The sequence below is a fragment of the Chenopodium quinoa genome, unplaced genomic scaffold (genome assembly GCF_001683475.1).
Source record: "Chenopodium quinoa cultivar QQ74 unplaced genomic scaffold, ASM168347v1, whole genome shotgun sequence".
Taxonomy (NCBI): domain Eukaryota; kingdom Viridiplantae; phylum Streptophyta; class Magnoliopsida; order Caryophyllales; family Amaranthaceae; genus Chenopodium; species Chenopodium quinoa.
The window spans coordinates 1,860,647-1,932,735 of record NW_018743937.1 but is presented as its reverse complement, the minus strand read 5'-3'; the positions used below and the strand labels follow the sequence as shown (position 1 = coordinate 1,932,735).

The 72,089-nt window shown below is 34.2% G+C and overlaps 4 protein-coding genes across 7 annotated transcripts; 3 read left to right on the top strand and 1 right to left on the bottom strand.

The window, feature by feature from the left end:
* Positions 1-16,044: 16,044 nt before the first annotated feature.
* On the top strand, positions 16,045-20,824 carry LOC110688711 (H/ACA ribonucleoprotein complex non-core subunit NAF1-like). 3 transcript variants are annotated; one of them, XM_021865472.1, is made up of 5 exons: positions 16,047-16,342; positions 16,859-16,946; positions 17,032-17,925; positions 19,173-19,253; positions 19,426-20,824. In XM_021865472.1, the coding sequence occupies exons 3-5, from the start codon at positions 17,047-17,049 to the stop codon at positions 20,698-20,700; spliced, it is 2,235 nt and encodes a 744-aa protein (XP_021721164.1). In that variant the 5' UTR covers positions 16,047-16,342; positions 16,859-16,946; positions 17,032-17,046; the 3' UTR covers positions 20,701-20,824. The 3 variants fall into 3 exon arrangements, with proteins under 3 accessions (XP_021721162.1, XP_021721164.1, XP_021721163.1); XM_021865470.1 differs by having other exon boundaries at positions 16,045-16,342; positions 16,852-17,925; XM_021865471.1 differs by having other exon boundaries at positions 16,128-16,342; positions 16,852-17,925; positions 19,176-19,253.
* Positions 20,825-26,387: 5,563 nt separating this feature from the next.
* On the top strand, positions 26,388-33,322 carry LOC110688710 (uncharacterized acetyltransferase At3g50280-like). Of its 2 annotated transcripts, XM_021865469.1 has the most exons (3): positions 26,388-27,262; positions 29,557-30,268; positions 33,046-33,322. In XM_021865469.1, exons 1-2 carry the CDS (start codon positions 26,574-26,576, stop codon positions 30,236-30,238), a joined length of 1,371 nt encoding a protein of 456 aa, XP_021721161.1. In that variant the 5' UTR covers positions 26,388-26,573; the 3' UTR covers positions 30,239-30,268; positions 33,046-33,322. The 2 variants fall into 2 exon arrangements, with proteins under 2 accessions (XP_021721161.1, XP_021721160.1); XM_021865468.1 differs by lacking the exon at positions 33,046-33,322 and having other exon boundaries at positions 29,557-30,757.
* A 3,037-nt stretch (positions 33,323-36,359) lies between these two features.
* LOC110688709 (auxin-induced protein 10A5-like) lies at positions 36,360-38,464 on the bottom strand. Its single transcript, XM_021865466.1, has one exon. It carries the CDS (start codon positions 37,410-37,412, stop codon positions 36,948-36,950), a length of 465 nt encoding a protein of 154 aa, XP_021721158.1. The 5' UTR covers positions 37,413-38,464; the 3' UTR covers positions 36,360-36,947.
* Positions 38,465-42,522: 4,058 nt separating this feature from the next.
* Positions 42,523-45,809, top strand: LOC110688773. Its single transcript, XM_021865538.1, has 5 exons — positions 42,523-42,888; positions 43,021-43,758; positions 43,909-44,152; positions 44,425-44,942; positions 45,123-45,809. Exons 1-5 carry the CDS (start codon positions 42,523-42,525, stop codon positions 45,807-45,809), a joined length of 2,553 nt encoding a protein of 850 aa, XP_021721230.1.
* Positions 45,810-72,089: the final 26,280 nt, after the last annotated feature.

Here is a 72,089-nt window from a genome sequence, read left to right as displayed (position 1 = left end):
TAAAGACTAAGTTAGTTGATTTTATTTACAAGCATTTATCACGTAGGAATTACATTGCAAAAGTCGTTATTCTTTGTTTGATCAATATTCGTGAAAAGAACAAAAATTAAACAAGATTCGCCTTGTCTTAAGTGATAAAACAACAATTAATTATTCAATTCTAGTCTTGATTAACGAAAGAGTACTATGTGAATTAATTAATTAAAAGTTTGTTTAAAGTGATAAAATAACACTAATTAATCAATTAAAGTTATTTAAACAATAAAAGAAAAGTGATTTGTCTAAGTGCTCAGGAAACTAACGGTTCTTCTTTTATGTTAAATCTCCGTTTAATGTGTTTATGGACTTTCTTTCTTCTTTGTACCTCCAAGGACTTAAATGGATTCAATTAGGGTTAGAAAGTATTTAGGAAGAGAGAAGAAAAAGTAGTATGATAGTAAGAGAAGTTGAGAGATTAAGGTTTTGAGAATAATAGGGTTTTAATTCTGAATTTTCCGGTCCCCGTAATGCCGAACGAAGACCCCTATTTATAGGCGTAGGGATCTAGGTTTAGGTTTTTAGAGCCACGCTGTCAGGTGGCACGCGCAACTCTCTGAATCGCGCTGGGTGCCGCGCGCATCTCAATGTGTCGCGCGCGCAATGAGCGCGCAATTGATTGAGTTGCGCTGGTTTGCGGTTTGCCTTATACAAAAATGCGTTTTTAAAAATTCCATAACTTTTGATTGAGATGTCAAATTAAGGCGTGTAAGATATAATTGGAAATCTCTGAATGTGTACTCTCAAATGCCGTTAGAATCAGGTTAAAATATGTCATGGATCAAAAGTTATGGCTGTTGGAGTGCAAGGGTGTCGGTTTTAGGGCCCAGTGTAGTGTTTTGATCATAACTTCTTCATTTTGGCTCGGAATTGGGCTTATAATATACCGTTAAAAATTTCTTTGAAAGGGATATCTATATCTATAGGACTTAAATGGGAATTTGATAGTTGGTTCATCTATTTGTCTCGGTTTTTCAACAATGTAGGTTCCATTGGATCCATTCATTGCATTTGACGCATTTGGGTCCATTATTAATCAAGTTTAAACATGTATGAACACGTTTTAGGCCTAATTAGTAATCGGACAAGGCTCTAAGATAACTTGGTCTCAAATATGGGTTTTAACTTACTTCATAATTCTTTTCGTAGTTCATAAACACTTCAACTTTGATCTAACATGAAGAACGGATTTTTGTAACATCATCGCATTTCCTTTCAGGACAAGAGGCCAAAATTAGGTGTCTACAGTTAGACCCCACTTTTATCGAGTCTAGAATAGACGATGATCAAAGTATTCAAGGAAATAAATCCGAGACTCATTTTGCGAAGTTCTCAAAGAACAGAGAATCTTTCAGAAATGTTAAGGATGTCGAAACAATCCTTGGTTTGCCAAGTGTTTGAAACAAATAGCTATTAAGGCTAGAAAAAAATTTTCCTAGTCTTAACGCGCTAAAGAATCTAGATTGATCCTTTTCAATTGTAGAACGCTTTTACAAGTAAAGGTGTTTTTAGGTGATGTCAAGTCATGAGAAGAGATCGGTTTTAAATGGATAAAAGGTGATGATTTCCTCTCAATCGTGTCATCGTTGGTCTAAAGTCCCTCGATATGTCATTGAAACTTTAGCCTGAATTTAACAAAGTAAAAAAGATGAAAAAAGGTTTTCGATATTTGAGTCGAAATGGTCCGGTATTTGATTCAGATGTCCACAAGATAGAAATACATGTCTCAGGACTGGAGGCATATATCCATATCCAGTGAGAGGGAAGAAAGTCAACAACTCTTTCAGCAGTTTTGTCCCCCAGATGAGTACACGTGTCTCAGGACTGGGGGGCACGTGACTACATAGGCGCGACATCATCTCGTCGCTTCTTTATACAGGGGATGATTCGACACCCTAATTGTCCGGTAACCTAGTAAGAGCACTAACTACTGTATTTGCTCCCATTCAAGAAGTGCTTGTTCCAGATGGTTCGACGCGCCTGTCGACTCGTGAGCTAACGCCTACAGTAATTCTCTACCTTTTAGTTCCGAGAGGTAGATCTCGCAAAGCTTGGGCTGAAGTGAAATTTTACGCAACACCTACGTCGTATAATTTTGCGCCGTACGATACACCATTTGCATTTTTACGCTGCATGAAAACTCCTTCCTTTTTGCTTCGGACATGAAAAAAGAAGAAAACCTGGACATTTGTAACGTCAGTACAGTATAATGACAAACATGTCTATGGGTGCTTTTACATAAAGCACCACCACGGAACGTCTTAAGGCACTCTTACAAAAAACTTTCAAAATGTATGCTTGGTGAAGACACAAAGCACGGTGTGCATGCAATATGATGCAAAAAACTAACAAAGAAGGAAATAAACTACAAAATTCAAAGCAATTTAAAAGATTTTGATAATTTGCGCGCCATTACATCTAATGACGAGCAAAAACCGTTGAAAACTGATCAAACGGATCAAAATCTGGATATTGGTGATTTTAGTGACCAGTATTCGCGCGCAACTCAGTGGGTCGTGCTGGCCAGGCGCTCGCATCGTTCTGAGTTGCGCTGGTGTGTCACGCGCAACTAATTCAGTTGTGTGCGACATTTAAGTCAGCAAAAAGAGAATCACTGAGCGCAATTTTTCATTTCGCTTTCTCTCTCCTTCCTTCACGATTTTCGCTTCTTTCTCTCTTTAAAGAGCTTGTATTTTCTTTTTTTCAAATCTAAAGGAAGTAGATCTCGTCCCTTATTCATATTTGCCATAATTCGTTCATTCTTGGTTGAATTTGGGCGATTTTCAAACTGTTAATTCCCAAATTTTGAATTTGGGGGTTTTTTATTCGACTTGTTTTCATGAATCTGTTTGTTTTTCGTTGTGACATATTTAAGAAATATATTGCAACAAATTTCATGTAAAGTGACAAATTATTGATCATGTATGAACATGCCAAGCATATATATATATATATATATATATATATATATATATATATATATATATATTTGTTCTAATTTTGACTTTGTGCTTGAACTTTATTGCTCGCATAGACTATACTTGTATGTAAATTGAAGTGTTTAGAACAACAATTATGCATTAGAATTATCAATGAAATTTTAAACTTTTATAATAGCATGAATTTGTTCTTGCGACTCATGTTTATTATTATATTTTATTTTTTTCATGCGTAAGTTGCAAAATTGGTATTATCAATGATAAAAATAACCGATGGTTATTATTATTCACATATAAAAATGTGATTTCAAGATTTGCACAAAACTAGTTAGTTTAGGAATTTCTTGAAGAGATCATCGAACTGGTGTAGTTTGGTTATACTTCGGGCTTTTGAGCCCCCATTTTATGTTATCGAATATTGTAGCCCCCAATGTTGGGTGACTTCAATGACTTGTTTGTTTTTCATAATTAAACCCTTTCATGTTGCTTGAAATGGGTCTAGAAATCCCGTGTTTCGTCTTATTATGATAACAACGAACTAGGATCTTGGAAATGATTAAACTAGTGTGTTTAAATCGTTTTTTGACCACTCTTATTTTTAACAAAGAAATTTGCTAAGTCTAGTAATATTGGTCATTCATTAGAACAAGTAAGAGGAAAAATGAAATGTTGTTCAAAAAAAATTTCGTCTATTCTTGCTACTTTTGACTTCTTTCTTTTGAGTTCGAATTTTGTCACTGTTTTGAAGCTCAAAAAAAAGTAGATGTTATCCTCCTTGCGAAATTCCAATGTGTGCAACAATGGAGAATAATTTGAAATGAAGACTCCTTAACTTAGAATTTAGGAGTCTTTATTTACATTCTAACTCATGAAATAGTTTGTCTTATATTAATAATGTGTCTTGATACAATTTTCATGATGAATGATTGAGTACTAAACTTTCGTATGAGCAAGTATGATTTTGTTTCTTTTGCTCTATACTAGTCATACTCTCTAATCTCTAGAGTAAATTGAAGTATTGAAACAACAATTATGCACTAAGATTAGTTTTTGAATTTGAACTTGAAAATGGCTCGAGTATGTAACCTGTTTAATGGCCAAGTTTAGTTGCAAACTTAGTTTTCAAAGGAACAACATGATTATTATATCATTTTGATTCATTTGAAAATTTTAAGGCTCGAGATCTACGTAAACCATGTGTAGTTTAGGCGATTCTCGAAAGTAGCTCGAATGGCATGAATATCTTTTTTTTTATATTAGAGCCCCCATGTGTCGGGTTATGCGCATTCTTGCTATTTCGCAAGTCTTGGAGCCCCCAATTGGGGATAAATTCTAATAACTTGCTATTGTTTAGGTCATTCATATGATATTGAGATGGACCTGTGTATATATCCTATTTTTGTTTTTGAAATATTTAGGACAGTGATATGGCTTTCACATTTTAGTTAAAGTTATTTTCAAGAAAGCAAGTTAGTTTTTTTTGCTTGTTTATAGACCAAAAACAATTATGTTTAAGGTTTAGTAATCTTACCTAATGTCTAAACGTTTGTAAAGATCATTGCGGTGATTTTATTCTTCAAAGTTGATTTAGAACATCAAATATTTTCTTTGCTCTTGTCAATCTTTGATTTTGGTCTTGTAGGTGGTTCGTTTACCATCCCTTAGCCAATAAGCGAGAACAAGTTCGAGTCAAGAAGAAGTCGAATCTTAATTTATTCCTTTTGGAAATATTTATGTATATACGTGTATTATCCAAACGGTTATTGAGAATCTGAAAATTTATTTATTTTGAGAAAACAAAAATTCAGAAAGGAAATTTGAATACTATTTTTATTAGAAACATGTTGTTTCGAATAAGAATCAAATTTTGAAAAGGGTCCAATAGTTTGTTTTGAAAAGCAACTTTTTCTAGTAGGTAAAAATCATAATCATATTATTTTCAAAACTGGACCCAAAATAGAAAGAAAAGTCTAGCTCGTAATTGAGTGTGACTTTTTTATCCAAGATTGATGAAGGTAAGTTGTAATTTGCAACTTATTTCAACAAAGATATGAAAATGTGAGCAAACTTTTGTATACCCTATTTTGTCATCTCTCCCTTTTTAGTGTTTGTCATTATTGTCATACTTTGATAATTGAAAGTGAAGTTCTTCCAATTAAAAAGTGTCGTAGTTTGAAAATGAATATTTACCAAACTTAGGTTTGATGGAGTGTTAAGAATAATTTATAAAATCATTCGAATCACTTTCCAAAATATGGTCTTATTTCAAAATTAAAGTTGAGGTGAGACCTATATATTTTTGTAGCCCCCAAGTGTAACCTTAGGTGACTTTTGCAATTCATGTATACACATGCTAGGGGATATTCTTCATGTTTATTTAAAGCCCCAAGGTTTGTATTTTTAATTTATGGAATATTGCATATGTTTATCATGAATTGTTTGATCAAGTATCATAATTAATTATCTTGATCAAATAATAGGAAGTGGTATTCTTCTCTTTGTCATTTAAAGTTATTAAGATGTTTCGTAATAAGCTTTGCATGACATTGATTTCGCAGCATAAATAGCGTGTTCAAATCTGTAAATAGAGAGAAGTGGGGATGTCCTGGATTTTTAGCCCCCCAGTTTGATGTAAAGAGCAAAAAAAATTATACTATTTTTTCGAGTATTTTAGTTGCCAAATGGGAAGGATCATCCCGACTTACCCCCTAAAAAGAAATGAACAAAAAAGACGGATTTGTATAAAAAGGAAGAGGAATCCAACTTTCCTATAGAAGAATAAAGAAAGAGAATTAGACATGTTTTCGAAAAGCAAGGATTATTGACTAAATATTTGAATCATCGTGATGACTTGGCAGTGAGGTATACGTGAGATAGCGATAACAATCATTTTTTCATGTAGTGATCATGTTCAATCAATGTTCCTCTCTTAGAGAAGATGGAGATATCCCACGCAGGCGGACGTATAAGTGAGAAGACCAATTCTCAAGAGTTGTAAAAGACATCTAGAGTTGACGTCGAGGCTGTCGATATATCAAATCAATTTATTGTATTAACTCTTTTTCTTTCTAGGCAATGTATATAGAACTTGAATTACCTTGGTAATAAATAGCCCTATTATTAAAAGAAAATAAGATGTTTTTTTTAGAGTGATAGTCATCTCATTTTTCTTGGCAAAAAGATATGGAAAACATCGAATTTAATTTGATTCGATTGTTTTGCTAAAATGGTGTCATCAAGCCATTGGCTATCAAATAATCTAAATCATTTGATTTTTTTTATATGATTTTGTAATCATAACTCAACACTTCATGCATTTTATATATAGGCATGAGTACTTAATAGTAGGTCCATATGTGCAAAGGTCTAAGATTGGCCATATTTTCATAGAATGATGATTTTGGTATATGGCTATGGTCTGCCTCAAGGAGGGTCTTTCCAAGGTCGTAACGTAGCTAGGCTTGGGGTAATGAACAATGGACAGGCTCAAGTATACTCCCAAAATCCTTTACTTTTGGTGCTTCTTAAATTAAAACATTTTTTCTTTGGGTGGCAACGTCCTACATTAGGTGCCTTTTCCTTGTCCTCTTTTTTTTTTCTCTCTTTTTTTCCGACAAGTTTTATTTTTGGGTTTAGAACGATTTTTTGATTTTTTTTTTGGGTTTAGACTAACTTTGTGTCCCCCTCTTATGCTTAGTTCCCCCAATTTCCAATTTGTATCTTTGCACCATTCCCATCCCAAGGTATGGAATAATGTAGGTTGAATAAACTAAGGCTCAATTAACGAGGCTCAAAAGGGCTGCCAAAAACATGCATTTTCTCTAAGGTTAAAAATATGGGATTATATTTGTGGAGTTTCAAGTTGCCTCCTGTGTTGGTGAAATCATCATATCTTTTCTTTGTGGATCTAAGATGGGCCTCTTTTCATTCAATACATCTTGTAGGCCAAAGCTCATCAAGATTCTTTAAAGTGTTGAGTATGTATGCCTTTTGATATTGCCTGTTTGTATGTATACGTTTTATTTAATGTGAGCCAATAACAATAAAGAGATTGAAAAGAGAACAAGATAGACGTACTTGAATATATATTTTTTATTCATTAATTAATGAGAGTACAAAATAAGTAGATTCGACAGCATGAATCTCTTAGTCTATCATAAAAAACAAAGGAAAGAAACAAAACAAGACCTAGGGTGCTTGTAGACACCCATTTGTGTCTCCCCAAAACCAAACCCAGTGATGAGTACCTTTCACGTCGAATCATAATCGAATGAAGCGAAAGTGTGGAAAGTTTAGTGTTGCGGAAAGTTTTAATTTCTTCTCTTCTCTCTGTTTTTGAAAACTTATTTTAAGAAAACAGTCAATCCAGTTTGGTTGGTCCATGATATGGGTCCAATAGTAGTGTAGCTGGATGGGTCTTGCAAAGATCTTTCCAACGATATATTATAAGCTCAATTCCGATGAATATTGAGGAAGTTATGGCCAATTTACTAAACTGGGCCCGGTTTGAGCCTTATATGCGGCCCAATGATCTTGAGGAGGGCCTAATATGATTTATCATTCCTAATGCAATTAGGAATGGTTTTAGTCTTCTAGATTCTTCTAGAAGGTTCTTTTCATTCCTAATTCAATTAGCATTGATAAATTGACTTTTGTTGACTTTTCAGAGTTTTAATTAAAATCAAAAAGCATTTTTGAGGAAAATATACGATTTTATCCTCCTGTACGGCAAACTTATCTGATTTTCAAAAACGCGTTGAAAACAGGCCTGGCGCCTGACTCCAGGCATTGGCGCCTGGAACCAGGCCTGGCGCCTGGTGCCAGCCATTGGCGCCTAGCGCCAGTTAGCTAGGGTTGGCGCCAGCTCTGTTTTTTGTGCGTCAGACTCTGTTTTGTTATTTTATCTTTTTGGCTGATTTTCTCTATAAATAACGTATTAAAAACTCCGTTTTCATTCACCAATTCTCACGAATTCTCACCTACAGTTTTCATTCGCAATCATTAATTATCTAATTCTCTCTTAATTCATTCAATTCTTTCTTTCTCTTTTCTAAAACTTTGCTTTTCATATACAAAATTTCGCATTCGCAAGATCTAGAAACACCTAGCCATATTCGAAGTTGCCTTCGCCCTAACGTGAAAGGTTTAATTTCTGAGGGTTTGGTCCCAAATCTCTCTTTCAATTATTTGATTGTTTTGTTTATTATTTTCCTTGAAGTTACTAACGTGTGTATTTTATTATTAGAAAGAGGTACGAGGCATCAAAGTAAGTGCTTTAATGGTTTTAATTGATATTATGATGTAGAAATCATGTTTATATTGTTATTATGATATTCCTAGTATCATGTCTAAGGTAATTTTAATATTAAATATGATTGTTCTGATGCTTCTTATGTTCTTCCTAATATTTATGATTGTTAGTATCATGTTAGGGTTAAAGATTTGATTTTTATTGTTTAGTGACATGCTAGGGTTTGTTATTAATCTTGTTAGTATCATGCCTAGGATCTTGCTATTGTTATTATGCTTTAATATAAACATGAACATGATTATGATTATAATCGTTATAATTTATGATGATTATGAATATTATTATTATTATTATTACTATTATTATTATTATTATTTTGATGATGATGATTATTTTATTATTATTATTATGATTATTGTAATTATTATTCATGATATTGATTATTATTATGTTGCTCGATATTTATTGTTATTGCTTGATCACATCTTTTATGCATGTTTAAAGGGAGTTGGTACTTGTAATTATGCTTAATAAGATAATTAATAATCTTGTTTAGGGTTAATTTTGATTATAATTTCCAGCGATCGCCAATAATAGTTTATTTGTGCATTATATTCAACCAACATAGATAAACAGGTTTAAGATAATCCTATTGATTGCATGTTAATTAAAAAGCGCACATGAATACGATCAGAATTAAGTAGAGGCCTATTATTAGGGCAGGTTCAATCTCTTTTAGGTTGGATTTGTACCTTCATCCCCGAACCCTTATTTGGTTCTAGACCTTATGGAGTTGACGATCTCTTGGATCGTTAAGGGGTGTAACCTTCACCCTGTGAACGGTTTACAAGTTCCTAAAACTTGTCGGCAACTCATTTGCTCTATCTTCTTCCCTTTTGGACGCCACCGTACTTTAGTGTATGATCACAGTGAGGTTCAAGCTAGGGGTTTAACGCTTGAAATTATTCCCTACAGTGCTACATCTTGAATTGTTGACAAATTCTTGAGATCGCGTCTTCGAGCTTTGTCTGTTTCCGACGTAGGTGAAATCCTCTCTAAAAATCAAGTCCATCTATATGATTCATGGTTTCATTTATCAAGTCCCTTTCAATTAATGTTCCCACATTATAGACTTTTTGAAATGTGTCTAAACCAAGGTATTGTAAATTACACTTGTATGGTGGAGACATATTGTCTATGAACTTTGGGACAAGTTCATGATCCGGAGGTCTTTGTGGAATAAGAGAAACCTTTGTTCGCCACCTGGAAAAGAAGTCAATGAAGCCTTCTTCTTCCCCTTGCTTAAGCAATTCGATATCGCGCAAGGTAGTTGTGAGCTCAATGTTATCTCCATATTATCTCCATATTGGGTTAAAAACGCTTTTACAACGTCACTCCAAGTGGAAGTTTGTTTTGCATCTAGGTTATAAAACCATGATCTAGCAGTTGGGTCCAATGAAAGAGGAAAAGTACATGCATATAGGCTTGGCTCAACCCCCTTCAATGCCATAATTCCAATAAAGCTCATTAAGTGAGTTCTAGGATTGTCTGTAACCTTAAAGGTTGGCAAATCCGTAATCAAAAACTTTTCTGGGAGAGTCTTGCCACTAGGTTGTGGTGCAAGCTCATAATTGAAGTACTTATTCCCTAAGTTAGCTCGAAGGACAAGTTTCTCCATGGCCTCTACTCTTTCGGCTCTTGCTTTTTCTTACAGAATATTTTCTTTTTCTTTTTTCTGCTTTTATTTTAGCCTTTTCTGCTTTTTAATGAGCCTTCATTTGGGCTTCTTCTTCTCGTAGGGCCTTTAGGTTTTGGAGTTCCTCTCTAAGTTTCTCCAATGCTGCTTTGTCACCCATGATTAGACTAGTATGCGAATGTGGAAGATGATCTAGTAATGTGTAGCACGAGAAATTGAGCTCGTTCACTTAAAACTTTTCTGCCAAGCATTCAAATAATGAATCAGAGTCAAAATCATTGTTTTATTTATTTTTATTTTTTTTAATCCTTGTAATACGAATTCACTTTAAGCAAGTTTGTTGATGAAAAAAATTCACGAACAATCATTAATGGAATGTCATGATTTGTGTTGACTTCAACAAGGTAATCATCTAAGGATTTTACTTCAAATGAATTGTTTTCGAAAAAGGTAGAAGAGAAAGGCAAAAAAGTTGGATTGAAAATGCTCATCAAATTTTAGGAATATTAATCAACCCGAACACACTCCTTAAAATGATCAAATATACTATAGTATTTGTTGATCATTTAGATTACAACAGAGATCAATATTCTTTTTTTAAAAAAAAAAATTATGATTCTCATATTGCTTATCTTTAAAGGATAATATATTACTATTTGTTTAAAAAAGAATGATGGCCTCCGAATGTAAAATCCAAGAAATAATTAAATTATTTTCTTGGTTTTATCATTCATTAGCTTCTCTTTTTTTTTTTTAAGAATAATATATATATTTTTTTTTGTATCATACTCTCTTTTTTTATTTTTTTTTAAGAACGACATTTATTTTTTTTCGTTCTATTTCTTTTTTTTTTTTTTTTGTGTGAGGCAATCATCCCAAGTAAAGTTCTCGGGATTTTCTTTTTAAACCATAGAAGAGGTAAATAAATTATATCTTAAATCAAGGTTGACCAATTACAACTAAAAAAATGATGAACAAGAAAATAGGCACGTTTAATAATTAACATATTGATGATGTCCTATTAAGATATGCGAATTTCTAATGACGAACCTCATAAGAAGTAATGTCATTAGCTTGATTATAAAGTACGTACACGAATCATCATAATCCAAAATAGAATCGTGCGCAATTTTCCGTCTTGGCTAAGGTGGAAAGTGCATCTTCAAGAGTAGCATCTACGACATGTAATTTTTATTTTATTTTTTTTTTTTGCGAAAACGCAAAAGAACAATTTTTTTTTTTTTGCGAAAACGCAAAAGGAATGATAAAAATTATTTTTTGATTTTTTTTTTGCGTAAACGCAAAAAGAACAATAAAAAAACATGTTTTTCCAAAAAAAAGACGATATAGTAAAAGTTAGACAATGTTGTTAGCCAAAGAGATATTTTTAACACCTACTTAACGATTAACCTTGAAGCGGTAGTATCGTTTTCTTTGTATGATATTGCTCGTAACGAGTCAACGTTGAACAGTGGGCGCGCGCAAGACACAGTGTTGCACGGAGGTGGCGCGCGCAACTTCTGAACTTGCGCTAGGAGGGCGCGCGCAACTTTGACAGTTGCGCGCGCCACCTGGTAGGTTCGACATTATTTTTTTTGCGAAAACGCAAAAAGAACGATAAAAAAACTTTTTTTTTTTTTTGTCGAACCATAATTTTTGCGAATTTATTTTTATTATATCTCTAGGTAACAAATCGGAATTAGTTAGATTAGACACGAAGCACATATTCATGTGGTCACATAAGCACATAAAAGGAACCGTCAAAAAAGCATACAATGCCATTCTAATGTCAAGGCTTGGGTGTCCAAGGGTACCATATCTTAAGAAACGATGCACAAATCAATCACTCAACGTATTGACTCATGACATCGCCCTCTCAATATTTTGTTAACGATATGGGTGGGATGAGTATTATTGATTTCGGGATAGAAGCCTAGTGTTGGCAACCCCTAGTCAATGAGCCAATCCCCAATGGTTAAAGTGTGCTATGCTTATGCATGATGCAATGTTGCTTGTTTGATTTTTTACTTTTAGTTTGTAAAAAAGGAAGATATTATGCGTTCGAGTCTCGCTCTCTAACTAGAGATTATCCAAGTTAGTTCTCGTTACAATCCATAGGCAACCTAGTGTTGGAAACCTTGAACCATAACTACGAACTAATCTTGTAACCTCTAAGTCCCCAGCGGAGTCGCCACTCTAGAGAGCGTGATCCCATCGTAAGGGGGTCCTTCCTAAAATGCCCATGGCCGCTTAAAAGCCTAGGACTTTACACTTATTAGGGTGTATTAGGATTTGAATTCCTGACTGTTTGGGAGACCTTGAATCAGAATTGATATTCTCATCACGTTTTTTTGTAAGAAACAAGTAGGAGTCGCCAATGAGTTTTAGGAAAACTCATAAACCTCGTTCATGCCTTTCTTCCATGTGGGGTTCATGGAAAAATTAGCACGAATCATAAGTTTACCCATGCCCAAATTGGTCTACATAAACCTAAAATGAGTTCGGGAGCGAGGGTACTAAAATAACGTTCCTTTTAGGGAGAAATCGCTATTGTAGCCCTAGTACGACCTCTACTAGCTCTTCCTTTTTCACAATTTTATTACCAAACAATATATGCAACGTGATACCTAAAGACTAAGTTAGTTGATTTTATTTACAAGCATTAATCACGTAGGAATTACATTGCAAAAGTCGTTATTCTTTGTTTAACCAATATTCGTGAAAAGAACAAAAAATAAACAAGATTCGCCTTGTCTTAAGTGATAAAACAACAATTAATTATTCCAATTCTAGTCTTGATTAACGAAAGAGTAATATGTGAATTAATTAATTAAAAGTTTGTTTAAAGTGATCAAATAACACTAATCAATCAATTAAAGTTATTTAAACAATAAAAGAAAAGTGATTTGTCTAAGTGCTCAGGAAACTAACTGTTCTTCTTCTTTTATGTTAAATCTCCGTTTAATGTGTTTATGGACTTTCTTTCTTCTTTGTACCTCCAAGGACTTCAATGGATTCAATTAGGGTTGGAAAGTATTTGGGAAGAGAAGAAAAAGTAGTATGATAGTAAGAGAAGTTGAGAGATTAGGTTTTTGAGAATAATAGGGTTTTAATTCTGAATTTTTCGGTCCCCGTAATGCTGAACGAAGACCCCTATTTATAGGCGTAGGGATCTAGGTTTAGGGTTTTAGAGTCGCTCCGTCAAGTGGCGCGCGCGCGCAACTCTCTGAGTCGCGCTGGGTGCCGCGCGCATCTCAATGAGTCGTGCGCGCAAGGCGCGCGCAACTGATTGAGTTGCGCTGGTTTGCGGTTTGCCTTATACGAAAACGCGTTTTTAAAACTTCCATAACTTTTGATTGAGGCGTTGGATTAAGGCGTGTGAGATATCATTGGATCCATAACTTTTGATATCCATACATGTTTAATCAAAAGTTATGGAAGTTATAGGCGTGTGAGATATCCAATCATTGCATTTGACGCATTTGGGTCTGTTATTAATCAAGTTTAAACATGTATGAACACGTTTTAGGACTAATTAGTAATCGGACAAGGCTCTAAGATAACTTGGTCTCAAATATGAGTTTTAACTTACTTCATAATTCTTTTCGTAGTCCATAAACACTTCAACTTTGACCTAACATGAAGAACGGATTTTTGTAACATCATCGTACTTCCTTTCGGGACAAGTGGCCAAAAGTAGGTGTCTACAACAAGGTATATCTATAAATGTCATTAAGACCATTAAACCATAGACATCATCATCCATCAACCACTTGCCTCCCCATAACACAAAAACAAACAACAAACAATAATCATCACCCAAACAATAATCATCAACCATCGACAATAATCATCATAACCATCAACAATAACCATCATCATAATCATCATAATAATAATCTGCCATAATCCTCCAAATAATAATCATCATAATCATCAACAAAATAATCATCATAAGCATGAGTAAACTAATCTGCCATAACCTGCCATAAAGTTTCATTTCTATCATCATAACTTCCTCAAATCAAAATTCCAAATCACATGCAAATAACAATTCATGTTTTTGTATCAATATAACTTTCACATCATATAATCCAAAACAACAAAACATTAAAAATAATCAACACAGTCAGGTGGACAATTTTGAGGTGGGAAAATAACCAAGACGACAAATCAATCAAATAGGGACAAATAATTTCCAAAATCCAACCAAACAAACCCAAACCACAACATAAAAATAATCATCAAACCAAAAGTTAGAAGGGGTTTAGAAACTGTTACGCTGAGGACTCATTCATGACATTTTGGGTGAATTTCCCTTCAACATCTTCTTGTACAAATCTCTTACGTTTTTCCCTAGAGGCAACCTTCCTTTCCTCCTCTTCAATCAGATCTGTTATCTTATTGGGAGGACCTCGGTATCGTCTAAGCAATGTTAATGAGACGCGCTTTTTGGTGGAAGAACAACCCCCACGCGCTTTCAGATCTCTCAAAACCGGTGTTCCATGACCAAATTCTAGAGCAATTTTTTATTTATTTGCCTCCTCTTCTTCCTCAAGAGATCTTAGAACTTTCCCTAAAGCTATTATGGAATTAGAACTTAGAACATCACCAATTTCGCCAAAATTGAAGCGACGACGAATAGTTGAAGCTGATGATCCGCTCTCAATCGACTCAATTAAGTCAATGATCTAGCGAATTTCCTCCAAATCGTCACTTGGTAAACAAGCTTCATCAAGTGGGGTGAGATCCGCCATTTTTTGTCAATAAGGAGGTGGAGATAGAAGATTCGAGTGATATTTTCATCATATAATGGCAGGAGAGAGAAAGTGGAGGTGGAGAGAGAAAGTGGAGATGAGCAGGATGAATGAAGAAGATGAACTAGATCTAGGGTTGTAATCCCAGAAAACAATTGGGGCTTGTGTTTTTCTATTTTATATTTTTTTAATTTGGGGGGATTTTAATGAGTTAGGTGTGGGAATGAATTAATTTTGGTGGGAGTAATTATAATGAGCTAGTTAGATTATGTCTGTTAATATCTATAGTTTCATTGTCTAAGTAAGTTTTAAAGACATTTAGTAAGGGTAAAATTGTAATTTCAATAAAAAATTACTAGAGTAAGAAAGAAAGACAAAGTTGCATCTAATGTGAAATTTTCGTTTTTGGCAAAAGTTGCATCTAACATGTTCCGGAGGTAGTATAAAAATTGTCAAATCAATAAGATTATGACACCTGTCCCACCTAATGTGTTAATAAGGTTACTAACAGGTCATAACTTGTTTAAAGCGGACACTCTCAAAACGTTGTAATATTCAGAAATAATAAAAAACTTAACTTATTTTTGACGGACCGTTGAAAGGTTGTATTGTTTTTGTTAATTTTTCTTAATAATAATGTAAGCCAGATTTCTAAATTTGAAAATAGAGCACTTAAATAAAATGACTGTTTCCCTACCTTATAAAAAGTAGGAGAATACTCTTATGAATAGTGCATGGACATTTATATCCCTAAAAATGTTTTTTTACATATTAACCCCCATTGAATTCAAAAGCCTTTATGTCTCTTTTTATTTAACAAGGTTTTTTATGTCTCTTGAATCACCAAAATTGATTAATTATTTGTGTTTATTTCAATATTCAAAGCATTTTTTAGACTCTTCATTTTTTAAAAAATATATAATTATATGATGATTTGTTTAATTTATTTAATTCGTCTCATCAATAAGTACTTAAAAATTAGTATGCAAATAGATATAATAAAATACCATGCAAATATGCATAAGGCATAAAGACCACCAGTAATAATTCTCCTTAAAAGTCTGCCATCCGCGTAAGAATCCCTAGTTTTAAGAAGTGAAACACTAATAAAAATAAAAGTACTTCCTCCGTTCTTTATTACTTGACCCGCTTTGATTTTTATACTATTCACCATTCCTCAATATGTAAGGAAAAATATATTCATGTATGATCTTTTTGGATTCATCTCAATAAGTATTATCATAATATATAACTTTTATAATTTTTACTTATGGAGAATTTAAATTATTGATCGTTAAAGTTTTGCATTGACAAACGTGATAAAAAAACAGGTATGTAAAAAAAAACAGAGGAAATATAATTTTACATTTTAACCCCCAACTATAATATGAAAAGGCAAATATAACCCTCTATAAATATCAAAATATTTATCACGTTGATTATCTTGAATTTTCCCATTTGACCGTGTAAAAAACCTACTACTACTGAACGAAGAGGAACGTTTTGTGTTTGTTCGTTTTGATTTGAGCCCTTAAAGTTTAACGTGTACTTGGCCGCTGCACTGCACCCCTCTCCCTGTCTCTCTCCTCCATTGAGGCGTACTCCGAGTTCTCCATTGAAACAGCTTCTGAGCTTGCTCCCCTCCATTGAAGCTGCTTCTGTGGTAAGATATTTTTTTCAATCTTTCAATTCCAATTTCACAATATACTGTTAATCTTTAACTTAATTGTCAGTACATTCAATTTAAGGTTCTTCTAAGGTGGATTATTGTTGGTTATAATTACTGAAATAGTATAACGAGTGATTCTATCGCTAGAATTTTGTAACTCATATTCTTGAGCAGTTAATTGAGCAAGAAGAATTAACGTCATTTTTCGAGCTTACTTTGATTATTGAGTTAAATTTGGTTGTTAATGTGTTGCATGTTCTTGTTCATATAACATATGACCCTTTAATGTTGAGACGAAACTATGAAAATGGAGTATTTTTTTGGCGGTTGCCCCTCTTGGTTGCTAGGGTTTAACTGTTGGGTTGCTTGCTTTGATGGGTTTAAGTTTAAGTTTGTGGGGTTTATTTTTGATGGGTTGATTACAACTTTAAACCTATTATTGTTGTTGTTGTTGTTCTCATCGCTGTCGTTGTTATAAACTAACTCGGTATGTGTTCTTGGAGATGGTAGGGTTTATTTCAGAGTCTTTGAAACAGGAGGAAGAAAGTGGTGCTAATCAAAAAAAGCTTAAAACTTCAAATTCCCCAGAAACATTCAGGTTTGATTTTGAGGGTTATTCATCTGAATTTGGCGGGTTTCCTCTCGCTTCTGTTGAGCCTTTTCTTGAATTTGATTCAATTAAGGATTGGATAGAAGAAATGCAAGGCCCTGATAATGCACAGTCTAATACAGCTGAAGTTGGAAGTGGGATTTGTTTAGAAGGTGATTTGGAGACCGGAATTGGTAATAGTGTGGTTGATTCTGTTCAAGGTATGGGTGGCTTGGAGAAGCATGTGTCCGTGAAGGTTGAATGTAGAGGCTCTGATGAGCATATGGTTAGTAAGGATGGAATAGGTGGCGATAATAGTTTGGTGAAATTAGATGGATTTAAAGATTGTGTTAAGGATAGTTTAATGAAGAAAGATGATTTGGGTAGCTCTAAACTTGCTGAAATTAATGCTGATGGTCATGATGGTGACACTAAGATTCTAGTTGGAGGTGGAGATGAGTCTGATGTTGGGGTATTGGGTGACAGACGTAGCCATCAAATTGAGGATGTGGATTGCTCAATTGAGGAAGGATTGGAGAAGGTTACTTTGGTTGGCGATGAAGAAGGTTTAATTGTTGCTGGCAGTGGCATGAAGAAAGTGGATACTCCCATTGTCAATGAAAACAAAGATTCAGACTCAGAGTCCGAGCGTGAGACTTCATCATCATCTTCTGCATCGTCCTCAAGTAGTGAAAGTGATGATGATGATGATGAGGAGGAGGAGGAGGAGGGATTGAAAGTAAAAGAGAAGTTAAGTGAAACCAAGAAAGAGAACATTAAGCAGACAATTGACATGGAAGAAGGTCAAATATTGGATTCTGATGCTGAGAACATGGTTTCCTGGTCTGAGAAAAATGAGAAGGAGGAGGAGGATGATGATGAAAATTCTGACGAAAATAGTGAGGAATTTATATTTGATGAAGATATGATTGCGGATGAAGATGAAGATACAGTTAAGGGACCCATCAAGTCAGTGAATGAACTGAAGGTAATCAGAAAATACTTATGCGCTCTCTCCATTTTTTTTTTTTTTTTTTTTTTTTTGTGTGTGTGTTGCATTTATTGGCCTTGCTTTCTATGTATGTGATGAATTGATGGTTTATCTCCATCGAGGCTGTTTGCTTATGCACAACTCATACTGTGACATTTATGGGATGCTCTTAGATCCATTTTATGTGTAAGATCATCAGTCATTTGGTAGAAGAATGGCCTTTAATTCTATTTCTTTCAATTGCTTTCTTCTGCAACTTCTTTTATGGATATATGGTGGGTAGGGGTTAGAGTTGTTCTATGTTTCAAACAAAGTACATGTTGCGGCACCCACAGCATCTACATAGCTGTTGTTGAAAAACTAATCATTTTTATGTTTTGCTTATTGTGCTTTGTTTTATTAGTGCTATGACTGATCAGACCTTTGATACCCCTTACCTTTACAAAATTATGCTGGCCCTAAGGTGAATTTAGTCATTTATGACAGCTGCTTGTCACTTTTTCAAACTTCACACACTGTATGCTATGTTTTAGTTTACATCCATGTGAATAAGTGAGTGAGCTTTCTGATATTTCCCTGCCGAATTTTGGGTCTTGTAAAACCTTGAAAAACTGATATAATTGATCAGGATTAGGCTTATCTCATTTGTCAACAATTGCTGGCTGCAGTGGTTTTCCTTGTCTGCTGAGTTTGAGGTGCAGCAAAACTTTGTATACTATCATTTTCCATGACCTACCCAGACCTTGTCAATGACAAAATAGAGTTGTCGTGCTCCATTACTAATTCATGACCACTAGCTCTTATATGCAGGTTATGAGGTAACTGATTTGTGAAATTTGGATGGTTGTGTTATTACTTCTAGTTAAGTGTGCTTCATTAGTTGGTAAACCTAAAAAATCATTTAATTTTGTAAACTACTCCGTATTAATTAAGGAATCCTTGATACTGTAACGCTTGTTTGCCTCTTTAAATTAGTATTTTCGTGTGCGCTTTTCACAGCGTGGGGGATTGTTTCTCTGGTTTCCTCTCAAACAATCGTATGCTGTTGTCTAGATCTTGATTTCTTGTCCTGCTCTCTTTTGGACCCGTATTCAATAGTTTGAATTATGGATGTCAAATGTTAATGAACAGTATCTAATCACTCAAAGTGTTCACTTGATTTGCATTTCCCTAATTCTCTCACACTGGCTTGCTGGAAATCATGTCCTCTACATTTTCCTAACTCAAGTGGATTGATCCTTTTGCAGGCTCTTCCTCCAGTGCCTCCAGTAAATGTTACTCTACAGCCATGCCATCAGATATTGCCTGTGGGAGTTGTCTCCTCTGTAAGTTTCTATTAATCTTGTTACTTCTTAAGTATGTTGACATTGGTTTGTCAAATTTTTTTTAATTTTTAAACTTCTTTTCATTGATGGATTCATATTGGATGTGATGGAGGTAACTTCAAGCTGGCAACGTTTACCTGGTAGATTTGTGATTCTGTTTATCATTGGTCAGGTTTTAGGTGCTCAAGTTATTGTTGAAGGGTCAGAGAAGCATGATCCTCTCAACGAGGGCTCAATATTATGGATAGCTGAGGGAAGATTGCCACTAGGCATTGTGGATGAAATATTTGGGCCTGTCAAAACTCCATATTATATTGTGAGATATAATTCAGAAAGTGAAGTTCCCTCTGGTATCCAAAATGGCACTTTAGTTGGCTTTGTCATGGAGTTTGTAGGGCATGTTCTTAATGACAAAAATCTTTACCAGAAAGGATATGATGCTTCTGGTGAGAACGATGAAGAGGTGTTGGACGAGTTTGATTTCTCTGATGATGAGAAGGAGGCGGAATACAAGAGACTGTTAAAGATGTCAAAGAGAGGGAACAGTAGTAATCAAGGGCAGGGACCTGGGAACAAGAAAAAGAACAGAAGCAGAGGCAAAACATGGACAAAAGATCAACCATCTGCCTCTCAATATCCAACAATTCAATCATCACAACCAACAGTCCAACCATCTCAACCTAGGCAAATGCAACAACATATGGGGCCCTATGTAGCATCCTCAAGCGAGGAGAATCAGTTTGGCCCATCTCCAACTAGGCCAGTGTTCTCTGGCAGACCTAATGTACCGTCCTTAAGTCAGGGTTACCAGTTAGGCCAATCTCCAATGGGTCCATTTTTCCCTAGGGGGCCCACTCCGTCTCCTCAGCAACTCCAACAAGCTGGATTTCTATTAAATGGTTTACTTGCAAATGGGATACCATTCCAACAGCAGAATATGGCTTTTCATGGTGGCTTTCAATTACAAGGTATGCCATGGATGCAACAAAATCATCCCCAGAATCTTCAAGTGGCTTCTGCATCACCTATTCCATGGCAACAACAGCAGCATATTTCACAGATGCCTATGACAAATCCAGCTTTATGTCAGCAGCCATTTGATCTCAGCCAATTGGTGTCTGGAAATACTGCTACACCACTCGGGCCTATGAACTTTGCTGCAGGGCAGATAAATGCACCTTGGGCTGGGATGATCGGCCAAAATCTCTCCAATCAAGCTCCACTAAATGTAGGTCTTCAAGGCCCAGGTCCCCAGTTGCCTGCACAGCAAGGGCAGAACTGTAACTCCCAGCCCCCAACTAATTTCCGCGGCAATGATGGGGCTTCTCCTCAGTTTAGTCAGGGCCAATCTTCGGGCAGAGGTGGAAGAGGTCGAGGAAGGAAGCCATTTCACCGCAGAGGTGGTCACAACTTTGGTAATGGAAGAGGTCGTCAGCAGCCAAACTGATCTTTTGTTTGTTATGGCAATTTAGTGTAACTTTGCCCAATTTTGAGATGTAAGCTTATCAAGCATGTGCATTGCACAAGCTGGTTGACTGTTTTTATAATCTAAAAGTTGTTTTTTCTCCCTCGTGTGCCTTCTGATCTAAACTATACATGCTGGCATAATATATTTGTGTGTGATGGTTTTTAGGTGGCTAATATGCTAGCTACTTTGTTATAACTCCAAACTTTTAGCTGTGAGGTTCGAAATGAGCATGTCTCGGGGATAATTTGGTTGACTAGGAAGGGGAAAATTGGCAAGGGGGGATGAAAAAGGGAAAATTGGGGAAAAAAAAGGAGAACAGAAATAGATGGGTTTACAGTGTGAAGTGTTGAATTGAGTGTTTTTACTTTATTTATTTTTACTAGTGAAACTCCAGGAAAAGTGTTTGAGCTGAGGGGAGAAGAAGCTGGTTCCAGACAAGAGAAGATCTCCTTGGATTTGGCAAAGAAGACAAAGAAGGGGATCCGGTTCCAGAGCTGTGATAAAGATGAGTGAATGAGCTTTCCCCTGCTGAAGTTTTTGAGGAAGAAGCTCTCTTTGGTTCCGGAGCCGCCCTTAAGGTATAAATCAACAACCTTTCACAATTAACAAACCATAATTAACTTTGCCAAGTTGGAATTCTGATTATACTCAAGTTTAGCCTAATTGTTATAATGGTGTAGGCAATTTTCTTGAAATTTCTTTAAAAACTTCTCTTCATAATGAAGTTAACATATGTAGCTCTGATGTTTCTTTTATAGTTTGGTGAGAATCCCACCTGACTTAGAAAGTCTGTCTGGTTGATTCATAATGAAGTTAACATATGTAGCTGTGATGTATTTTAGGTAATCCAGAAGGTAGCTTCTGTCATCTTAAACACCAGAAAAAATTTGAATGACTTTTTTTCTCAAAATTAGTTTTATACAAAAAATCAACTTGTTCCTGATGTCCTCTACTTGAACCAAGAATTTTGTTCTTGAGTGCAACACAAAGTCCTAATGAGTAATATTAGGCAGGAACTACTAGGAAGCTGAAGCTTCTTTTTCAGTCCTCCAATTGTTGTTTGGTTTGTCACTTCTTGCCCCTGCTAATAACCCAATTATAAAAGAAATAGCATAGGTGCAAAGAATCCTGAAGAAACTCTACCTTCTTGGGCTTTATTTGCAACTGGCATAATGAGAAACTGCTTGAAGCCTATGGTTAGAGATTTAATCAAGTTCACAGAAAATGTCAAAATCTTCAATATTATATGTAAAAAACAGATATTATCCAAATACTGTAGTCGACTTAGAATGTCATTATTCCCAGAAATTAGATAGCACAAACTAACTTTATCTCATCACCTTCCCTGTGATGTTAGAAATAACTTGGCAATTCTAGAATTTTTCTTCAGGTATGTAATTGGAACTGACATATTCAAGGAATTGAGGAACTACTTACTTTAATTTACGGCTAGTACCTTACAGTTTGGGGATTATTTTTTGTGATTGTTGGTTTTGGAAGTTATTGTTCAGATGATCAAGTGAAGGTTGAATAGGGATTTCAGCTTCTTTTTAGTAATTTTGTTGGATATGTATATGATGTCGCAAATTGCCGTATTAGCTACTTTGAAGACCGAATACCAGATAACTGAAAATAGACCAAACTGATGGACAAAGACCTCTGTGAAACCTTTGTTGAAACAAGGAAGAGTAATGTGTTACGTATGCAATGCTGTTAATATATCTTTGATTTTTCTCAACTTATAATAAATCCTTTATGTTTTAGTTTAATATATTTATTGCACTCCATTTGTAAATGCAGAGTAATCCAGTGGAACAGCCTTTGTGTGGTGATTCATCCTTCTAATGACCAACATTTAAATGACGATTAAAACAAAGTCAAGTGACATTACAGGTGATTTTTATTATCTTTATATCTTTATGATTGCATGTTTCACAGCTGTATTCAAGCCTATTGCAAAATTAAAGTTCCTACTTTATATAATATTTTTGATTGCATAATAAATTTATTTGAAGTTTAGAATTATACATGTTATGTCATTAAAACTCTGAGCCGAGAAAGGGTTTTTCATTGGCTGTCGTTCTGTTCTAGGTTAATTTTGTGTGAAGTAGACTAGTAGCACATGGCCATTGCCTTTTAATTGTTTATAGGAGAACATCCAAAAGAAAAAATTGAGCAATTAAATCATATTAAATCATATCCCAAAAATTAAATCTCCATTTAATATTAAGATTGAACCATAATTAATTAATCTCCCTCTTAATTGAATTAAAATTGTGGACTATCAAAGAATTATAGTCAATATGCGTAAATGCAATAGGCTAACTGATACCACTGTAGGGAATTATAGGTACTACGCAGCGGAAAAACATGAATCATATTCATACAGTACCTAATCCCAAAATCTAATGCATAACACATAAAGAACATATAATCGTACCTTTGAAGCGTGATTCCACGTGCAATCGAGCAAGAACATTGGGAGATAAAGAACCTCAAGCGTGATTCCTCTACTTGGTCCATGGGCACAGATTAAGACCTCCACTAATGCTAGTTAGTTGCAATTGAACCCTTCAATTGACCTTCTATGGAGAAGTGCGAGCAACGAACCACCATGAACCACCACGAACCACCACACGCTCCACCAAGATGGCCGGCCGTACGGACGAGGGGAGGAGAGAGAAAGCCGTGAGTTAGAGAGAGGAATTAGGGTCTTTGGGATTGGTTGTCTTGATGTCAAAATACATTGTGTGTGAATTATGACTGCTACATCCAATCCTAGGCATGGATCTTATTTATAGATCTCATCTCTAAATAAGAGCCCATGTCAAAAGCCCAAAACATAATTCTCATCTAACTATGCTAGCCCAATCCATTTCATGATTAGTTAGTTGCTCATGAGGCCCATTAATGGGCCTCTTACTTGCTTGACCCAATACCCTTGTTGTGTGACCTCATAGGATCCATTCTAGTAGGCTTTGGACTATTTGACTAGCCCAAAGATCATTGATCATAGTCTAGCAACAGATAATGACGACCCAAAAGAACGAACTTATTATCTCCATAATAATGATCCTTGATATATCTAGTAATTGCACTTATCGAAGACACAATTCCTTCAACACGCCGTTGTCGCCGCAACTGCCTTTGTCGCCGCGCGACGGGGCTTGTCGCTAGGCGACAGCCTGGCGTGCGGCATTGTAGGCAATTTTCCCACACGTTTTCTATTTTTTAATAAAATTAAGCGTAAAAGCCCGTACAAGGGGTAAAATCGTAATTTCATTCAAAACACTTCTTTTATTCCAAATAAAACTCATAAAACTCAATTATCAATCCTAATCACATTAGGATTCAAAAGAAGCTTCTAGAAGACTATAATCAATCCTAATTACATTAGGAATGATAATTCATAATAGGCCCTCCTCTAGATCATTGGGCCGCATATAAAGATCAAACCGGACCCAATTTTGTAATTTGGTCCTAATTAACTTCCTCATTTTTCATCGGAATTGGACTTATAATATATTGTTCGAAAGTTCTTTTCGAGCCAAATCCAACTATACTATTATTGGACCCTTGTCATGGACCAAAATAAACTGGATTGGCTACTTTTATAAAATAGGTTTTCGAAAACAGAAAGAAAGAAATTTAATACTAACCGCAACACTAGATTTTCCACACTTTCACTTTCACTTCATTCGATTATGATTCGACGTGAAAGGTATTCATCACCGGGTCTGATTTTGGGGAGACACAAATGGGTGTCTACAAACATCAATAAATATGTTTCAAAATAGTTGAATCTTATAATTTGACCCTTTTTTTATTTTATTTTTTTGTGGAAAATTCATCCATTAACATTGTAAATGAGTAAAGTTATATGTAGCCCTAAGGGTTATATATAAGCATTAAATATAATCTTGAAAATTGTATAAAATTAGGAATTCATGACAAAAACACGCGTAAATCAGTGTTATTAATGTTTATATTTTGATGATTTCTTAACTTTTTACAATTTTCAAATGTAAATTTAATACTTATATGTAGCCCTAAGGGCTATGTATAACATTTTTCATTTTTATAATATCAAAACATTATACTTCTCTGTTTTTTTAGCTAAACATTTGACACTATTAACTAAATTTACGTTGATTGACATTTGTGATTTATAACTATGATAAACATAGTCATCATGTATGATCTTGTTTGAATTGTTTCGATGTATATAATAATATTAATATCAACTTTTTATAATTTTAACTTATTGATATTTAAAGATATTAGTCGTGAATCTCATTCGTACACAATATAAGCGTGATAAAATAAACATGTATTCCTAAAAAAATGGAGATTATTATACAGTATAATAATTTATAATATAATCTAATCTAATATATATAAATAAAGTAGACATTTTTCGGGAGCATTTGGCGCGCCACATAAGAAAAGGTATTATTTCGACCAATGAAAAATTAGATTAATAATTTATCTTAGAATTAAAAAATTTACTCGCCACCTAAGAAAAAGTGACGAATAAGATTTAAGAATTTTGACACATAGGTAGAGGATAATTAAAATTTAAATCACTTTTAAAAACCAATAATTATCTTTTCTAAAAAACAAAATAAAAAAAATAAAAAATAAAACTAAGTAATAATTATCTTTTTTACATATATGGATGCAAATTTTTAATCGCAAATATCCTTAATCTCTCCCTAAAAAATATTGTAAAAGTTTGATTTTACGAATAGAGAAAAATTAAAATTTAAATTAAAAAAAAAACTAAGTAATATCTTTTTTACATATATGGATGCAAATTTTTAATGGCAAATACTACGTATCTTTAATCTCTCCCTAAAAAATATTATAAAAGTTCAATTTTAATAATGTACTCATCAATACGAATAAAACTAAATCTCATATGACTGATTTCCCATAATTTTTAATAGTTAAATGATTATAAATGAGACTAACATTTTAAACAGAACGAGTAAATTAAATAAACGCATAGGCAAAAGACTCATTTTGATCAATAAAAAACGAGATTTGTCATTTCTTTTTTGAATTAAAAATTTAAATTGTCACATAAGCAAATTTAGTGAATAAGGTTTGGAATTTTAAATTCAAGCGTCGCGTAAAATAAATAAAACAACAAAAGGTAACTTTAGTGTTAAATTAAAAAATTATCTTATGATATTAAAAAAATTTATCCATATATTTAATGAATGATCTTCATAAATATACAAAATTTTAAATCAAATAGAATGATTTACTAGAATCGTACATCGCACGAGCTTACATGTAGTTTTATTTATTATAGGAAAAATTATTACAAAAACATGTATTTTAAGTCGATTATTATGAAACAAATGTAGCATCATGTGTACAACATCATATTTCATGTGAGAAAATTTCGTCAGCCAAACTCTTTGACTAGTCTCACGAAAATAATACTCCGTACAGTATAAAAATAAAAAGGGAGACATTAAAGTTACGCTTCTCATTAATATTGCATTATTGCACCAATAATTGCATTTTTTATGGGAGACTGGGAGTTATGGGAACCATTTTTTTTTTATTTTTTTTTTTGGTGTTCTACCCGGTTCACTCTTTGGGCTAATCCGGATTTGGGGATCAGTTCTGGGTGGTTAGGTTCCACTCCCCTTCTAATTGTTGTTGCGGGGGATCGAACACAGGTCCTCCCTACCAAGTATAGTCCCAATCACCACTACACCAACACCCAATTGGTTAGGGAACCAGTTATGGGAACATACAGTATATAATATGTCACTTCCATGTAAACTTCATAACAAAAACTCAGCAAACAATTTTTGGAAGAAAGAAAAATAAAAATGAAATTTCCTTCACTAATCCAAATTTCTGAGTCTTCCATTAAGCCAAAGTATGAAACAAAAGAGGCCAAGAAACCTTATTACTTATCTCCAATGGATTTAATGTTTCTTTCTTGCCATTACAATCAAAAGGGTCTTCTTTTTACTAAATTAAAAAATGACGACCCATTTTTCATTGATAATCTCTTAGAAAGCCTAAAAAACTCTCTTGCTCTTACTCTTGTTCATTTCTATCCACTTGCTGGCCAATTTGAGTCCATCATCGATAAAGACCAACATCGTATGTTGGTCTTCATCGATAGTAATAAGGGCTCGGGTGTTCGATTTGTCCATGCTAAATTAGATGTAACAATATCTGATATTGTTACACCAAATGTACCTTCCGTGGTAAGGTCATTCTTTGACTTTAGCGATGGGGAACTCAATTTCGACGGCCATACGAGGCCTTTGTTATCGATTCAAGTTACGGAATTGATTGATGGGATATTCATTGGTTGTTCTATGAATCACGCTATTGTTGATGGAACTTCTTATTGGCATTTTTGGAATGTATGGTCCGAAATACACCGTGCTAATGGAAAAGATGTTAGTATCTCTCGTTCGCCTATCCATGATCGTTGGTTTCCTGATGGTTATGGCTATAAAGACACTTTTTTTCCATATGTCAATCGTAACGAATTCATTCATGAGTAAGTGTCCTTTATTGCTCTCTTGTTTTATATTTTCTCCATTCTTTTAATTTTGTAACGTTTTAAATGTCTGTTTTAAAAAAATTCATAAACCATGCACCATTCCCTATTTCCCTTTGACAGTATATATAGTGTGGTGTATATCTTTTTTTGTTATTAAATGTAATTACATGGACAATTTATCACACCGTGTGTTCAGTGTTTCTTATTTTCGGGTTACTAATTATTGTCGAGTTACTCAGCTAGTTTTGCGTTTTCAGTGTAAAATCTTTGACCGACCGAGTATTTTCTAAATAAGTAACCATAACCAACCGAGTAACACATGACCGACCAAGTAACTCTTAAATAAGTAATTCTGGTCATACGGTGTGGCCAACCACATTTAAAAATTTGTTACATGACTATTTTTTCTTACGTTAATATATAAATTATTCCATCGGTTTTGTAATAATTGCAACATTTAAACTTTTACACTATTTACACACTTACTTTAATTATACTTTTTATCAATATATAAAAAACATATATTGTCATATAATTTTTTTAAGATTAGTTTATATCATGTTTTTGTACTTCTTAACTATATATAATTACAATCATTGATGGAGAAGTTGTGCATTGACACGTGTGTCTATTAAAGGTTATGATTATTATAAAACGGAGAAAGTACAAATGGTGCAAGGAGAAATAAAGTGGTGGTTGTGGCTGAGGGAAAAAATGAAAGAAATGGGTATTGGGTAATTTTAATGACAAAGCATGGTGAAATGGACAATAAATTGAATTATTGATAGTATCAAAGATCATTGAAAGCAGTAGTTCTGTTTGGGGGGTGCGGAAAGATTAGAAAGTTGAGCAAGGCAAGACGAATATGCTGAATTATTCCACGTTTATTTTTATGTTTTTTCTTGCCTGGGGTTGCAAACTTTCAAATTTTTGAATGTTTTCAAACAATTGTGCCGTTAGAAATCATTTCGTACCCTGCCTAAAAAAATAATAAATAAATAAATAAAATAAAAATTGAAAGACAAGATAGCGCATTTTATTAAATTAGGTCTAAATTTGCAAAAGTAATATATTTTGCGGAAAATAAATAAGCTGTACATACTCCACATTACACCATGTATCCCATCTAGCAATAAGATGTGCAACTGCATTATATGAACGTTTAACATGTGAAATAGTACATATATTAAAGAGCAAAGTATCTATCCTAATATAATCAATCAATCAATAACTATATACTAAAGACACACTAGCAATGACACGTGTCATTTTCTGTTGTGTCCCTTCGTTGTTTTTTTTTTATATATATATAATATTTATATAAGAAATAAATCATAAAAGATTAGAAAAGATTTTGCTTCAAAAAAAAAAAAAAAGAAAGAAAAGATTTAATGTATCCTTCTAAATATATATTGATACCATAAACTTTTAAATATGGAGTACAATTTATGACATACTCCCTCCGTTATTAAATACTTGCTTCACTTTCCTTTTTTGGCCATTTTTAAATATTTGCTCCATTTCCTTTTTTGGAAAGATTTAACAATATTTAATTCATTTCTCACACTTAGTGGACCCAACATTATACTCTCTCTCCTCCAATTCTTCCACTATTTTTGCTTTTTACAATTTTTTATTTTCTCAACTATCTCATTACCTCTATATTTTATTACTTTCTTTAATTTCTCCTAAAACTCCGCACATGGAGAAATTTAGCAAGTATTTAAAAACGAAGGGAGTATGTAGAGTTATGTACTACCCCTTTACTATTAATAAAATAAGGATTTTTTTTTTGAAAAAAATATTTCTATATTTAATCAAGTATGAAAAGCTTGCCAATAATGATATGAAAAATATTTTAAGTCATTGGATTATTGTAAAAAAAAAAATGCAACCTATATAAGAGAAAATGAATAATAATGAGCAAAAAAGATATCTACGTACTAGTTAAATACATATTGTTAAGATTTTTAATTGGTTTACGAGTAGAAAACGATATAAATTTGTTGGTGAAATATATACCAATATACATTTATACCTATTTTAAAATATCTATTTTGCAAATAGTAGAGTTTTATAATAAATTCATTTTACAAATTAATAACTTAACCAATTTTTTTTAACAATTAAATATAACGTGAATTAAAAAATAGTTATTGAAAGTAACCGTGTATGTCACGGCCCCTAACCTATATATATATATATATATATATATATATATATATAATTTAATTTCACGTATAGATTTTGACTTAAATTGATTGTTACTTTTACCATTTTTTTGGCTATAGATTTAACCCACCTCCATTTGAAGAGAGATTCTTCCATTTCTCATCAGAAACAATAGCAAAACTCAAGGCAAGGGCTAATCAAGAAATAACCAACAACAATATCGTGATTTCATCCTTTCAAGCTCTCGCGGCATTTCTCTGGAAATCTATGGTACAAGCGAAAGGATTGAAACCAGACCAGCAAACCCACTGCAAGTTAGCTGCTAATACCAGGACAAGATTAAACCCGTCGTTGCCTGAAGAATACTTCGGCAACTCACTTGTAGTACTAACATCAACTGTAACAGTTGGAGAATTGTTCAAGAATAACTTAGGGTGGACTGCATCAGTGGTGCACCAGTCAGTGGTTAACCTTACCAACAAAACAGTAAACGATTTTGCAGATTCATGGCTCAAGTCTCCTTTCGTATTTAGTCTTGATCAAAAGTTGGACAAGGATGAAGGCAACTCAGTACAAGTAGGAAGCTCGCCTCGATTTAACATATATGGGAATGAGTTTGCAGGACTTGGGAAACCTATTGCAGTTCGCAGTGGATTTGCAAATAAGTTTGATGGCAAAATTACTGTCTACCCGGGATTCGAAGGTGGAGGAAGTGTAGATGCCGAGATAAGTTTGTCGAGTGCTTACATGAGAGCTCTTGAATCTAACAAGGAGTTCATGGCTGTTGTATCTTCACCATAAAAGATCGAAAGATCGTAGTTACAAGATCGGGTAAGGCTAGCTTATGGCTTATGCCCCGTAGAAGTATGATAAATTTGCTCGTAACTTTCTTATTTGATATTGAATAACTTATTTTATGTCCTTTTTTTTTATTATGATAACATTGGTGCTCAAATTATGTGATGTAAACAATTGGAAATTTATTATGGTTTTCATAAAATGTTTATGTTTTTTTTTTAAAAAATTTATTTTATTTATTTGGTTCGATTGATTGATAATTAGCTTTCATTTTAATGTTTTAGTTGAAAGGAAAATGAATATTGTAAATTGGATCAACAACATAAACCATTGATCACTAAAAACTTTTAAAGTAAGTGATTGAGATAAGAGCTGAATCAATCCTCTTTCATGGGCCATGCTGTCTCTTCAAAAAATTGGCCCAACTAGGAACAAACCCATTTAAACTCGATACAATACGACCACAAGTAATAGTGTGATACCATGATGCGCCATAGATTGTGCAAAAAAAAAAAAAAAAAACAAAAAAAAAACCATTTTCAAAATTTTTGTAATAGTTTGACGGGCCAACCATATGCCAACCAATTTTTTTTCAACCAATTGACAAAAATTTAAAAATTACTCCCTCTATCCCTAAATTACACTCCTACTTTTCTCTATTATGTGATGAATAAATGCTACAAGTAGTAATGTAATTTAGAAATGAAGGGAGTACTATCAAGAAAACTTAAGGGTCGTTTGATTGGATCATTTGGAGTGGTTGAAATGGAGTTAGAATCCATTCTATCTTACTTTTTGTTTGGTTGAGGTTTTTAGTAATGGAATCTCATTCCCAATGGATTCTAATTTCCCTGCCCCCCCCCCCCCCTCCAACACCCATGGAATCCCATACCCACCCCTCCCCCTAACTCCCTAACGGTGTGTTTGGATAGAAGAAAATGGAAGGAAAAGAAGGGGAAATAAATGGAGAGATGTGATATCTTTCATTTAGATAATAAATGAGGAAGTAAGGGAATTGGAGGGGAGAGAAATGGATGGATTAAATTATAAGAAAATAACTCCTTCAACAATTGAGAGATTTGGAAGGAAAACTCATCATTCTTCTCTCCCTTTCCTTTCCCTCCCCTCCTCTTCTCCTCCCTCCCCTTCTTTTCTTTCCTCTAATGTTATCCAAACACACTGTAAGATTCACATTCCATTCTCTTACTATTAGGAAAGATATGATATATTATTTTATTACAAGATATATTTTCTTATAGTTTATCTTAGGAAAAGATAATTAGTTTCCTAAGTTAGATAAGTTTTGGTTTCCTTGTTGCTCAAGGAGAGATCTTGTATAAATATGGAGGTTGGTGGAACATTATGATCAAGAAATACAATTCTAAATTCTTCTAATTCTCTTAATATTATCATGGTATCGGAGCTAAGGTTCCTTCAATAAACAAATCTTGAAATTTTTTAATTCACCATGGGTGACACCCCGCCACCACCACCACCAAAAATCGAGCCTAATTCTCCCTATTACCTCGGACCCCAAGATCATCCAGGTGACTTCATAACCTCCCAAACTTAAACTTGATAATTATAATGAATGGTCACACGCAATTTTTATAGCATTGTCATCGAGGCGTAAATTTGGTTTTCTCGATGGCACCATAACAAGCTGTGCTCCCCCCTGCACTAAGGATGATTGGATCACGATACATTGTATGCTCGTATCGTGGCTTATGAACACTATTGACCCAGAGGTCCGTTCTATGCTCTCGTACTACGAAAATGCTAAGAAGTTATGGGACGATTTGCAAGAACGATTTGGCCTTGTGAATGGCCCTCGTATTCAACAATTAAAATCGGAAATCAGTCGATGTGAACAGCCCAAATCAATGTCAGTTGCGGTTTATTACAGCAAGTTATCGGTCTTATGGGATGAGCTAGATAAACACGAGCCATTGATAGGTTGCAAGTGCGGCAAGTGTACGTGTGATGTGGGGAAGCAGCACGCTGCTAGACGTGATGGTGATCGTCTAAAACAATTTTTGCTTGGACTAAATTCTGATTTCTATGCCGCACTACGCTCCACTCTCCTCTCTCAAGACCCTTTACCCTCCTTGAATCGAGCATATCAAACCATTGCTCAAGAGGAGCGTGTGCGAGGCATTGCTAGCCATAAAGAAGAGCCTCCCGAAGCGGTTGGCTTTGCGATTCGAATGGAGAACAACTCCAAGCCCCGTCTTTCCCGTGCCGAGAGAGCAGCATTAAAGTGCACACATTGCCACAAAAAGGGTCATGATGCTACCACTTGCTTCGATAAACATGGAGTCCCCTCTTGGTACATCGACAAATATGGCTCGAAAGAAAATAATAGGGGGGCTGGACGAGGCAGAGGTGCGCCACTCAAGGCCAACGCCACTTCTGCCCCTGCAGCAGCCAGCATGGCCCCTGCCACCATGGCTGCCCCGAATCTCACCCCTGAGCAGTGGCACGCCCTCATGGCTGTTTTGGGTAATTCATCCCCACCAACCAACCGTGTGAATGGTAAGTGGATCGTGGATACCGGTTGCTCCCATCATGTAACCGACGATCTTTCTTGCTTGGTTGACGTTCATGATGTCCCGTCTTGCAATGTTGGTCTTCCGGATGGCCAAAGTGTTGTGGCCATGAAAGAAGGAGTTGTAAAATTGACAGACAAAATCACTCTTTATAATGTTCTTTTTGTCCCAAAATTAAATTGTAACTTGATTTCGGTTTCACAATTCTGCTCTACAAACAATTGTGAAGTCATAACTAACTCTATCACTTGTACTATACAGGACCAACGCACGAGGGAGGTGATTGGCACGGGTAATCTAAGAGATGGACTATACTATTTTCGAGAGGAGGCATCCATAGCGGCCGTTTCTATTGAAGACTCATCCAACTTGAAGCTTTGGCATAAAAGATTGGGGCACCCTTCCGAGAAAGTTGTAAAACTCCTACCTTTTCTTAGTAATTCTAGAGGTCATTTAAATAAAGATTGTGAAGTGTGTCATCGTTCTAAACACACTAGAGACAAATTTCCTTTAAGTGATAATAAAGCTTCTCGTATTTTTGAAATAGTTCATTGTGATTCATGGGGGCCATACAACGAACCCTCCTCTTGTGGTGCTCACTATTTTTTGACTTTGGTGGATGATTATTCTCGTGCCGTTTGGATATATTTATTGATTGATAAAACTGAGGTGTTTAAGATGTTTATGTCTTTTATAGCCATGATTGATAGACAATTTTCTCAGAAAATAAAAATAGTACGAAGTGATAATGGTACCGAATTTTTTTCTTTGAAAAATTATTTTTTGGCTCAAGGCATTATTTTTCAGACCTCTTGTGTGGGTACTCCTCAACAAAACGGGAGGGTTGAGAGAAAACACCAACAAATCCTTAATGTTGCTCGTGCTCTTCGATTTCAGGGAGGGTTACCAATCTATTTTTGGGGAGAGTGTGCCCTTGCTGCGGCTCATCTGATAAATAGGACACCTTCAATACTTCTTAATAATAAAACCCCTTATGAGTTGTTATTTGGCACCCCAACTTCGTTTAGTGAGTTACGTGTGTTTGGGTCTTTGTGCTTTGCTCATAATCAAAAGGCAAAAGGTGATAAATTTGCAAGTCGTAGTCGTAAATGTGTCTTTGTTGGTTATCCTTTTGGGAAGAAAGGATGGTATTTATATGACTTAGATAAAAAGGTTTTTTTTACCTCACGGGATGTTCGATTTTTTGAGGATGTGTATCCCTACTTGGATGTTGAGAGTACGAACATTGATATTTCAACACCAAATTTTGAGTCAAGTATTGATATGGGAGGTGACTTGGTTCTCCCATATAACCCCGAGGAGAGTTGCATCACTCTCAAGGCTCCCACTCAGCAGCAGCCGGCTGTGGTTAGTGCGCCAACACCACAGTCGGCCGACGCCCTTGCACAAGAGCAGCCGCATATGGAAGCCACAGACCCCAATGCTATGGGTCGTGGGCATCGTCAGAAATTTGCAAATAGCAAATACAAGGATTTTGTCACTCATACTCGGATTTCTCGAAATAGTCCATCTTCTTCACCTAATCCAAGGTTCTCACCTCCCTCAGGTATGCCGTATCCTATAGCACATTATGTTAGTTGTGATAAGTTTTCTGCAAAACATCGAAATTTTGTTGCAGCAATAACAGCAGGTAGAGAGCCTCGTTCCTTCAAAGAGGCAATGCAAGATGAAGATTGGAAATTAGCAATGAGTGAAGAAATGCGTGCTCTTGAAAATAATGGTACGTGGACCTTGGAGAAATTGCCTCCCGGGAGGAAAGCCCTTGGTAGCCAATGGTTGTACAAAATTAAGTACAAATCTGATGGAAGCATTGAGCGACTCAAAGCTCGCTTGGTTGTAGCTTGTTTGGATGGAGAGAAATGGAGGGAAGGGAAGGGGAGGGAAAAGAAGGGATGAGTTTTCCTCCATTTGGATAGCAAAAATGGGAGGTGAGGGAATTGGGAGGAGGAGAAATGGAAGGAAATTATTTTCTTCCACAATTAAGAAACAAATCTTTCCAAATTAGAGAAGATTTGGAAGGAAACTAGTTTTTATTTTCTCTACCTTGCTACTGTTTGTCGTCTCCACCACCTGTCGTCATCTTCCGCTGTCATTTCCACCGTAACATTCACCGCCATATCTGGTTTTGATTTACAAAAATCGATTGATAATGAAATCTGATTACAAATTGATTATGATCTTCAAAAATTGATTTTCTGGAAAAAAAAAAAAAAAGCTTTGGTTTTAATTTTCAGAAAATGCGGTCTTCTTTTTCTAAAACCAACATTCAGAATTTTGATTTTTGAAAATCGATTTTCATAAATTTTGGTTTTAATTTTCAAAATCAATTTTTAGAAAATTTTGTTTTGGAAAATTATAGGGAAGAAAATTAGATTTCCAGAATTTTTGATTTTGGAAAATTAATATGTAAGAATTTTATGTTTCTAGAATTTTATATTTTGAAATTTTGATGTGTGAATTATTGATTTTGAAAAATTGAGAACTTCAATTCATATTATCACAAGAACAACACATTAATGTAGCCATGGGTAAAATTACAAAGAATAAGCAAATTCCCTCACTCTCTTTTCCTTCATTTTCTTTGTTATCCAAAAGAGGGATTTTGTTTTCTTCACCCCTCCCCTTCCTTCATCTTCCTTCCCCTCTCTTTCCTTCCAAAAGTTCTATCCAAACACAGTGTTAATGAAGGATAGAATTTATTCCAATAATTAAACCAAACAATTTTGGACTACTATGAGTTTTAGAATCCATAACTCTATAATATGAGGTTTCATACCAATCCATTCCAACTAAATGAACCAAACACCCCTGATAGTTTTGTACAACACATGAGTAAGGGCGTGTATGGATCCCGCTTTTGAAAGATCGATACGACACAAATTTTCCTTTACGACTTCTAGATACAGGTCGCTGGGCTGTGGGACGGACTGTGGGAGTACGAGACCTGTGGGTCTTGCACATGGACTTACATGGCCCAATTCGTTCCTAGCTCTAAGGATATCTTTTGTTATATTGGGGTCATTAAAGGTGCAAAATACACTCATTTTGACCCCAAGCTCCCAAAGAAAGCTGATGTAAGTGAAGTACAACAAACATGAGCTGCTTGCTTTCACGTGGTTAAACCATGGCCCACCTAATCATACAAGCAAAATTGTTTACACAATCCTAATTATTCAATTCATAATAATTGAGATCAACATTACATGAGCATAATTTAGGGGAGCTCTAGTTGCTTGTTTTAGGTGCAAATTTGCTTCAAATTTTCAAATATTCCGTTGATCATTTAAGCACCGTTTGACATTGTAGCCAAGTAAAGCAAGCAGCTTAACCAAGTTAACAACTCATCAACTAGGAAAAAATTACTAAGAGTAGTATTTTATTGTGTGGAGTAAATATAAAGACAATGATCTAAACTATATAGCATCGTTTGGATAATTGATTAAATTAGTTGGTTAAAATTTTAAAAAGTGATATATTGATCATCAACAACATACTAGATCATAAATTTCGAAACTTTAATCAATTGAATATGCAAATAACAAATTCAACCCAGATGAGATTGAATTTGTTATTTGCATAATTTTTGATAATTACTCAAACTACCAAAGGACAAAAAAAAACATGTACTAGTATGAGTTTGAATGTTTGATTATAAAATAAAATAAAATTCTACAATATATTTTTCCCACAATAATAATAATAATAATAATAATAATAATAATAATAATAATAATAATAGTCGAATTTACAATAGTAACCCTTTCAATTATCGGGCCAACTTTCAACTTTTGTCTTCGGGAAGAGCTTCATAGTTATTCAAACTCCGATCGGAACCCGGGACGACTCGGTGGTTAACTCAATTATCCCCACTTTCCGCCATCACAACGCATTCTTCTATCTCACCCCAAATCGCCCCATTTTCCTAAATACAATTTTTTAAAATTTAAAATAAAAAAAAATATTCCTAGACTAATTAATCATGTATATGTGTAAAAAAAAAAAATTACCCAAATCAAAATTAATTCAGGTATAATGTGAAGTCGCTTAGACCGGTCTGATACAAGAGTTTCCGCGTTAAAATTCAAACGAGTCGTCCTAGGTCAATTCAGTTCAACTCAGCTTAGCTCTAGACGAGCTCATTACTACCAGACAGATTTCTCGAGCAAAGGACGAGAATCAGCAAGGGACCCACGGAATCCAACGTGGCAAAAAGACGACCGTTGGAAATCCTCAAGATTAACAAACCGGCCTTTGGAATCAGACCGGTTCAAGAACCGGATGATCTCTTCAAACAAATATTCATCACAAGGAATAGAGAGCGGTCCAGTTTGGTTTACGAACCCGAACTCTTCTTCTGCTTGAACTAATAATTTACGAATAACGGGGTGATTAAGGTAGCTCGCTCGGACAACGAAGCGACGGGAGTTGGAGCCGACGGTGACGGCGACGTGACCGGCGGGGACGTCGGAGGGGATGCGGCGTTGAGCGGCTTTATTTCGCCAGCGACGGAGCATTTGACGGAGGCGGACAATGTGACGGATCTTGTTACATTTTTGGAACCCATTATTACTGTTATTTGGTGATGATGTTGTTGAGATTGAAGACATGATTTATTAAGGGTGTAATAATTTGAGGGAAGATTATTAATTTGAGAAAAGTGAATTGAAGGAAGAAATATAGTGAAGGTTGGTAAATGAGGTTTGAGTTTGAGTTGGAAGAGTAGCGCGTAATGTAGTAGATAGCTGTAGTCCTCTGTCGTCGGAGTGCGAGAGGATTTTAAGGGGAAAAATGAAGGTGATGAGAAGAGGGAGTTGAGAGAGACAGGGTGTGCTTCTTTTATAGAAGAGCACTTCTTTTTTTTTTTTTTTTTTAAAGCGTCGTTGATTCCTTTCCTTTCCTAGTGTTGATATATTTTACTTTATTTAATGGATCGAATAACCGGTTGTATCTTGTGTATGGTATATTTACGGCTGATCCGTATTTCTTATCTTTATTTGTTTGTATTTGAGGGTATTAACTAATAACTATAAAGGGACTATAGTGTAAAGTCTTTTTTTTTTTTTTTGAAAAGCCTATAGTGTAAAGTCTTATAGAGAGCTTTAGTTGTATTTATATCTGTCAATCGGTTTTTCGGTTCGATTTTCGGTTCGGTTTATCAGATTTCGGTTAGTAACGGGTCGGTTTATAGCGAGTTTAAATAATTAACGGGTCGGTTCAGTTTGGTTTTAAATAAAATCGGGTCAGTTCGGTTTGGGTTTTTTTAACTACGGTTTCTATTCGGGTCCGATTCTAATCAGATCGGTCTGTAATCGGTTCGGGTCATAATTGGTTCGGGTTGAATTCAACAGTTTGAAAATGAATTTTTTCGGTTTTAAGCGGGTTTCGGGTCAAAACAGATCGGGTCCTAATCGGGTCGGGTTGTAATCGGTTCAGGTCATAATCGGTTCGGGTTTAACTTGGTCAGTTTGAAAACGGGGTTTTCCAATTTAGAACGGTTTTTGGGTCAAAACAGATCGGGTCCTAATCGGGTCGGGTTATAATCGGTTCCGGTTGAACTCAGTCGATTTAAAAACGAGTTTTGGTTCAAAACAAATTAGGTTAAATCCTAACTAACAAAGTCACAATTAATTAATAAGGGTCATAAAACAAGTTGTGTTGATTGAATAGTGAGTTAAACAAATCAAGTGAGTTAGGATATAATTGAGCAGGTTATGAAGAATTGGGTTAAATCCTAACTCACAAAGTCACAATTAATTAATAAGGGTCAAGTTGTGTTGATTGAATAGTGAGTTAAACAAATCAAGTGAGTTAGGATATAATTGAGCAGGTTATGAAGAATTGGGTAAAATCCTAACTCACAAAGTCACAATTAATTAATAAGGGTCACAAAACAAGCTGGGTTGATTGAATAGTGAGTTAAACAAATCAAGTGAGTTAGGATATGATGATTGAGCAGGTTATAAAGAATTGGGTTTATCAGGTCATATTGTACGTATAACAAGTTATGACTCATACATTTATACTCATACACGAATTCAAATCAGATCAAATTAAAATCGAGTTATGAGTTAAACAAGTTAGGTTGAATAGGTAACGAAAATTAGAACAAGTTGAAATTTGGTTTCAGTCATAAATATGCTCGGTTAATTAATATGAGTTAAATGGTTCGGTCGTAATCGGTTACGGGTTGTAAACGGTTCGGTCATAACTGGTTATGGGTTATAAACGGTTCGGGTTAATCAGGTTTTTGTCGGGTTTTAACAGTTTCGGTTTACACTAGGTCGGGTTACTATCGGGTTCGGCAGTACTCGGTTCGGGTTGTTCTCGGTTTCGGGTTGCATCGGTTCGCTTGAAAAACGGGTACGGTTTCTTAACAGTTTTCAAACATTTGGATCGGTTCAGTTTTAGGTTTTAAAAAATCGGGTCGGGTCAGTTTACGGTTATAACATAACGGGTTGTTCGATTCGGTTCCTTTTCGGAACAGTTCGGAGTCACCAGTTTGGGTCGGTTTTTGACAGCTCTAGTTGTATTCCATCAAATCAATACTATGAAAGTGAGGGATAGCTCACTTGGTTAGAGATTTCCTTTCGGTTTCATATTTTGTGTTCCTAAATGATAGGAAGATATTTAAATAAGTTTTATCCAAATTTGCATAGCCAAATTAACTTAGAACAGTCTAGTGTCTTATGATAAAGTTTTTATTATTTAAGCATATTTAAACAAAGTTAATATAACTAAACTAGACTTAGGCCTTGTTCTTTTAAGCTCTTGGGTAGAGCAGATTATTATTAAAAATTTATTAATTATTATTATTATTATTATTTAAATATTAAATATTAAATATTAAATATTAAATATTAAATATTATTAATTTTATTAAGTATTAAATATTATTATTTCTACTAAATATTAATTATTATTCTTATTATTAAATATTAATTATTATTATCATTAAATATTAATTAGTAAATATTAAATATAATTATTATTGTTATTAAATATTTATTATTATTATTAAATATTAATTAGTTTTATCTTTATATATTAGTTATTATTATCAAATATTTATTATTATTATCATTAATTATTATTTTTAAGCAGAGCAGATTTTAGCAGAGCAAAATAGAGCAGCTTAAAAGAACATGACATTAATTTGGCTAATTTTTAGTTATTTCAACTAAAATGAAATTATTTTTACTAAATTAATTTAGGCTTGGTTTGTGTGGACATTAGGGATATAAAATTAAACTTCTCATAATTATCACATCCAATTGTTTAATTTACATTTCTAAGTTTGATTATAAAATACTAATCTATATCTATACTAAGAATTTTTTTTTTTTTTTTTTTTTTTTTTTAAAAAAAAAAAGACTGCGTATGTTTCTTCTTTTCAGTTTATTGTTAGGATTTGTATGCTCAAGAAGTCAAGAGGTGTAATTCGTTCTATCATTCGGCTTTAACTATGATTTCATTTAATAAAAACTTATATATACCCGGATGCAAGGGTTTTTTCTGCCCATTTAATAAATTTTTGCTCATTATAAAATTAATTTTTTTTAATTAAACTTGGATGAACCAACATCTATTTGCACCTGGGTGGGTACATAAAAGGTTTTGGCTTTCATTATTTGTTTCATGAAGTATTTTTATAATAATAAGCTAGCAAATCTTGGTGATTAGGAAACTATCATTAACATCTTACAATTTCTCATAAGATATCATACAAAATATCCTAAAGATATTACTCTTAATTAAAATCATATCTTAACACAATATACCCTAAAGATATTATTTACCTAAATCAATATGAAAATTATATTACACAAATATATTTTCAATTCTTGTATTGAATTTATCACATATCTCTGACACCCTCCGCAATCATAATATCAGTAACACAAACATTATGATTAAAATTTCTTGTCTTTGTTAAAGTCAAGATGCGCAAATTTAATTTGGTGATACCGCCTTCAATCTTTTTGTTTTACGATGAGATTACTGTTCTTTTCAAACTCATCAATCGAACATGAACGACATTCTTTTCGAATCTATAATGTTTTAATTTTTCTTAGAAAGCCACGCTCACATTAGATAAGTTCGTTATTTTTAGAAGCAAAACCAAGCTCAAATTTATTATCAGCTTTCAAAGGAAAAACACACTCAAACAACCATCTAGCTCAAATCCAATTATTCCTTGTTTTCGGGCACAAGAGAAATATTTAACTTGTCACAAATAGCAAAAAGATATATATACCACCCACATCACACCATATTTTATATCAATCTTAGAAATGACTCGATGAGCTATGTTGGAACTAAGGAAGGTGTTGGACTTAATGATTTTGATGATGACATAACCTCACTTACTTACAAACTAATAAGTGCTTGATTGTTTAAGTGTGTACTAAGTTACAAAGACTAGGAGAATAAAGTGTCTTGTAAAAATACCATGAGGAACAAGAAGGCCAGAAGCAGAGCTATCCATATTGAAGAGTTCCCTCACAGGAACTGGCGCTTCAAAAATGAAGACTGGAGAAGAGAAGGTTCCCTTAGGGAACAGAAGCCTCAGAGAAGAAGCCTCATCAGAGAAGAGAAGTTCCTCCTAAGGAACAGAAGCCTCGGAGTAGAAGCTTCATCAAAGAACATGAAGACTAAATATATTTTTATATTTTAGGATTTATGTAAGTATAAGATATTAAATAGCACTCAAAAAATCTATGTGGAATTGGTCTAAAAAGATAAAATTGTGCATGCTAGTTTTTAGGAAAACTGTTGCTTTCTAAAACGTTTATCTTTTGAAAGGGATTTTATTTTATTCTGAATTTCGAAAATATCTTGTGCAAAAAGATTTTATTTCCTTATTTTCGAAAATATCTTTAGAAAATAAAATCTCCCACGTTCTTCTAAAAGCTTGCGGCCTACTCCTCCATGATCTTCTTCAAGTCATGGTCTTGCACATTGAGGAGTTCATGTTTCCTTAATTTTAGGAACATGATCTTCTTAGTGGGTTGGAGTAGTGATGTTGTGGATTTGCTGCACAAAGAAGTTTTTCCTAAACGAATTTTGGTCTATAAATAGCTGTTGATTTCAGATGGAAAAATTCACCCTTGCTCACATAAATTTTCAAGCTTCAAATCGAGTCAAGTGTCAATTCCACACAAGTTCATTAGAGTGTTCTTAATGTTCTTATACTAGAGTTTGTTTTTCTTTCGAGTTGTAATTTGGGGAATGGGGAAGTTCGAGTGAACGTTTGTGTATGAGAAAGAGAAGAGAGAAAGAGAAGAGAAAGAGAAGAGAGAACAGAGAAGTGAGAAGAGAGAAAGAGAAAGAGAAGAGAAGAGTAACAAGTTGGGTGACTTGTTCCTCAGGGTCTCAAGTTCGTAGAGGAACTTGAGTTTGAGTCGTTAGCTTGTAATAGGATCATTTGCCCTATTATAGTGAAGATTCTTTTCCCAAAATCCCAAGTGGTCATGGTTTTTCTCCTTGTTAGGGCCAAGGAGTTTTCCACGTAAAATCTCTCTTGCTTTCTTTAGTTCTTTTAGTTAATCTCTCAGTTCCTTTAGCTAACTTAATTTTAATTCCGCAAAAAGTTTGGCTAATCTCTCATACTACAATTCAACCCCCCCTTCTTGTAGTATTCTTTAAAACAACAATTGGTATCAGAGCCTAACTTCTAGGAAAATCAGGAAACCCTGAAGAAGAAAGGTCTTGGAGAAAATGAATACTCATGAGAAGCTCGAGGAAGGATACTCAACTCAGAGGCCTCCTATGTTCAACGGCAAGTTCTATACTTACTGGAAGAACCGCATGGAGATCTTTATCAAGGCAGAGAACTACCAAGTCTGGAGGGTCATCGAGGTTGGTAATTTTGAAGTCACCAAAACTAATGCTCAGAATGAGTTAATCCCTAAGCCTATGTCTGAATATGAAAAAGAGGACTTTGATAAAATGGAAATAAATGCTATGGCTGTGAAATTGCTCCACTGTGGACTTGGACCTCACGAACACAATCGTGTTATGGTGTGCAAGAACGCTAAGGAAATCTGGGATTTGCTGCAGATTACTCATGAAGGAACTAATGAGGTTAAACGCTCAAAAATCGATCTACTTATGTTTTAGTATGAAAGATTTTAGATGCAGCCTAAGGAAACCATTCAAGAGATGCTAACCCGTTTTACTAACATCATAAATGAGTTGGTTTCCCTTGATGGACAGATTCCTACAGATGAGCAGGTTAGGAAGGTTCTTAGAAGTCTTCCACAAGATGAGAGATGGAGAGCTAAGGTGACAGCCCTTCAGGAAACGAAGGACTTTACAAAATTCAATATTGAACAACTAGTAGGTTCTCTCATGACTCATGAGCTACACCTTGGAGTCAACAATGAACCCATGAGGAACAAGGGATTGTCTCTTAAGGCTGATGAGGAGGAAGACTCAGAAGTGGACGAGGATGAGGCTTCCCTAATTGTGCGAAGATTCAAAAAGATGTTCAAGAAAGGCCGAACCTCAAGGAACTTCGGGAAAAAGACCTCAAATACAAAGCCTGACTACAGCTGCCACAAGTGTAGATCTCCAGATCACTTTATCAGAGACTGTACCCTTTGGGAAAATGATAAAGGGAAAGGAAAGGCTAAGGAACAGGGAAGAGAAAAATTCAGCAAAGCAAACTATCAAAAGTCAGACATGAGGAAGGCCATGATAGCAGCCTGGGGAGTCTCAGAGAGTGAAGAAGAAGATGATGACCAACCAGAAGAAGAGACGGCCAATCTTTGTTTGATGGCCAAATCAGATGATGAAAAGGCTTACCTTGAGGAACTCCAGAAAGAGGTATTTCTTGATCCTAAACAGCTTAAAACTCTCTCTAAAGATGTCTTAATAGATATATGTCTAGAAGAAGAAGAATTCTTTAGAGATACATGTGTAAAGTTGAACAAATGTGAAAAAGCTCTTAAGGTTTGCAAAGAACATGGTGCTTGGTTGGAAACACCCTATGCCAAGTCTCAAAGCAAATTAAGATAGCTTGATTTTAAATATAAACACATAACTGAGATAGATGATAGAATTAAGAATGAAAGTATTCTTCTGAATGTTGAATTAACTCAGTATAAGCTCATAAATTCTGATATCAGTTCTAGCAGTTCCTCAAACAATCAGTTGCTTAAATTCAATGTTGATTTTGAAAATTTGAAAAATGAGCTTTCTACTTTAAAAACCCAAAAGGATCAACTTGAATCGGAACTTAATGCTAGAAAGGATAGAAGTATTGACCCAAAAGTCATACCTAAGTGGATAGCCGAAGCTCAAGGAAAAAGAACTGAAGGCCTTGGTTATATGACCAAGAAGAAAGGTAAGCAAAATAAATATGTTGAGCTTCCTAGCATGAAGGTATGCACTTTTTGTGGTAAGACTGGACATCTCTATGGACAGTGTAGGATAAGAGAAGAATCTAATAAAAGAAATGTAAAACAAGTGTGGGTCAAGAAAACTGATATTGCATCCACGTCTAAGGAACCCAAGGAAACCTGGGTTCCTGATCCTAATGCTTAGTTTTCTTGCAGTTCCTAGTGAGGGGGAACAACTCGTGGTATCTCGACAGCGGTTGTTCAAAGCATATGACAGGTGATAAATCAAAATTCCTCTCACTAGAAGACTACCCTGGAGGAACAGTAACCTTTGGGGATAATAAGAAGGGCGAGATCATTGGAAAAGGCAAAATTGGAAGATCTAAATCTCATTCCATTGATAATGTGTTCCTGGTCGAGGGCTTGATGCACAATTTGCTCAGTATATCACAATTTTGTGATAAAGGAAACTCTGTAAGTTTTACTTCTGATTCTTGCAGCATCATCAACAACAAGTCAGGAAAGGTTGTTCTAGAAGGAACAAAAAGAGGGAACACTTATACAGTTGACCTCAACTTAATCCCAAGGAACAACCTTACATGTTTGAGTGTTGTTGAAGATGATCCCCTGCTATGGCATAAACGTTTTGGACATGCTAGCTTTTCATTACTGGACAAGCTGAGGTCAAGGAACTTGGTAGTGGGACTTCCTATTATCAAGTTCCTACAGAACAAAGTTTGTGATGCATGTGTGAAAGGCAAGCATGTTCGCTCATCTTTTAAATTGAAGAAAATGGTAAGCACTACAAAGCCTTTGGAATTAATCCATATGGATTTGTGTGGTCCCATGAGAATTCAAAGCAGGAGTGGCAAGAAATATGTTTTGGTTATTGTTGATGATTATTCTAGATTCACTTGGGTTATTTTTCTTGCTAGTAAAGATGAAACTTTTAACGAGTTTGTTGCCTTTGCCAAGAAAATACAGAAAATCAGTAGTCACTCCATAGTCCATCTCAGATCAGATCACGGAACTGAATTTGAGAACTCAAGATTCGATGAGTTTTGCAGGGAAAATGGCATGAATCATAACTTCTCAGCTCCAAGGACTCCCCAACAGAATGGAGTTGTAGAAAGGAAAAATCGAACCCTTAAGGAAATGGCTAGAACGATGCTGATTGCAAGTGGATTGCCAAGGAACTTCTGGGCTGAAGCCGTGAATACAGCATGTTACATCCTTAACAGGGTAACAATCAGAAGTATCATCAACAAGACTCCCTATGAACTATTCAGGGGAAGGAAGCCAAACATATCTCATCTTAGAGCCTTTGGTTGTAAGTGCTTTGTACATAACAATGGTAAGAAAAACCTAGGGAAATTTGATGAAAGAAGTGAAGAGGCTATATTTCTAGGATATGCCTCTGATAGAAAAACTTATAGAGTCTACAATAAAATCTCAATGTGTGTTGAGGAAAGCATTCATATAATCTTTGATGAAGTTAACCAGTTTGTGAGTGTACAGGAACAAGAAGATGATAATGATTTTGAAATTGGATTGATAAGAGACAGGGATGAAGAGGAGACTCAAAAGCAAACCAAGGAAAAGCAGCCTGCTCTAGAAGAGGAACATCAAGAAAATGGAGAGGTTCCTCAACCAGATGAATAGGTGAATGAGGAACAAGCAGAAGAAGTAGAAGGAACAGAAACAGAAGCTCCTCAAATTGGAGTTCCAGCAAGGGAATTCCAACCAGGCCATTCAGGTATCGAGGTTCCCATCCAACTGATCTAATTATTAGTGATATAGGAAAAGGAACTCAAACAAGATCACAGATGAGGAACTATTGCGCATTCCATGCATTTCTGTACATTCTAGAGCCAAGAAATCATCAAGAAGCCTTGGGAGATGCTGATTGGATAGTGGCCATGCAAGAGGAACTCAATGAGTTTGAAAGGAACAAAGTCTGGCACCTTGAACCAAAGCCTAAGGGAAAGAAAGTAATTGGGCTCAAATGGGTGTTCAGGAACAAGCTTGATGAACATGGCACCATTGTAAGGAACAAGGCTAGATTGATTGTGAAAGGCTACAACCAACAGGAAGGTATTGATTTTGATGAAACCTTTGCTCCTGTAGCTAGATTAGAAGCTATTAGAATCCTAGTAGCTTTTGCTTCTTTTATGGGTTTTAAACTCTATCAAATGGATGTGAAATGTGCTTTTCTAAATGGTTTCTTAAATGAGGAGGTGTTTGTTGAACAACCTCCAGGTTTCGAAAATCCTAAATTTCCAAATCATGTTTTTAAGCTTGATAAAGCTCTCTACGGGCTTAAACAAGCTCCAAGAGCCTGGTATGAAAGGCTTTCAAAGTTCCTACTAAAAAACGATTTCAAAAGAGGAAAGGTAGACAAAACTCTTTTTCTTAAATCTCGAGGAACTGATTTGTTAGTTGTGCAGATCTATGTAGATGATATTATATTTGGTGCTACTAACAATGGTTTGTGCAAGTACTTTGCTGAGCTAATGGGTGGTGAATTTGAGATGAGCATGATGGGTGAATTAAATTTCTTCCTTGGACTTCAAATAAAGCAAACAGCTGAAGGAATAATGATTCATCAACAAAAGTATGTCAAGGAACTTCTGAAGAAGTACAACATAGAGAATGCCAAGACAAAATCATACACCTATGGGAACAGCAACAAGACTTGATGAGGATCCACAAGGAACAAGTGTGGATCAAACCACTTACAGAGGTATGATTGGTTCATTACTGTATCTAACAGCCAGTAGGCCTGACATTTCTTTTAGTGTTGGATTGTGTGCTAGATTTCAGTCTAATCCTAAAGAATCACATCTAACGGCTGTTAAGAGAATTTTGAGATACCTCAAAGGAACAGATGACCTGTGTCTGTTCTATCCTAGAAGTGATGACTTTATGCTTAAAGGATTCACATATGCTGACTATGCAGGTGACCTAGTCAATAGGAAAAGCACCTCAGGTATGGTTCAGTTCCTTGGTTCTTGTCTAGTTTCTTGGGGTTCCAAGAAACAAAATACTGTTGCATTGTCTACTTCAGAGGCTGAGTATGTAGCAGCAGCTGCTTGTTGCTCTCAAGTCCTCTGGATAAAACAACAGTTACGTGACTTTGGTATTAAATTTAATTGCATTACTATCTACTGTGATAACACTAGTGCAATTTGCATATCTAAAGATCCAGTCCATCATTCAAGAGTTAAGAATATTCATATAAGGCATCATTTCCTTAAGGATAATGTTGAAAAGGGTTGATTAAATTAGATTTCTGCCAAACTAACAATCAAATTGCAGATATATTAACAAAACCCTTGAATAGAGAAAGGCATGAGAAGATGAGAATGGAACTTGGGATGATTAAGTTATGCTGAGAAAAATGCATCAAGTTCCCTCAGGTATGAAGCTCAAACTAACATGCTTAATCTGTTGTATACCGTGCACAAGTGTTATATGTTTAATTACATAGTTAAGACAGGTTGTAAGCAGGAGTAATATTTACTAAGGGCATGTAAATTTGAAAGACATAGAATATGAAAAGTCCAAAATTGGTTGCATGAGCCTTGTTGATTTGTTCCGTGTATCAAGTTGTATTTGCAAGTGTTCTTTACTGATAATATTCAAAAGATAAAATTATTGTGTTTATCTATCTTTCAAAATTCCAACTTCTTTTTATCTAAACACAAATAAATCGGATGAATGCATCTAATTTCATCACTATCTTTTGTTCAAAAAGTAGCCCACTTACACTACTCTCTTGAAACACGGTTTGCGTTTCCCTAAGCAATAAATATGAGTGTCAAATCAAATAAATTCACCTCACCTCCCAAGAGACACCTCACTTCACCAATTTACCTCCACCATAAAAGATGTCAGCCTCACACAAATTTACACCACACAAAAATTACCTTCTCTCTCATCACTCCGATCAAAACTACTCTCCAATGTCTACCTCTCCAAAAACCCAAATTGAAGCCGACCTTAACACAAACCCAATTCCAGAAATTACCATGGAAATCCCACCGGAAATTAACCCCATTGATGACCAAGAGCCTCCAAAAGTGGATTCAACTACCGAATCCCAGTCTTCTCGAAAAAGGAAGTCCGATGACATGCAAGAAGAAGAAGAAAGCGCTCCGGAACTAGGGGTCAATTACTGAGACAAGCCTGCAGCCATGAAACGGCAAGAGAAGATCAATGATCACTTTGTGACAGGTTTGGCTATTAATCTTCCTTGGTGTAAGTCTGTTAAATTGTATGAACTGCTTGATTTGATTGAAGCTCAAAATTGGGTAAATTTGTTGAGTGAATGCTTTAATCGGAGTATGTATGATGATGCTATGAGGGATTTTTTGCAAAAGTTTCAAATACTCTAAAGGTGTTTTCGCTGCTGTGTGTATGAAAAAGAAATTGAGTTTGATGCGATGTATTTGGCTGAGTTGTTTGATGTTCCTAATACTGGATATGACTTGTATTTTAAGAGTAATGTGATAAGGAACCCTCTTCCTGATGCAAATATTGATGAGATAGTAGAGTTTCTAGGTGGAGACCCGGAGGAAACCTACATAAATCACAATGACCTAACCCCTCTTGATAAAATTCTGCTAAAATTCGTTTTCAATGATATTATCCCTCGAACCCAAAAGAGAGACAGTGCCAACAAGCTTGACTCTGTTCTCATCTACTGCCTAGCCAAAAAGATCCAAATTAACTTTCCCTCCATCATGATTCAACACCTTTCCCACTGTGTTCCAAAAGGATGGAAGGTGTGATATGGTAACCTTCTCACCTATGTCTTTGAAAGCTTTGGAATTTCCTTTGTTGATAAAGAACCCCTGCCCCTCAAAAACACCGAGTACATGCAGCCCATTTTCCTTGAAAACCATAAGATGAAGGTTGTAGATGGATGTTTTGAGGTTGTGCTGGAAGAAAAAGATAAGAGGCCAAAGGAAGTAGGTGCTATAGCTGAGGGGGAAAAAGAGAGAGCTTCTGGGATCATAGAGGGAGTGGTGCAGGACATTCAGGAGGAGGAAGAGGAAAAGGTGGTTGAGGAAGTGATTGAGACAGGGGGAAGGAAGAAAAGGAAGAGCTTGAGGCTGCTGAAGAAAAAGGAGCCCTCTGTACCCATTTGCATTGATATGACTGGGGTGCAAGAGGAATTGCAGAAAGTCACGAGCTCTCCTAGTCTGGGCAAGCATGCATCTGCAGGAACAGGTTTCGCAGCTTTTAGTTCCCCATCAAAGGTTCCCAGCGAGGATGTCAAGGAGATGAAGGATATGCTCCTGAAGGTGCTGAAGGAACAAGAGGATTCAAAGCAGAACATGGAGGAACTGAAGAAGAGTGTGCTCACTCTAGATGCTGCCGTGAAGGAACTGGTCAAAAGCTCAGAACAGGGGAGACAGTCCACTGTCAAGGACATAGTGTCTCAAATCAGCAAGAAGCTGGAGGATCTTGCTGTTGATGATGACCAGAGCAATGCTTCCTAAACTATCCTACCTTGCAGCCTTTCTTTGTTGATGAAACTTATGTTTATTTGCTTTTGGAAACAATTTTTTTTGGGTCTGTAATGTTTTGGGCACTTTTTAATTTCTTTTGGTAATCTTGCAAATTTGGTACAATTCGTCGATGTTTTAAATCAGTTTTGGATGATGAATGTTTATGTTTCTTTTGCTTATATTCTTTATGAATATTTGCTCTCTATGTATGCTTCTTGTCTTAACACCAAACCACTAGTTGGTGTTGTGTTATGGTATACTATACATATGTGTGTTAGTTTTTGATAATGCCAAAAGGGGGAAAAAGATGCAAACTATCAAGGAAACTTAATCATTCTATGGTCTCTGTTCGAAATCTTCACAAGCTGCCTAATCTCTACAAGCAGGTATAATGTATATACAAGTTTTTTTCAAGTTTTTCAGTTTTTCCTTAAGTTACTTATTTATGCATTGTTTTTATTTCCTTAAACATTAGTTTCCATTCTGCATTGTATTTTGTTTTTGCATTTTCTTTCTTTAGGAATAAAATGGATTATCTCTGTTTCCTTGTAAGTAAGTTTGGCTTGTTTGTCATCATCAAAAAGGGGGAATATTGTTGGACTTAATGATTTTGATGATGACATAACCTCACTTACTTACAAACTAATAAGTGCTTGATTGTTTAAGTGTGTACTCAGTTACAAAGACTAGGAGAATAAAGTGTCTTGTAAAGATACCATGAGGAACAAGAAGGCCAGAAGCAGAGCTATCCATATTGAAGAGTTCCCTCACAGGAACTGGCGCTTCAAAAATGAAGACTGGAGAAGAGAAGGTTCCCTTAGGGAACAGAAGCTTCAGAGAAGAAGCCTCATCAGAGAAGAGAAGTTCCTCCTAAGGAACAGAAGCCTCGGAGTAGAAGCTTCATCAAAGAACATGAAGACTAAATATATTTTTATATTTTAGGATTTATGTAAGTGTAAGATATTAAATAGCACTCGAAAAATCTGTGTGGAATTGGTCTAAAAAGATAAAATAGTGCATGCTAGTTTTTAGGAAAACTGTTGCTTTCTAAAACGTTTATCTTTTGAAAGGGATTTTATTTTATTCTGAATTTCGAAAATATCTTGTGCAAAAAGATTTTATTTCCTTATTTTCAAAAATATATTTAGAAAATAAAATCTCCCACGTTCTTCTAAAAGCTTGCGGCCTACTCCTCCATGATCTTCTTCAAGTCATGGTCTTGCACATTGAGGAGTTCATGTTTCCTTAATTTTAGGAACATGATCTTCTTAGTGGGTTGGAGTAGTGGCGTTGTGGATTTGCTGCACAAAGAATTTTTTCCTAAACGAATTTTGGTCTATAAATAGCTGTTGATTTCAGATGGAAAAATTCACCCTTGCTCACATAAGTTTTCAAGCTTCAAATCGAGTCAAGTGTCAATTCCACACAAGTTCATTAGAGTGTTCTTAATGTTCTTATACTAGAGTTTGTTTTTCTTTCGAGTTGTAATTTGGGGAATGGGGAAGTTCGAGTGAACGTTTGTGTATGAGAAAGAGAAGAGAGAAAGATAAGAGAAAGAGAAAAGAGAATAGAGAAGTGAGAAGAGAGAAAGAGAAGAGAAGAGTAACAAGTTGGGTGACTTGTTCCTCAGGGTCTCAAGTTCGTAGAGGAACTTGAGTTTGAGTCGTTAGCTTGTAATAGGATCATTTGCCCTATTATAGTGAAGATTCTTTTCCCAAAATCCCAAGTGGTCGTAGTTTTTCTCCTTGTTAGGGCCAAGGAGTTTTCCACGTAAAATCTCTCTTGCATTCTTTAGTTCTTTTAGTTAATCTCTCAGTTCCTTTAGCTAACTTAATTTTAATTCCGCAGAAAGTTTGGCTAATCTCTCATACTACAATTCAACCCCCCTTCTTGTAGTATTCTTTAAAACAATAGAAGGTCACTTAAACATTCCAACGAAATCATATCCATTATCCATCTTGTATGTCTTATACTCCCACTGTTTTGTAATATATGACACACTCAAATTTAAACACTAAGCACCACTATATATATATATATATATATATAGGGGGAGGATATATATATATATATATATATATATATATATATATATATATATATATATTTCTCGTGAGAATTTTTCTTATATGAGAACACTGTTTATGTTCATATGTTCTAAATCTGATGTTCTAAATTAAATCAAATGTTCTAATTTAGTACTCACATGTTCTAAACCATAAATTAGTTAAGTTTAATATCATAAATTTTATTTTAAATAACTTGTTCCAAAATTTTAACTTATATGTTCTAAATTTTAAATTGTGTGTTCTAAGATTTTTAATTATATGTTCCAAATTTTAAAGCATGTGTTCTATTTTTTTACTCTTATGTTCTAAATTTTTTACTCACACTTTCTATATTCTATATCAGTTTGTTCTAAATTTTTATTCACATGTTCATAATCTTAAATCAAACGTTCTAAATTTTACTCATATGTTCAAAATTTCATAAAGTAGATTTTATAAATTTTTAATCACTTGTTCTAATTCTTAAATCAAATGTTCTAAACATATTACTCACATAGATGTTCTAAATTATTACTCAAATGTTCTAAATTTTAATTTCAGACACATGTTCTAAATTTTTACTCGTATGTTCTAAACTTTTACTCACATGTTCAAAATTTAAAATCAATTCTCATATAAGTATGAATTTTCACATATGAACCTATTCTCACCGGATCCCTCCCCTATATATATATATATATATATATATATATATATATATATATATATATATATATATATATATATATATATATATATATATATATATATTTGTGTGTGTGTGTGCATAATGAGCATAAATTTTCGTTTTCCCAGAAATTTGAAAAAAAGTAACAGGTCAAAAATAAATTATGCACATTTAGTATAAATTTTATGCACATTTAGTTCAAAATATATGCACATTTAACCCTTCTCATTATTTTCATTTTAAGAAACTTCTCATTGGATCCCAACCCCAACCATATATATACTAAGCGAATAATTAATAAGAACTGCGTATTAAATTCATAGCTTAAAAGTAAAGAAATGTTGTTAAAGTAAACACTTTTGCTTTAAAAGTAAATACTTAATTATTGAAATTTCTTGCACAACTAATTTTTACTTTTAATGAAGAAAACATATTAATTATTTTCAACTAACAAATTTAATAATAAATTTTTTATCTTATTGATTAAAACTTTGTTTTGGAATAGTTTTCATTGATTTATGTTAAAGGTAAATGAAAATTTAGTAAAAGTAAATGAAATCGGTCATAAAGTAAATGAAATTTCCTTAAAAGTAATTAAAAAAAAAAAAAAAGTTTTAAAAGTTGTGAAATTACTAAAATGCTATTAATGAGAGCGGGTGAAACGTAAGCTATTAGATGAAGTGTGATCAAAGACTGAGATTGTTTCTTAGTTCTTAATATTCACCTAGGTTCTCACATGAACCTATCTATGTATATATATTATCTCCGATTTTTTTAGTTGTAACTTTCGAATATTTTATATCTCACAAATAATACCCCAAAGTTGCAACTAAAAAAAAGCGGAGGAAATATATGTATTGGGAATTGCTAGAATGAGAAAATGAGAAAGCTAATAATATCCTATACATGTCATTGTCAAAATATGAGAAAGTCAAGAATAAAAATAGGAGGAAAATAGATTTTAAACTAAGATGATGTGTCAAGGGATTAGTGATTTTCTCCCATAATAATTTTAATTAAATGGTGCAATTATTCTTAAAACAAAGTAGGTGGTTTATATTTTGCATCAAATATAGATTGTTTCAATTGATAATCAAAGACAGCAGAAAAATGGTTAGTCCTTCCATCCCCCCCTCTCGAGTGACGGGTGTTCAATCTTCATCCCCCTCCTATGATATTATAGGAGGGGGGCTCTCGTATCTTACCGTTAAAAAAATAAATTGTTTCAATATTACATTAATTAAAAGTGTTAGAGACTTGACCAATTTAAGCAAAATATTTCAAATAAACGTACCATGCAATGATTTAACTTAGCTAGGTAAAAGTATCATGAATTAGGTACCCAAACTATTACCACTATTGGGTTGAGTAATCTGTAATCAATGACACTAAAATTGATATCCATGAATTGAACCGATAGGTTTAGAACCTGAACTTTGCATACCTGAATTTTTGGATCGGATATTGGATACCCGAAATAATATCCTATAGGGAAAAGTTAGACTTTATAATTTAGTTATTTTTCCATCCGTTTTTAAATACTTGTTCTATTTATCTTGGACACGCATGCCGATGCTAGTCTTTGATCACTAATATCTTTAATTATCAATAAGTATAAATTCTAACAATTGAAAATTAATAATCTATTCATTGAGATGATTCTAACAAGTACCCACAAGACTATATTTTTTCTTATGTATAAATCACAAACATTTGTCAAAGTAAGATAGATGAATAGTGTAAAAAATAGAAATGGAGCAAGTATTTAAAAATGGAGAGAATATTATAATATCATTTAACACTAGATAAGTACATTACCATATGATCTCGACTAAGTTACTAACAATATTACATTCATTTAAATCAACTAAACTACAAGTTTAGATTTTGAATAAATATATTTAGATGGAAAAAAAAAAGCATATTATTTTTTTTGGTGTTTAGAGAGAGCCACTTGAGCTATCTCTCACTCTCGTTATATCGTTATCGGATTCTCGTTACGTTGAAAATGTGTCCTGATGGTAATTGTACTTGGTAACAAATCATGATATCGAATACGCATTTGGATTTTGGATTTTTGATTTTTCAAATAATATATATTTTATGGTAGATTATCAAATAATATACGGATTTGGATTTTTGGTTTTTGGTTTTCGGATTTCATTTTTCAATTTTATAAATAATTTTGCTTATTAGCATTTAAAATGTTTTGATACGACATATATTAATGGTGTCAAAGATTGACCAATTTAGTTAAAACAATTAGAATAAAACGTGATTGTGCTAGCTCTAGCTAGTCATCAATAAATAGCTGGCGTTTTTTCTCCTCTAATAGTATTCAAGTTCTTAAATTAAGTTGAAATAAATCATTAGCCTTCTTTCTAGTTCTAGAGCTAAAATCATTGGAGTTGACATAATCTAAACTTAGACAAAGACAAAGTAAACATAATTTAGTGGTTGCAAATATTTTTAAAAATTAGAAAAAAAAATAAAAGCATTACTACTATAAAATAAATAAAAGAAAAAAAAGACGGGCAGGCGCCGTAACATACAGCTAAGATGATAAGAGTATAGGACTAATAACTGTCATTAGTACCCCTTCGTGCGGACTATTTTAGGGTATCTACGCTTAAGCTTAGCCTAAAATCATTTTTTTTTTCGTTGTAAGCTCATTTATGTGAAGTGTTTATATAAAAGTTTGACGGGAACATATTTATAAAATACTACTCCGTACTAAAACGAGCTTTATAAGCTCAAATTTGACGAAAACATAAATAAAATAACACAAATTCTTATATGCGGCTAGCCACAAAGTACGACCAATCATCGAGTTACTTCGTTAGGGTTATAAGGCTTTCTCGGTTAGTGTTACTGATTAACAAGCCTGGGCCACACCTGCCACAACTGTCCACTTTATATGACCAAGGAGGTTCCACCTTAAATCCATATAGCAATGAGGGGAGTAGCCCCTTATCCTTATAAAGTGGACACAAATTTCTTATTTCTTCAATGTAGGATACAGATCCCAATACAAACTCTCTTATAAACTCAACCAATGTGAGACAACACACCACTCACATGTGGGTTTTCTCATGAGCTCAACACTCCCCCTCACATGTGAGTTGTCCATAATATTGGCCTAGATCACAACACAACTTAACCTAGCTCTGATACAATGATAAATAGGCCTAGGCCACATCCATCACAATTGTCCATTTTATACGACCAAGGAGGTTCCACCTCAAAACCATATGACAATGAGGGGAGTAGCTCCTTAGCCTTATAAAGTGGGCACAAACTTTTTATTTCTTCAATGTGGGATACACATCCAAATACAAACTCTCATTTATAAACTCAACCAATGTGGGACAACACACCACTCACATGTGGGGTTTTCACATGGGCCTAACAGTTATAGAGGTTACTTCATCAGCGTTATAGGAGTTATTTTATCAGTGTTATAGGAATTATTTTATTTTTTTTACAAGTGGTCACATAATGTTACCAGCCGCACACAAAACGAGATAATACTCCCTCCGTGTTTTTTTAAGTGACACACTTTATATTTCCGGCCGTGTTTTTTTTAAGTGACACACTTCCTCTTTTAGAAATCCCTTACATTTTAATAATATATTTTTACCCCACTATTTCTTACTTTATCATTTCTAACTTTTTTCATGGTCCCCACTTTCTCGCACATTCTTTACTTTATCATTTCTCACTCCTTCAACCCATCCCACTAACATCTTATTTTATTAAAGTCAATAAAATCTCCTAAAATTTTGTGTTGATCAGTTAAAAAAACACGGAGAGAGTAAAATATTACTAAAACGAGCTCTACTAGCTCTTACGTAAAGATAGGGGCCTAAAGTGTCCCCTTAAAATTTCGGTGCACGAAGTGAGATGAAACTCGAAACCCCTTCAAAAACTCACAAACCCACCCACATGCGCAGCTGGCCCTGCCTTTTCATTACTTTTATTTTTTAAAGAAAATCTCTCCAGCTTCGTCAACCACCAAGTGGAGAGAGAAGATTCTCTTTGTAAAGCATTTTTAAACAAACCATTTTCTTCTTCTTATATTGTACATGCCCCACAATCCCATGTGCAAGGGTACCCCATTTGGTCTTTGGTCCTCCTTTTAATTTGAGTTCTTATTCATATTACAATATTTCATCTATTGTTGCACACTTGTTATTGTGTATGATATTGATAGTTTCTAGTTAATGTCTATTCGATTTCGACTAATCTGAATATAAGTTAGATCAAACTGAATCTTAAATATCATAAATATTCTATTGTAATGGTTGTTTCATGCATGGATACATGAATTTTAAGGTTTTGTGTGTAAGATTGAGTTTTTACTAAGGTTGAACAACTCCCTTACTAATATAAGGATGAATGCATGCATTGGTGGTTTACGTTTGTTAAGGTAAGGTTATGAAGAATATTTAATTCTCTTCCTCTCAACCAATAACATTTCCTACCCAAATTAGATTGGCCCCCATTGGAGGGTGACATGTGGCCTCCTATTTGTATGTTTGGAAGGTAACAAACGCCAAAAGTTGGTTCAATCTTGGATTAAGGTGATAGATGATGCTTTATCTTTGTTTATGATTTGTTATGCTATTGGTACTTTGTTTTCGATCTCTTTCTTTTTGTATTGGAGACAGAGGAAGATTAGACGATCTACATAACAAAACAAGATAGCTAAGCCATCTTAATTGTGATTCAATAACTCCCCCCCCCCCCTTTTTTAATTGGTTAAAGAGGTATAAAGACAATACATACTATAAACTCGAGCATTATTCATTATACTTGAGCTCTAGCTCTTTAGAGATAGATAATTGCTCCATTTGGGGAATATTTGAAATAGTCAATCAATTTCTCATTAATTTCTCATTCCAATCAAATTATACAATATGGTTGTATTCTTGTATATACTCGTATTAGAGTTAAACTTATTATTATTACTACATATGTATTATTACAGTAGTAGTATTGATACATAAAAATTCAATAGCAGTCATCTTTAAAATGGCTACTACTATACTTAGGGTCTTTTCTCTTACGTTGAAATTCAGTTCAGTTCAGCTCAGTTCAGTTCAGTTCAGTTCAGCTCATTTCAGCTCAGCTCTTAATTTCCTTCTCTTATAAAATATTCAGTTCAGTTCAGTTCAACTCAATTCAGCTCAGTTCAGTTCAGTTCAGATGAGTTCAGTCAATGAGAACATGCCTTTAATTTTCATTGGCCGATTTCAAAACAAAATTGATCATCATATTGTCTTGACCCTTATATATAGGACAATGATATATAACATAAATCGAGAAACTGTTATACTAATTAAGTCAGTTTTATCTTCCTATACACATTCAAAAAAAAAGTACACCGTAACCTACACGTTTATAGTTGACATGTACTGGTATATGAATACTATTTTTTTTGGTGTTCTACCCGCTTCATCCTTTGGGCTAACCCGGATTCGGGGATCAGTTCTGGGTGGTATAGGTTCCAATCCCCTCCCAATTGTTGTTGCGGGGGATCGAACACAGGTTCTCCCTACCAAGTGTAGTCCCAATCACCACTACACCAACACCCAATTGGTTGGTATATGAATACTATTTATGCAAATTAATTGCTTGCATTTCCATTTTAAAGTTATATTTATGCATAAAAAGTATTTTATTTGTATAAGTAGTCATAAATCATCATTACTATACTTAAAAAATGTAACCAGTTTTTCATTTATTTTGGAAGTGTATAGGTATAGTTGAAATCTCATCCCAATAGATCCATCATTTCACCATTTGCAATTTTGCATCATAAGATTTATGATTAATTAATACAAAAAAGTATTTAGTCAAAGTGATCATCACCTTATGATAACCACATATTCTTTGCTATAAAAATGATAGATAATTCCTAAAGAGAAACAGATATAGACATAATTTATGTTTCATTAAATTAGGGTTAGTACTCTTTAATAAATTATTAAGAAAATTAAGTTAATTAGAACCAAATGAGTTTCCCTCTAACCTTAATGGACCCACGTGTGTTTTTCATGGTACATCCCCTTTTGCACAAAATTGGTCATCTTCAATCCAAAGTGCCCCCATTAATATGTCCCACTTGTTAGGATTTAAGGATCATGTCATTAATTGCGCAAATCTCGTTAATGTTAAAAGTTTAAAACCAAACAAAAATTGGTATATATTTTGCATCTCTACCTTACACACAAAATCCACATAAATTTGTCACATACTACGATTTTATGCTATTTTTTCAAAAATATTTCACTAATTCAAAGCTTCTAAATTTTGTTTTGTTTAGGCAGAAAATTATATTAATTAATATTTGTAATTGTTCCTTAATCTCCGTAATTATCTTTTTTAAGATATTGAATGTATGAACTAAAGACAAACCTCCTACTCTAAACTAATGATGTGTACCCATAAATTGATTAATCACTAGGGAACATAATATAAACTCTCACATGATGCATCATTATCACTAATATGAAGTAATACTCTTTTCATCACCAACATTATTTGTTGTACTATTTCAATCTATTAACATTATCTTATCAAAATACATACACATTTAGCAATTAGGTGTGTCCTTTTCTCTCTTTCTCCTTTATCTATTCTTAAATGTTATATAAAATACAGTACTATGTATTTACTGCTTCTTCTGTTTTTTTTTACTTGATCTGTTTTGACTATTAAACTAGCTATTCAGGAGCATTTGGTTTGCAAACTGGTATGGGGTTGGAATCGGGAATGAAACCATAGTGGTATAAGTTTGGAACTTGATTTTTAACACCATATGTTTGGTATGATTATGGGATGCAATTTTTTTCTTTTATTTGATAACTAAAAGTATGGGAATGAGCCAAACTCACCTCCCCCCCCAAAGTTTCTAACCCCATACCTTGGGGGTTTGAGTTATAGGTTTGAAACTCTTAAAATCATACTTCCTTCGTTAATGGTTAATTGCAACAAATGAGTATTATTTGTGAGATATAAAATATTCCTTTGTTGCAATTAACCATTAACAGAGAAAGTAAAACAAACATAAGGTATGAGTTTAAACCATTTTAAACTTTCTCTCTTATGAACATCTTTTGTGAATTATATGTAAGGGAAAAAAATATTCATGTTGGATCTTGTTAGAATCGCCTCAATTAAAACTATCATAATACATAACTTCTATAATTTTTTACTTATACAGAATAATTAAGTTATTGGTGGTTAAAGTTCAACATTGACAAGAGTGATAAATAAAACAGTTCAAGTAAAAAAGAAAAGAAAAGGTATTTGATTAGTAGGCGTTGGTTTGGGTAACATTATACAAAACACTCTAACTAAATAATGCAATCAAATTAGATCATATGGTGAAGTGAAAAAAAAATAAAATTCAGGTGATCAAATCAAATAATAAACGCAAACAAGGTTAATTAGACATAGCGCCTGTTCATATTTACTGAACTGAACTGAACTGAATATTATATGAGAAAGGGAAATTAAGAGGTGAACTGAACAGATTGAAGCTGAAGTGAACTGAAATTAAGTAAATGTGAACAGGCCTATAGTGTTACCTAATATTGTTTACATTATTTATTTTTTTTTGTCAAAATTGAACATATTTACATATTAAACTTTGACAACATTCATGTCTGTTATATTTCTTCAAAAAATAATAACCAAAAAAAAAAAGCTTAACTAACGTTATTATGCAAACAACAAAAGGAAATTGGCTTACCAACTATCAACAGTGTGTTTACCAACTATCACACAATAATAAACAGGGTATTTAAATGTATGTTGGTATACTTAGTTTCAAAAATCATTTTAAAAATCCAAAATTTCCCCACATTTACAAACCAAAATAATGTAAGTAATTCTTTGGATTTTAAAAACAATATTCAAAACTAATTATATCAAAATAATAATGCATTTAAGTACCCTATTTACTATTGTGTGGTAGTGTAAATCACTACAGGTTATAATAGATTGATATAGTAGAAAACTATGTCCAAAGGTTGTAATATTAAGGATGTGTTAGTACCAATCAAATACAAATTCTTAAATAGACCTGGTTCACACTAATTTATGGTGGACCACTAACATTAGGGAAACTATGGTTGTTTTATTAGAAAAAAAAACGGTCACTATAATAGAAAAAGGTCTCTATGTTGAAAAAAAAGTCATTTTGATAATATATATGCTATAAAAGGTTAATTTTTTTAATGAAATATTTTATACACTGGTTAATTTGAATAATAAAGGTCACTATGTTAAAATTAGGGTCATAATGTTGTACTTAAAGTTCACAATAATATTAAACGCTATACTAGTTTTAATAAAGGTTACTATGTTAAAAACAAGGTTAATATGTCAAAATTAAGGGTCACTATGTTCAATATAATGTCAGTTGCGTGTGTATAAACCTCGGGTCTACAATAACATTATTGTAAACCAGGTCCACGCAAGATTTTCTGCCAATCAAAAAGAAAAAGGATGTGTTATCGTAAAACTAAGTCCAAAGGTAGTAGTAGTAATAATAATAATAATAATAATAATAATAATAATAATAATAATAATAATAATAATAATAATAAATTATCTTATTTAAATTCAACAGCTTAAAGGTTGTACTCCGTATTATTTATGACATTTTTTTCCTAAAATTTATGTAATTATTACTCTATATGAGTGAATAGGAGCATAAAACTTTGTGTAATTACAAGTCTTAGGGCCTGTTCTCTTACGCTGAAATTCAATTCAGTTTAGTTCAATTCAATTCAGTTTAGCTCAGTTCAGTTCAGCTCAGTTCAGCTCAGTTCAGTTCAGTTCAGTTCAGCTCCTAATTTCCTTCTCTTATAAAATATTCAGTTCAGTTCAGTTCAGTTCAATTCAGTTCAGTTCAGCTCAGTTCAGTTCAGTTCAGTTCAGCCGAGTTCAGTCAATGAGAACAAACCCTTAGTCATTTTAAATGTAGACATATATGGATATTCAAAACATATTGAAATTACTAATCTTTATCCTAATAATAATAATAATAATAATAATAATAATAATAATAATAATAATAATAATAATAATAATAATAATAATAATAATAATAATAATAATAATAATAATAATAATAATAAATAGCTAGAGGAGTGGGGGCCCAGATTATATTTCGGCTTTCCACTAATTTATTGTAGGTTGTATGACTTTTGTTTTTGAGATATAATAATAATAATAATAATAATAATAATAATAATAATAATAATAATAATAATAATAATAATAATAACTTCTACGGCATGCTGACATTGTTGGTATTGTGGGCATTAAATATCGGCATAATGTTGTTCGGGATACCCTTGTTGATGTTGCCTATCAGTCTGGGATTTCAGTTTGAAAGGAGGTTGACATTGGGTTATCTAGAGGGAACGAAGGGGCTCTCAGACTTGCAGATGTGTTACTTTATTCAAGGGATCGTGGTATTCACGATGTCTGTATTGACTTGACATGGTCTTGTTCATTGACAGAGTCTGGGCTTTCTGACTTTGTTCCTTGACGGGTAGTGACTGATGTGACCAATCAAAAGCAGGTCAAGTACGAATCCAGTTGTCGAGTAATTGGATATGACTTTCTTCCTTTCTCTTTTTCTTCTCTTCGGGTGTTAGAAAAGGAGGTTGTTAACTTGTTACATTGATGAAGCGGATCCAGACTTTATTGAAGACTCAGGACATTGGGGCGCGTGCTGCAACTCATATATCTAGTAGGATTGGCTTTTCTGTAGTTAGAGGTGTGGGGGCTTAAATTGTATCTCGGCATCCCACTGATTTTCTATAGGTTATATAACTTTGTATGTTTTTGAGATATAACAATAATAATAATAATAATAATAATAATAATAATAATAATAATAATAATAATAATAATAATAATAATAATAATAATAATAATAATAATAATAATAATAATAATAATAATAATAATAATAATAATAATAATAAGGGTAATGCTATACATAGCCCTAAGGGCTATATATAAACATTGAATTTATTCTTGAAAAATGTATAAAGTTAGGAATTCATGACAAAAACACGTGCAGATCGGTGTAATTAGTGTGTTTTTATCATGATTTTTTAAATTTAAACAATTTTCAAAAGTAAATTAAATGCTTATATGTAACCCTTAGGGCTATGTAATAATAATAATAATTGCATTTAAAAAAACGTATCGAAACCTTTCTTGAAAAAAAAAGACAAATAATTAGAAATAGTTGACTTGTAATATTGAATTTCTTCATTATTTTTCTCAGTCTTAATTTACAATAATCATTTTACAAATGCTAAGTCATCAACAAAACAAATTATAGTAACAATCAAATCAAAAAGAAGGAAACATAGAAGGTGATGGACAGGTGGGATTATTAATTATGGGACCCTCTTAATCCTTACTTTTTAAGCATAATCTAATTTTATTTAATCTAATTTTGATATTAATAAATTTTTAATTTTTTTTATAAATGAATGCAAAAGAAAAAGGTACGTAACAGTGCAGAAGAAAGTCGTCATTTCGTCAAGGTACAAAAATTGCTTAATTGTACTTGACGGCGTTACGGTCTCAAACTCTCAATGCTACGTCGTCTACTTTATATGTACGGATCATTTCTTTTTTTGGAAAGTTTAATTAATTAGTTGTTTGAAAAGCGACGAGTTAACAATTTGATTGAATTTAATTAACTTTAAATGATAAAATCTACGTATTAGTCGTCGTACTTAATCGAGTATAGCAGCAATTTCAAAGCCAACTGTTGATAAAGTTTCACGGGCTTCATTGTAACAACTTTCATTATACTCCATAAATCCATAATTGATGTAGAATATTGAAGGAAAAATGGAAACTAATAATCCCATCATTGTCATTTTTGCTCAAAACAATTTCACCTTTTCGAAATCTGGAAACAATCACACCTTTAACCCCCATCTGCTCAAAACAAGTCTTTTACCGGTTTGTGAAATTGGTAACTTGTTTCAAAAGGTAACTTGCCACATGTCACCGTCTAATAGGTGTTTTTTTTATTAATTTAAAAAACAAATAAAGAAATTAAAAAAAAAATCCCTCTTTTCCCTTTCCTCCCCTGCCACAGCCCTCGTCCCTTCGCCGAACCAGCCACCGCCGGGCCCAACCACCATCACTTACCGGAGCAAATTAAACCCACTTAAGTGTACTATGTGTTAGTCTCCATTAAAGTGGCAAGTAAGCTTTCTCAATCTTCCACATTTAAATGTCTTAATAAGGTTCGTTTTGGGTTAGAGGTGGGATGTGAGATTGTGGGGGTGGGAGTTCAAGTTGTGTGGTGTTTCATAGGATGCTGGGTGAAAAAGGGGATAGCGTTGTGCGTGAGTTGGATGGGATTTGCCGATTTGGTGGCCTGGGTTATGGTTGGGACTTGGGAGGTTGTGGTGGAGGTTAGGCGAGTGAGGTGGGTGGTCGGATTTTTGGGTGGGGGGTTCTGGGGATTCGGGGTCGGGTAGGAGGTTGGGTGGGGGGCTGCTGGACCAGGCGAGGTTGGGTGGGGGTTCTTCTAGCGAGTTTGGGTTAGGTGGTGGTGTATGTGGTGGTGTTGATGAGGTGTTAGTTATGGAGGGGGTGGTGATAATGGTGGAGCTGCCATTAAAGAGGTTAGAGAGGAAAGCTTAAGGAAAAAACAACTGGTTAAACAAGTTATGGGTAAAAAGGCTTGTTTTGAGCAGATGGGGGTTAAAGGCGGGATTGTTTCCATATTTTGAAAAGGTGGGATTGTTTTGAGCGAAAATGGCAAAGATGGGATTATTAGTTTCCATTTTTCCAATATTAAATACCCCATAGATCAGAGCTTTTGGACCATAGAGCGAGGATTGATTGCTAATTTGACTAACGGTTGATAATTAGGATTAGCTTGTTCTCCGTAATTATTCCCTTCGTGTTTAAATAAATTAAATATTTTTCTTTTGGAATCATATTTGAATAACTGGAACGTTTTCTTTTTAATATATTTTTTAAATTTTTTACAGTACTAATAATAATCTATTATACGAAGTACTAACTAATAGCCCCTATAAAACCTCTTACTTTTTTCTTTCTCCTCAAACTTATACTCATACTATCTATTATTTTTAATAAATCTAATGAACTTTTCTAAAATTCCGTGAAATTCAAAACGTTTTACTTTTTTTGTATTTTCGAAGCTTGTAATTTTTGGGGTAACAGAATTTCTTGTGAGTTAACTTAGTTGAGTTAGCAGACAAGAACTTTTAAAAGGAGGAAAGGGGTAATGGGAACCCGAATAATTATAGGCACATAGCACCTATATGTTTGCTAACATATATGATGACATTCTTGAAATTAAGTTAAACTTTGTCACGTGAAAGTAAGCCATGGTGGAAGGGATTTTGGTGGAAAATATGATGGCAAAAACTATCACTAAGTGCATAATACACAAAAGTACTATTAAGACAACTTATACTTAATGTCACATTATACATACATAATAGTATGCATGAATGTATTATTGTAGCATAATAGTACACATAAATGTACCATTGTAGAAAAACATCAAATGAAAAAAAATTAAAACCCCAAAATGCCCTCCTATATACATGCTTAATAAATAAGTGTTATGCGCCTATATGCACTCATGGAAACCCCATGACAAGTTTCCCATGTTGGCTACTTAATCTTGGTAAATGGGGACCCAACAATATGGTTCTCCCAACAGCAGGATTTAGGAAAGGATATCCATTATCACCGTACCACTTCATTTGTGCATGGAGGTAAAAAAATTTATGGTTCCAAGACCAAGAGAGAATTCAGGGTGCAGAATCAATAGAAGATGTTTAACTATCTCTCACCTCTTCTTTTCTAATGATGCAACTCTCCTCCTTTTCAAACCTAGAATCCAAGAATGCAAGGAACTGAGGAAATTCCTTGATGAATTCTGCATAATCTCTTGGGAGATCATAAGCGCTCAGAAATCTTTTGTATTCTATAACCCAAACACGCCTTTAACTTTTGAAAGAAACCTAAGAAAACTTAGAGAATTGACAATAGGAACACTTTTATAGAGGTAAATTGTATGCATGGTACATCTCTAACCCTCTTTGAAAATTTAGTTTCCAAAATAAATAGCTAAAAATCTTCTCTCATAGAAACAAAATACACTTTCACAAGCTGGAAAACTTTTTTTTAGTAAATTCAGTACTAATGGCCCTTTCATTCCCTATCCAATTCCTACACCTCATCCTAAAGAAGATATCATTTGTGTGCTTGAAATTTATTTAGGCCTCCACCAAGGAGAAAAAGTCCGAGAAATAAGCTAACATTGCAATAGCAAAGAAGGCAAGAGGACTTGGATTAAGAATTATATCTATGTACAATAAAATTACATTATTTTTTTAAAAAGTCTCTCAAGAAAGTCCGCTCAAGGCACCTCCTGGAAATATAAAAGAATGTGTAGGGTTGCTGAAGTCGTGAGAAAGGGATTATGGTAAAGAGTGGGAAAGGGCCAAAAGAAGAAAGTAAGAGTAGGTTTTATATATAGGGGTCATTAGAAGTAGAATATTATTAAGAAGTCTCTCAAGAAAGCCCGCTCAAGGCAGCTCTTGGGAATATAAAGGAATTTGTAGGGTTGCTGAAGTCATGAGAAAGGGATTATGGTAAAGAGTGGGAAATGGCCAAAAGATTGAATTTGTGTTTAGATTTCCCCTTGGCATAGAAAAAGTCTCTTGGAAAATTTCGGTTCACATAATTCCAATCTTCTTCAAGGTCGTCTTGAGTGTAGAACACTTGATGCACTTGTGATGCCAAGACAAAATGGTCATCTTTAGAACACAATTTCTTAAAGTTAACGTGAATGAGTCCATAATCATCTACTTCCACATGGAACCAATCATACCCAAACAACACAACACTAAATGAACTTTAATAATCGACCTCACTGTCGATTTTATAGCCCCATAATATGTGACATTACCAAGAATGGGATTGCGATCCTTACTACTCGTGAAGCTTAGAGTCAAAGCTATCAAAGAGACTCCACTATTTTGAGTTTACAGCTTTCATCATGATCTCTAGTGTAGAACTCATATACATTAAAAAAATATCCAGTGTACCTCCTTGTAATAGTAGAAGGGCTTTTTGATAACCACTTAATATGATCCAGGACATTATCCACCACAACCTTTTCTCTAAACCAAACCATGAATTCATTGTTATGCTATTGGCTCTTGCGCCTCTTTCCACCTTCTTTTTCTTCTTCTTCACAAACTCTTCATGTTCCCTTTGAGTATTAACCATATAAGTAAGGTAATAAAACAATATAAATTTTAACACAATAGACAAGATAGTAAAAGAGTTACTCACTTGATGTAATTCTCAACTTGGTCATCTTGACAATTAAACAACACAACATAATGATGTGCTAGAGCCATTGTGTCTAAATCAAGAGTGTATGTCTTCCCTTTTTTTTCCTCCTAAGAGGATAACTTGCCTTAGGCAATAAAGGTGATTCTTCCTCAATTTGATCAGTTTTCTCTTGACTTTTTTTAAAACCACTTTGATCGCTTTACACTATCATTCAAATACCTAGAGCAAAATATCAAACACTATTCAACTAAATAATCTTCTGCTATAGAAGCCTCAGGGCAGCATCAGTTTTTAACATATGATTTTAACTTTCCGAGGTACCTTTCTATAGGGTACATCCACCAATCACACTAGTCCACCACGCTTGATTTCATCAATCAAATGAATCGGTAAGTGGATCATTACTTCAAAAAGATGGTGGTAATATTATTTCTAGTTCACAAAGAGTCTCAACAATTCTTGCTTGAAGGTGATCAAAATCTTTCGGATTGATGACTCTCTTGCATATTTCTCTAAAAAAGCCACTCAATATCATAAGAGGAAAGCAACATGTTTTGGTAAATTTTTTCTAATTGCTAACGGAAGTAAGTGTTGAATTATTATATGAGCATCATGACTCTTGTACCCTAATATTTTCCCCTTCTTCACTTGCACACACTTGCAATATTTGATGCACAACCTTGGGGCAGCTTTGCCTTCTTCAAAAAACTACAAAATGCTTTTCTCTTCCTTTGTCATTTTAGAATGATGCTTTGGGAAACAAAGCATACTGCTCGTCACCTACATCTACAAGATGCGGTTCTTCCCTTAAACCGATTTTTTGCAGATCTTATCGAGTCTTATGATGATTTTTTTGACTTCCAGGTATGTCAAACAAAGTTTCGATCACATTATTACAAACACTTTTTTCAATGTGCATGACATCCAAATGATGAGGACACCCACAATCTTTCCAATAAGGCAAATTGAGAAAGACGGAGGATTTTCTCCATGGACAATCTACATATTTCTTCTTTGGTTGTAACTTTCCAAACTTGTTTTCCTAGTTTTCCAACAATCATGAAAGGATCTGGAGATGTCCTCTTTTTCTTTTCCCCATTAAAAGACTCTACGTCATGCCACCAAGGATGATTTTCATCTAACCATCGATGATGAGCCTAGTAGCAGGATTTGTTACTATTACTCAAGTGATGTGATCAGTCTCGTAGTGACAATATGGGCATGTAAAGTTCCTCTTTGTGCTCCAACAAGATAACGTAGCATAACCTAGAAAGTCGCTGGTCGTTGATTATAAAGTTGTATGCATCTTAAATGTTTGATGCTTCTTGTAGGGAATATTTCAAGCATTACCCCAAACTTGAACCCCACTGTGATCATACACTAAAGTACGGTGGCGTCCAAAAGGAAAGAAGATAGAGCAAAAGAGTTGCCAACAAGTTTTAGGAACTTGTAAACCGTTCACGAGGTGAAGGTTACATCCCTTAACGATCCAGGAGATCGTCAACTCCAATAGGTCTGGAACCATGACTGGTAGTTCGGGGATGAAGGTATAAATCCAACCTAAAAGAGATTGAACCTGCCCTAATAATAGGCCTCTACTTTATTCTTCTCGTATTCATGTGCGCTTTCTGACTAACATGCAATCAATAGGATTAACCCTAAACCTGTTTATCTATGTTGGTTGAATATTAATGCAAAAATAAATCTATTATTGGCGATCACTTGAATTATAATCAAATTAACCCTAAACAAGATTATTAATTATCTTATTAAGCGTGATTACAAGTACAAATTCCCCTTAAATATGCATAAAAGGCGTGATCAAGCAATAACAATAAATAACATCAAGCAACATAATAATAATCATAAAAATAATAACCATAAAAATAATTATAACAATCATAATAATAATTAAAATAATCATAATCAATAATCATGTTAAAGCATAATATTAATAGCAAGATCCTAGGCATGATACTAACAAGATTAATAACAAACCCTAGCATGTCACTAAACATTAAAAATCAAATACATAGCCCTAACATGATACTAACATGAATATTAGGAAGACAATAAAAGCCATCATAAAAATCATAATTGACATTATATTCTTCACCCTAAACATGATACTAGGAATCATTGTTGTCATTCTAAACATCAAATTAAGAAAAACATCCTATCATGATATTAGGAATCAAAATAACAACCTAGACATGATTTCTATATCATAATATCAATAAATCAATTAAAGCACTTACTTGGATGCCTCATACCTCTTTCTAGTAACAAAATACACGCATTAGTAACTTCAAGGTAAATAATAAATCAAACAATTAAATTAAATAATTGAATGAGATTTGGGACCAAACCCTCAGAAATTAAAACCTTTCACGTCTAGGGCGAAGGCAACTTCGAACTTAGCTAGGTGTTTCTAGATCTTGTGAATGCGGAATTTTGTATGCAAAAGCTAGAGAGATATCAAGAGATTCTTGAAAACTAGAGAGAATAAGAAAATTAATAGTTGTTGATGATAGAAGACAGAGGTTTTAGGAGGATATTTATAGAGAAAATCAGCCAGATGGACAAAAAAAACGAATCAAAGTTTCGAAGAGAATAAAACAGCTTAGCGCCAGACGCCAGACATTAGCGCCAGATGCCAAGGGTAGCGCCAGACGCTAGAAACCAGTTTCACGCGTTTTCTTAATTTTGATAAAATTTAGCTGTACAGAAGGGCAAAAACGTATTTTCCTTTAAAACACTTCTTTTATTCTGATTAAAACTCTAAAAAGTCAACTAAAGTCAATTTATCAATGCTAATTAAATTAGGAATGAAAATAACCTTCTAGAAGAATCTAGAAGACTAAAATCAATTCTAATTGCATTAGGAATGATTAATCAATATTAGACCCTCCTCTAGATCATTGGGCCGCATATAAAGATCAAACCGGGCCCAGTTTAGTAATTTGGCCATAACTTCCTCATTATTCATCGAAATTGGGCTTATAATATATCGTTGGAAAGCTCTTTTCGAACCCGACCCAACTACACCATTATTGGACCCTGGGCATGGACCAAACCAAACTGGATTGGCTGTTTTCTTAAAAATAGGTTTTCAAAAACAGAGAGAAAGAAAAGAAATAAAAACTATCCGCAACATTAGATTTTCCACACTTTCACTTCATTCGATTATGATTCGACGTGAAAGGTACTCATCATCGAGTTTGGTTTTGGGGAGACACAAATGGGTGTCTACACTTATCCGCATCATAGGTGTCCAACCGATACTCCCATAAATCTTTAAGTTCTTGGACCAATGGTTGAAGGTAGACATTAATTTCATTTCCTAGAGAGGTGGGCCTTGTAATAAGGAGAGATAATACTAAGAATGAATACCTTCATTATTGGACTTTGCGAAGTCCAAAAATTTGGCATATTCTTTGACAAAAGGATTGGAATGAAATCAAGTTGAATATTTATCGAGGGAAAATGTAATCTGAAGGCCATGTGATACATTACAATAATGTGTGTAATGTTTTGAGGTTAAGTTGTTTAACACTCAATGGATTTGTGATATCCACCATTGTATTTTTGCAAGGTTGAGTTGTTTAACACTTAATATGTCATTGTGCTATGATCGACATTCTAGAACTCAAATATGTCGTTGTAAAGACTAACCATCTTTTATGAAAAGGATAGCCAATTTTCTAGAGTCTCCACTAGACCTAAGGTGAATGTAAAAGTATATACTACCTCTGGTTCTTATTACTTGCAACAAAGAGGTATTATTTGTGATATATAAAATATTCCTTTATTGCGAGTAATAAGAACCGGAGGTAGTATATAGTAGGGTTTTATGATGACCTAATTATGGTGCAGAAACAAAACGCGCCCTAGACCCATGTATAAATTAATCTGATCAAACACATATATGCATAATCACATAAACAAGGCAAGTCGTTATACATTTGATAAGTGCTTCTCCACAAACACGAGCACGAACCTTGACCTCGATGCCAAGAATCAAATTCTCTTAGTAAAACCACAAAAATGCTTGGGTGTTTATAGTGGAGGCACTCCATCGATCCAAAATGCAAAACCATGGGTCCATGGCTATTTAATTTAATTTCAAATGTATCTAAATCAATTAAGTAGAAAATACTTATCACAATATTAACAAGGGTAGGTAAGGACTACAAGGAGGATCAAAAGTCCCTCTTGGAGCATAAGGCAAAGTCGGCCCCTTGATAATTTAAAAACTAGCTAGCTAGGCCCCCTGGCCGGCCTTGCCTTGGGCAACTAGGGCGCCTTGCTGTTAGCCCAAGCGCCCCTGGATGGGTCAGCCAGCCTTGCAGGCCCACGCTAGCTGGGCGTTGCTGTTGGGTAGCATGGCTAGCCCGCCTTGCTACGCACATGCACGTGCTAGCCTGGCAGCCTCACTGAGTGCACCAGCAGCCCACCAGCAAGGCTAGCAACGTGATGGGCCTTGCAACGGGCGTAAGTATGTGGCCTTGGACCACACCATGTGGTCCGGACCTTTCCCCAACTAGCATGGTACGGTGAGGCCTCGTGCGGGCTTCTGAGCTTAGCACGACGTGTTATTTGAATTATTTTTTATCTTTTTGATTCCTAGAATGGACTTACGTTTGATGCTCGATTTCGACGCTCTAAGCTCGAAAACCGACATTAGCGTCTTAAATATATTTATCGACATATTTGCGCACTCTAGTTTAATCGGTCTCTTCGGTTGGTTACATGCGTAGGTGTGAACTAATGGGTCAATCAAGAGGAAGTTGTCATATCACTACAATAAAATTACCTTTACGTAGCGATTATTCTAACATTTGGCATCGATTATAATTGCTACAAAAAGTTTTCTCAGCGAATGGTCATTCGATACAATATCCGCTATTACCATATGGTTTTCAATATTGCTAGGGTTGCCCTGAATAATCGATAAAAAAAACTACATTCAATTGTGGTTATTATTGTAACGATTATAATCGCTATAAATTTTGAACTCATTTTCTTCAAAAAAAAATATAATAATACATAATGATCTTTACAAAATTCGAACATGCAACCTCAAGCTCTAATATACATTAAATGTTTTACCAATAAGCTATGACATATTTTATGTATTCTTTGTCAAATTATATATATATATATATATATATATATATATATATATATATATATATATATATATATATATATATATTTCGTATCAATTTTATATGGGATTACCATGGCGATTGTAAAATGATACGATTTCCTCTACTATTTC

Coding starts and splice junctions, on each gene's coding strand:
- LOC110688710 (XM_021865469.1), top strand. CDS start 26,574: ATGAAATTTCCTTCACTAATCCAAATTTCTGAGTCTTCCATTAAGCCA. Junction 27,263..29,556: donor CGTAACGAATTCATTCATGA/GTAAGTGTCCTT, acceptor TTTTGGCTATAG/ATTTAACCCACCTCCATTTG.
- LOC110688773 (XM_021865538.1), top strand. CDS start 42,523: ATGAATACTCATGAGAAGCTCGAGGAAGGATACTCAACTCAGAGGCCT. Junction 44,153..44,424: donor TTATATGACCAAGAAGAAAG/GTAAGCAAAATA, acceptor AGCATATGACAG/GTGATAAATCAAAATTCCTC. Junction 44,943..45,122: donor CTTTTAAATTGAAGAAAATG/GTAAGCACTACA, acceptor GCCTTTGCCAAG/AAAATACAGAAAATCAGTAG.
- LOC110688711 (XM_021865470.1), top strand. CDS start 16,852: ATGGTAGGGTTTATTTCAGAGTCTTTGAAACAGGAGGAAGAAAGTGGT. Junction 17,926..19,172: donor AGTCAGTGAATGAACTGAAG/GTAATCAGAAAA, acceptor TTGATCCTTTTG/CAGGCTCTTCCTCCAGTGCC. Junction 19,254..19,425: donor CTGTGGGAGTTGTCTCCTCT/GTAAGTTTCTAT, acceptor ATCATTGGTCAG/GTTTTAGGTGCTCAAGTTAT.
- LOC110688709 (XM_021865466.1), bottom strand. CDS start 37,412: ATGTCTTCAATCTCAACAACATCATCACCAAATAACAGTAATAATGGG.